Genomic DNA, 65,123 nt, shown 5'->3' on the forward strand with positions numbered 1-65,123 from the left:
TATTATAGTCAGTCTATAAATACTGTATATTGTGCGTTGTTAATGTACATGCTATTTCCTCGTTCATTTACTTTCAGACCATACTCCCACACTGTGATTCCTACTGCTGTCATGGTGCAAATGCTGGATCATAAATAAATTCTCAGACTGCATTTGACAGGTGGCATGTGTTCTAACCGACATGGCAGGAAGACACCATTTAAGATTCAACCCTTCACCAGACCCAAATGTGCATTTCCCCACCAGGCAGATGCCCGGTATGACAGATTACCAGTCCAGACCTGCGCACGACTGATAAGCTGATACGAGAAAACCACAGGAAGGGTGCGTTTAGTCACATACCAGTTTTTTCAGCATCTGAATTTATTTTGAGGTCAAAAAGTTCAAGAATATTTTAGGGAGGGCCAACACCAAAACAGCAAAGCAAACAAAACCAGCTGACATGTCAGCAAAAATAAAAGTGCCAGAGGCCTGTAGTATAAATCAGGATTTGGAGCTTCAATTCAATTTATTTAAGAAGCGTCAAATCCCAACAACAGTCGCCTCAAGGCGCTTTATATTGTAAGGTCTACCTTACAATAATACATAGAGAAAAACCCAACAATCAAATTACCCCCTATGAGATAGCACTATGGCGACAGTGGGAAGGAAAAACTCCCTTCTAACAGGAAGAAACCTCCAGCAGAACCAGGCTCAGGGAGGGGCGGCCATCTGCTGCGACCAGTTGGGGTGAGAGAAGGAAGACAGGAGCTTAAGGCAACATTAGATTTAAGCCTCGAAAAAAAATTATACTGCAGACCCGATTTTCCTATTAAACATTTTCCTTATCTGGCTTCAATTATCCAGATAACACTGGCAAACAGGTAAAGAAGTCACATAAAGATGGATGTCAGCTTGAAGATTCAACATTGAGTTTTCCAAAAGAAAGGTGCTGGCAGCATTCATTATGAACAGTCACAACCATGGTAAGGTCTACAGCATATTTGACAAAGAATATCCCACTAAATGAAGGTTAAACACAAAATATAGAGAACATACTACATGTTGCAGTCAAAGCAGCAGTGTGTGAGTAATTGTGTTGGGAAAAGTGCTACTTAGTGTGTAAGCTATAGTAAACTATTACCGCAAAAAGTGCTGTGAGTGCTTGAAGCCTTTTAACAAGATATCACCTCACCACATGGATCCTGGATTACTTTACCAAAGTATGTGAGGATCCAGAATTGTGTGTCTGATAGGGTCGTCTCAGGCAACCCACAGGGCTCAGTTCTGGCTCCATTTGCTTTCACCATATACACCACAGACTTCTCCTACAACTCTGCTTCCTGCACAAGCTCGCTGATGACTCAGCAGTTGTTGGTCTCATTGCTGATGGAGATGACAGGGAGTCCAGAGGACTGACCGAGGACTTTGTTAACTGGTGCCAGCAGAGTCGCCTCCAGATCTACACTGGAAAAATGAAGGAGCCTCTGGTTTATGTTTATAGGCACAAACACCTGTACCTCCTCTGCTTATACCAATAAACACCAGAGTTCATGGACTCTTATATACCTGGGTGTCCCTGCCGTGATAGGCGTTAGAACAGGATCCCCCAAGAATGAATAAGATCAGTGTTACGGTTTCAACGAAGTCTGACTGTATAGAACAAATAGCCTGCATTATCAAGCAGAGTATGATTAAAGAGAGAATCAGGTCAAGAACAGAGGGGACATTTATTTAGCAGAGACCCTCGAAGACCCTGTGGGCCCAGTTTGAACACCACATTTAAACAAAGAGATAGAAAGAAAAAAAAAAAAAAAAAAAAAAAAAAAAAAAATGGGGAGACCATCCCTCGCAATTGTGCTTTTTCCACACAACATGTCACAGTCAGGGCTGGACTGGGACAAAAAAAAAAAAAACCCATCGGCCCGGTGTTACGGGTTCGAAATTGAGGACGAGAGTAAAACAATGATGGTCCAGAAGAGGTCGGTCAAACAATTGATTTTAATGAATGCACGCAGCGTGGAGAGGTGCAAACTGCAAAACATCAGTTGTACATCTCTGCCCAAAATACACTCTAGATTGCTTTTATCCCATCAGGGTATTGTAACGCCCCCTCTTGCGTTTACAGTCACATAATTTGCATGTACAGAACATTCATGTATTTTAAGAGATAACTGCAGACACAGAAGTTCCCCATCCATCCAAATATGGTGAAGATCTCAGGCCTTTGAGGTCCCCATGGACTGGACATCCTTTCATCACCTGTAACTAAGCAAACTCAAATACCACAAGAAGCTGAATACATTCAGGCCTTTGCTCAGCTACTATTTTACTGTAACAACATACTCAGGCTATGAGTTATGATATATATATATTAACTCAATCATTTTAAAGTAGTTATAACTGCACCTGTAATAAACATGTTAATATTAGATTATGATAACCCCTATAATATAACTTATAACATAATGCCAGCAGTTTCAATAAACACTTTGATGAAATGATAATTAATGTAATGTTAAGGATGATGGTTATATACAGTTCAGCAGTAAACTAATTTCTTTAAATATTACAATTCCCTCTCTTGATGTCTCTCCAGAGACATCACCACACCATTTCCTTGGGTCACTCCTCGACCCACTCTGACCCTCTCTAGCCGTCCTCTGACTCAGCAAATCAGACAACCACCTCATGTCCTCTAGGTGGTCCAGTACTAAAACACCAGCTCCCACTTGAAAACACTTCATGCTTAAGTGGTCCCTGCTCCTTTTCTGGGTCCCTCTCTAGTGGAAATCTTCTCCTGTAAGGGATAAAAAACAAACAGCCTCTCTCTGCTACACCTTACTAACCTACTGTGTTCATCTAAGGTTCCTGTCATTATTCAAAGTTGGTTCACAACATCATGTTCTGGGCTCTATCCATTATATTAACTTTACCTAATCTCAATACTCTTTATGTGTGTGAGCAACGCTTTTAGTTCTATTTAAAAACACCCCGGGTAAAATATACACCATCCCTATGTCAGCCTAAATGTCCGCTAGAAAACACACTTCAAAATTTTCTATCATCATTTACGCCTCTTTTTGCTTCAAGCATATACATAACATGCAAAAGTTACTGTTCATACCAGTTAGACAAGTTTCTATTATCTACAACATTTTGTTTCACCCGACTCAGTAGTTGCTAAGCAGAAACAAAGCACCATGTGTTCCACCTTTACCCTACAAAATAAATCCATAACATGTTTGTGTCTGTAATCATGTTTTGCATTCATTCATTACAGTCCACACCATTCCTGCAAGTTAGGAGCTGTAAATTTAAAAGCTACATAAAGTCCAGACCTTCGGCCTGGCCTATATTTAAATCATGTGTGTTTGTAAGCGTGCATGCAATTAACCTGCTATGTTCTCATCTTCCCTCAACATGTATCACCTGGACACTCTCACCAGTGAAGCTTAAGACCCTTTTGGACGGAACATGAACTCTAAACAAGCACAGTTATGCATTGTGTCTTAACTCAACCTGCAAATAGAGACATCACTGTTATCACAAACATATTCAATACTATTAAAATTATACTGTACAACCTGTTATTAATGCAGTCATCATAAGGCACATTATATAGTAGCAATAAAAATCTCTAAATCCCCAATCCCAACAGATCCTGTTTTTAAATCTTCCCTGACTTTCCCTTCAAGTTCTGCTTTCTTAGTACAGTAATTAGGTCCTCCTAATCCCATTAAATCTGCCATATTGATTTCTTCATGAGTAAGTGTCAGATTTCGAGCATCTAAAACTTTACTCAGTCTCTGTTGTGCTAATGATGTCATAGTGAACGCCTGCAAGTTCACATAAGCCACCACACTATGTGTAGTCAGAACTTTTAGTGGGTGTTCTCTCCCTACATGTGCTGTTTCCTATATTATTTTGGCCACCCCTGCTGCATGCTGTGCACATTTAGGGTGCCTTGCTTCTGTTGGACTCAACCTTATGTTAACCTACATAAGTACCTGTCTTAAGAGCGACCTCTGCACAGCTCAGACGCCAGTTGCAAGAGCTCTCTAACATTAGAATCATCAGCTGTGACTTATATAGTGTTATTTCGGTACTTTATACTTCACACAGTTTTGAACGTTGTTTATATGGGGAGTTCCTCTTTTTGTGTCTATATTTATTAATATGCCTTGTGCACTAAAACTTCCTGTTTTTCAGTCTGGCTGAGCACTTGTTTGTGAGTAAAAGGTGGCCTTGCTCTACAAGCCAGCCTTCATTATTAAAGTACATAAAACAAGATCATAACCAGATTCATATTAAAAATATAGCTTTTGTTCCTAACACCAGTCCCCGTTTTTTTTTTTTTTTTTTTTTGTTTTCTTTTCTCCCCTGAGAAATGAACTAATTCCTAGTTTATGACATTTAAGTTTACTTCAATACATTCCCATTTAATTTTATTTATATAGCGCCAAATCACAACAAAAATTGCCTCAAGGTGCTTCATATATACAGAGAAAAACCCACCAATCTTGTGACCCCCTATTGAGCCAGCACTTTGGCAACAGTGTTAAGGAAAAACTCCCTTTTAACAGGAAGAAACCTCCAGCAGAACCATGCTCAGGTACGGGCAGCCATCTGCTGCGACCGCTCGGCGTCAGCTAACAGACACTTCTTTTAACAGAGAGACTTAATATTTAATAATCCACATTTCACTATTTTATTCTTTCGTTCATATTTGGATTCTGTATTATTCTTTATTTGTTATTATTTATATTCAGATTGTTTTTTGCTAGTCTTGGTTTGTTGTTGTCTGTTTGGGAGCTGACATAGTCTCTATGGATAAGCGTCTTTTGGTGGAGTAGCATCAGGAGAGAAGCTCCAGAGAGGCATCTTCCATGTTAAACACTAAAATATAACAAAAGAGATCTCCTCAACGTGTGGTATATTTTAATATTTCCTTATTATTTTGTCATAAAATAAATCAACCAAATAACTTAAGCTGTGTGACAGCACCTTGCGTTTACGCCGGGCTGTGAGCTGCCCTGAAGCTACACCCCCTTTTACCCCATTTAATTTCTCAATCTTACTTTAAAGTATTCCTGACCTTCTCCTTCTCTCATCTGATCATCTCAAGTACGTCCTGTACCAAATTTGCTTCCTCTTTTCAAGTCCCACATTTAATTACAAGCTAACACATTTGCCCTATATGGCTATTCCGACATGTTTCCTGTCAACTTAACAGAGTTATTCTCAAAACTCAGAGCTGAAGTTCCCCTTTCCTAAGTCTGTATGTTCTACAAGAGAGCAAGTCGGTAAACAAGTTTATCATCACAAAGGTTATTAGGTAAAGGTCACGTAGACATTTGCTCATTAACCCTAAAAGAGCACATTTCATGTAGCTAATCGCATATATTAAGACCCCCCTTTTTGTGACACATCTCATGTGTTACAAACTCAAAATCCTTCACTCAGGTTAGGGAATTAAAAGAAAAGGTTAATCATATCATATTAGGTATAGATGCTCCGGGCCTTCAAACCTGTGTTTAAGGAATGAAATCAAATTAATCATCATGTCAAAATCCCTTCTTGGCTCCATCCACAGCCTGCATCCTTGAAACGTCCTATAAACAAAAACCTGTGTGTTAACCAGAACATCACCTTTTATACTCACTTTCTCCACTTATGATCCAACCTGTGTTATAAAACAAAACTTAAAACATAACAATTATCAGTCATGTGTCCAACCTTAGTCCAGTCTTTTGTCAGTGTCCAGTCGGTCCAACCTATGGTCTGCCCGATCCGTCCATTCACCCACACATTCACTCACACGCATTAACATCGGGTATTGGTAGACTTCCGCACGAATAATCAGATTTTCCACTTTCAGCAAACTCAGTGTATTTATATAATCATTTATTTTCTTTTTACTCGTTTCTAGGAGAATAGTTCTTTATACTTTTGGACTGGATTGTCTCGCTGCAATCCTCTGAGACAGGGACCCACAATCTGACCCATTGTAATTCGGAAAAGGTCACCTTACTTTTTGTTTTCCTGAGACTATTGTCGACGCCGTTATTCATTGTTGTCTTTTGCAGGCCTGCTTAGAACAAAAATGAGAAAAAAGAGAGCTGAGTATTAGCTCATCAAAGTACAAAACAAAATCACCTGACAGGTTTTTCTTTATAAGTGCACTGTTACAAAACCCCTTAAACATGTCCATGTTTATTAAAACTCCCTCTTTAAAAAATAAAACAACAACCTCAAAAATCTTCAACAATCTTAAATTTCACCCATAGAACACACCCAAAACTTAAAAGCTTCACCGTTTTGTACACAATATCCCCCTTTAAGCACTTTACCAAACTCACATTCAACCTAACATATAAGCACGTTCTCACAATATGTCAACACTAATTTATAAACCTCTTGATCAAATTTTCACCTCTGAACTGTCTACTCCTCCTTGAAGGCCTCAATCACACACACACAGCAAGCTCCTCTGTCATCACTCACATTAGCTCTCCAACTAATTTTCATACTCAGTCACAAGATAAATACATGTTTAAACCTTATCACATTATTCAATTATTTTCATTTTCTTTCTATACTAATCACTTGTTTTTTTATCAATCAGTGCAACAGCGCTCCTAAGTCACCCTTCTTAAACTACTTTAATCACTTCTCTTTTGTTTTTGTTTTTTCCATAACTCACTCCCTTGTCATACAGCTTCGTTTGAGTTATTCCACAACTCTATTTTATCCAAGTGTGTTTTAAGTTTATTTTCTTCAACATTCACACTAGTTTAACACTCATGAAATTAGCAAGCTCATTTAATTACATATGTTTGTGTTCTTAGGCAGGTTTTAATCACTATCTATGCATTACTCTTCATGAGCTTATCTCTGTAGGGTTAGTGCATTTTCTGTTTGTATGTGTGATTTTTATAAATGTTTATTCGTGATCTTTGTGATCTCGTAAATGTTTCTTTTGCAGTGTTTCAGACTCCTTTTGACAGGGTGTGTTTTCTCTCTCTGGCTCATCACTGGTCATTGTTAGTGGCATTTCCCCTTCGCCTGTGCCCAGTGGCCTTACCTGTTAAATCCCGTCTCCTCCAGTGACTCCAAGGTCACTCCGGGACTTAGGTACAAGCAATCGTGACTGCGCCTTGCCTTAGGTCGTCCCAGGGTTTCGAGGTGGGATCTTACCCGTCATGGGCTGTCCAGCCTTCCATGCTCGCCTGATACAGGGGCCAACTGGGCAAGGGTGTTATCAGGTCTGGGGGACACACTGGTTCTGGAAATTAAAGGAGTGTAAACTGCTTTCTTTATTTCATGTGTGTATTAAACTTTCCAACAATAATTTCACATGTAACAGTTTGTGTACGTGCGTTTTCACTTCATTAATGTAATTGTTAGTTTATGTATTTATTTCTCTCGGTCTGTCTCTTTTCTAAAACCTGTAATTAATATAATTTTATTACTTTATTACTTTTCTTAAAACATGCATTCGCTTAATCTTCTTAGAATTTAAGGTCTGTCTATTTCTCTGGGTGCTCCCCTCACATCATCAATCACTCACACACCTTCTTCTCACACACACAGCAGCACAGTATTTCCTGTTTCTCTTTCCTGTTTCTACAAATTAATCAAACCCTTGTTTTTTCATATTTACAGTTTACAAACCCTCTTTAGTTTTACTAAGTCTTGGTCTAAAAACAATACACCCTTATTTCATGCACACCCTTTTAAATATTCCAAGTTTTTTGCATTTGTCAGTTTTTGTGACATCATTCACCCAATACTCTCATAATCGTCTCATACACACTGCCTTTTCTCTCAACCTCCCACTTTTCACTCATTCTACTATAAACCTCCCTAGTGTTATTATTACTTATTTACTATTTGGTACAAATCACACAGAGTCACTCAAATCAACTACTGACAGCATTCACACAGTTAAAATCACTCAAAATACGCTTTCCTAATGGTATTTTACAGGCATTGTTTTCAAACTCAGAAAGAGCAAATCAAATAATAACAATTTAAACCTCTAATCCTTCTCACAGCACACGCATAACTGGAAAAATAAAACACCACAGCCTTTATTTCTGAAGAGAGGTTACTACTGAAAGTAATATGTTAGTCTTAAGTATATACAATGCACTCCATATATATATATATATATATAACTCAAAACTCAGTCAATTACTATACATCCACTACAGCACTCAAAACTTTATTTATAACCCTCTAATAAACATAAATGGCGTCTTAAACACACGCATTCAACAATGTTTGCAGCAGTGCTTGTGAAACCAACTGTGGTTTAAGCAGTTCACAGCTTCTTAATTTGCATTTTATTGCTTTCTAGGACATTCTAGTCTCTAATTCCTCTGTTTTCATGTTACAGCGTCTGTCACCAGCTCACTAGCTGTATTCAGACCTCCCGTTTGACACACACAACCACACACTCCCCCTAAAAACCCACAAAAAACTATCCCTAAAAACACACACAAGAACCCTTAAAAAACTTCATTCATTTATTTATTATTATTTTAAACCCTTAAGATGTTGTGCTGTGTTTCCTCTGTGCCAGCTGCAACCTATATTAACATAAAGCCAAACTGTAAACAAATCTGTCAAATCTAACTATTTATATATTATCTGACTAACCGAAAAACCACTTACAATCTTCTAAAGTCCTCCTTAACCCAACAAACATCAAACGACTTACACCTATATGTATCACTCAAAGTCAACCACAGTACCTGATAAACACCAAATGTAACTGTGTATATTATCTCAAACTGAAACAAAACCCATCTAAAAATCCTAAAACATCTTAGTTTGATTAAATTATCGCAAATTCAATTTCAGTTCTCAGAACCCAAATAACGGTCCTAAGTATCAACAGTTTATGTATCCTATCTCAAAACCCCGCAAAAGTCATACAGTCATGGCAAGAAATAAAACTTTACTTACAATATTGTCATAAACAAAACCAGCGTCTTAAATACAGCCATCAGCAATGTCTAGCAGTCTCTATAAACTTCCTCATCCTCTATGCACCTCTCAGCTTCCTTATTTGCATTTTCACAGACACACTCTCAAAATAACCAGCCTGCTGCAGTACCCGTGGCAGACAGAGCCTATATACAAACATAGAAATTATAACAACCAATTATAACACCGAGACGTCTTATAAAATATACAAATATGTACAAGGCCTCAAAGCGAACAACCTACCGAATTTAGAAAAATTTAACTTTAACGGTCCAACCGATGAACTCCCTGAGTTTTTTGTAATCAATTAAAACCAGTCTCGGCCCCGGGCCGTGGTCAAATAACTAATAATCTAAGATAATTTAAAAGCGGCAACCAACTATACTTCCCCGAAGTTATAATTGTAACGTCACACGCCCGAAACCCGGTTTCTATCGACCAAAAAAGTGCAAAATACCGTCCCGGACGGCAAAGTGGTCCAACCACTAGTTATTCAGGAGTGCCCCAGGCTCCACAGTGACCAACTGACTATCCCTCAAAAGAGGACAAGATCTAAGCGTCCTTGACCTTGGCAAGCGTTACCTCTGAGCAATGCACTTCTTAGAACTCCCAGAGTTCCGTTCTACAGAAATTTAATTACTTTTGAAGACACCCTATGAAACCACCAAACCTACTATACTGATGTCCAAGCCCAGCTTTCTAATCAATTAAGACTGTATTACCATATACAGATTTCAAATGACCTATATCCTAAATTCAGTAGTCCAACTACTGTAACTTTTCCTGTTTCCGTTACTTTTACCTATTCCTATTTAGTAGTCCAACTACTTAAATCCTTGTAGCAGTCCAACTGCTTTTCCTTTAATCAGTACTGTCACTTAACCTTACATTATCATTACTTCAACTTCAATTCTCATGAGATTTTCACCAAAATCAAAACAGACCTTTACCAGTAATTTTCAGTGAGTAGACTTTCAATTTTGTAATCGTCAATCTGGCACAGTTTGGAAATAATTCAACAGGTAGTGCCTTACCTTTAGATAAGCCGGCTTATGTCAACTCACTTCGACCACTGACTCGCGTCTGCCTGTTTGAGCACCTTGGACCCTCTCAGTCTCAATCTCCAACTTTCTCCCTCTCTCAACCCTCGGCCAATGCACCAAATGTTACGGGTTCGAAATTGAGGACGAGAGTAAAACAATGATGGTCCAGAAGAGGTCGGTCAAACAATTGATTTTAATGAATGCACGCAGCGTGGAGAGGTGCAAACTGCAAAACATCAGTTGTACATCTCTGCCCAAAATACACTCTAGATTGCTTTTATCCCATCAGGGTATTGTAACGCCCCCTCTTGCGTTTACAGTCACATAATTTGCATGTACAGAACATTCATGTATTTTAAGAGATAACTGCAGACACAGAAGTTCCCCATCCATCCAAATATGGTGAAGATCTCAGGCCTTTGAGGTCCCCATGGACTGGACATCCTTTCATCACCTGTAACTAAGCAAACTCAAATACCACAAGAAGCTGAATACATTCAGGCCTTTGCTCAGCTACTATTTTACTGTAACAACATACTCAGGCTATGAGTTATGATATATATATATTAACTCAATCATTTTAAAGTAGTTATAACTGCACCTGTAATAAACATGTTAATATTAGATTATGATAACCCCTATAATATAACTTATAACATAATGCCAGCAGTTTCAATAAACACTTTGATGAAATGATAATTAATGTAATGTTAAGGATGATGGTTATATACAGTTCAGCAGTAAACTAATTTCTTTAAATATTACACCGGGCATTTTGACTAGAGACCAGCCCACCAGGTATTATAGGAAAAACCATAAAGCCTTTGAATGAAAACAAACGCTGTTGTCACAGTGATGTACACTGTCTTGTTGGTATATATGTATCAGTCTAATAAACTTAAACCTACACCATCCTCCCTATTCTGGTATTCTAAACAGTACCCGAAAGTAGACTGCTTGGTCGAGTTAACCTCCTGAACCATCTACAACACATGGTGAAAACCTGAAATTAAGACAGAAGACTAGAGGTGAGACATGATCATTACTGATTACTGATGACAGATTTAGATATATTTTCATAAACCATTCATTTGCCACATCAATAAACAGCATGGCAAAATATTTTTTCTAACATGGCAACCTTTAAAAGAGTGAAAGGAGATAGACAGGTGAGAAAGAATAAAACTTAATTGACTTTTTGATGGCATTTTACACACAGTACTGGTACAGTATCTAGAAAATGTGGGAAAATACTGGCATCATATACAGTACTTAGCTACTTCTGAAGAAATTATGATGGGACTCAGAAAAAAAAAATTACTATGTACAATAATGGATTTCTATACATTTTACATCAGATGAAAACGTTTGATGTAAGATTCAGATAATTATTTGTTAAAAGCAAGACATTTTAAATGAGAATAAGAAAGAAATGTATTTCTTTGTACCCCCCTTTCCCTGTTAATGCCCTACCTGGCTCCCTGGCAACACTTTGCTAGACCCGCCCCTGCACAGTTACCAGCTGTCAGCTACACAGAAAAGGATCCTGGTGTTATTTGTCTCTCAGAAACAGTTCATAACTTCCCTTCAACTCATTCATGTCACCGAAAAGGTAAAGCTGTTTCTCCATCACCTGTTCAGCTCTGATGATTCAGTAAGGACATCTCCAGGTTTCATCTTCATGTTTTCCTCTCACCAGATAACCAAACCAATATCATGACCAGCAGCTTTTACAGCTGTGGCTCCAGCAAACATCAGCTGATACTAGAAAGTAATATTAAATAAATTCTAACAACAGCTGATCAAGCTTAAATGTGCTGCTGTTGTTTAGCGCGACATCCGCTGGTTTCCTCTTTCTGGCGCAAAGTGAGCGATAAACAAACAAGAGAGAAAAGCCGATCATTGATCAGTTTCATGATTGAAGTAGAAACAGGAGAGGGAGAGAATGAGAGAAGAAGAGGCAGCTGTGCAGCAAAGACACAGAATAACTCCAGCTTTGTGTCTTTTTCATTGTAGCTGAAGTCCGGGACAAACTGTGTTCCTTTTCACCACAATACCGAACGCGCAATATTTTCTCTGAATACGAGACGATTCCGTTTTTTTACGGGACGGTTGGAAACTCTAATAACTAACCTTATAAATAAAGATAACAAGTTCAACATCAATAACATCATAGCACCCGCCCAACAGTATATAAACTCCGTCATGCTAGCTAGTACGCAGTAATTTACCGTCAGATTGTAACTGATGGTAAAAAGTCAGCACAACGAAAATAAACTACACCTAAACTTGGTTTATATCTGACCCAGATAGACTGCAGGTCATAAGTTCTTACCTGAAGTTCAGTTCACCGCCTCGGGTCTCTGCTCCTCCTACCTTTCCGTCATCCACCTGCCAGCGTGTTGCATCTGCTGGCCTCCACCACTTGCTAATGTTACTGAATCTGTGGAAGCTCCGCAATAGCCACCACCAAACAATTGAGTTATTTTTACACATCTCCCAGCATCTGGCCAATCCTCCACCTTACAGTGTTTATACCGTTACGGAAGAAAAAAGGGAAAAAAAAAAAAAAAAAAAAAAAAAAACAAAACCACCCCATCGGCCCATAAAAATGAAAAATCACCATTTGCCCGGTGGGCCGATGGCCAGTCCAGCTATGGTCACAGTCTGCCAAGGCAAACTGCGTGGAGTGTGAGTGGACCCAGGTGCAGATATTCTAAAACTCAAACTTAACCATTTATTAAAGCAGACAGAACAGTACAAAATAAAAGGGTGAAAACAATGCAAACTAAGCAATAACCTAAACTGGGTAAACTAGAAAGGAAACATGAACCATGAAAAACCCTGGCAAATAGAAAAAACAAACAAACTCTAAACATGGCAATGTGATGAGGATATATGAAAAACCTGAACGCAGAACACGGCATGGGAACAAGGCAGACGATCCGACAAGGAAAGACTGAAAGCACACAGACTAAATACACACAGGAGGACAATGAGGGAAGTGGGAACACATGGAGAAACAGCTGACACACATGACCATAACGACATCACAGAGGAAGAGTAAAACTAAACACATTGACCATAGAAACACAAGGCCTCTTCAAAATAAGACAGGAAACATAAGACGCAGACATGACAACCTGAACTTGACAATGTAAGACACAGACATGAAACACATGAAGGGCAAGGGAGACTTAACAGGGGTTGGAATTTACAAGGGGAATCTAATAACAAAGAACTATAACAACCTAAGCATGATAAAAAATGAACTTAGAAAACCTAAAGGGCTTAAACATAAACCATAAACATGAACATAAACTAAAACTCAAAACGCTGGGTCAAAGGACTCATGATAGTAACACAACAAGTTTACTTACAGAAGATAGACAGTTACAAGCTGCTCATCAGAATCAGAATCAAAAATACATGTTAACCATTTATTAAAAAGTATTTTAACCAGTCATTTCTTCAGCTGTCAGTAACAATAATTTGATTGAGTTTCATTCAGTTGTGTTTGCAGTAGCATCCCACATACAGTGCGACAAGGACCAGAGCTCCCAGTATCATCCCAGCTATTATATATGGGATGGAGTTGACTGTAGAACTGGGTTGAGGTGGGGTCGGGGGTTGGGTAAAGAAAGGAAAGGAGAATCATTTTTACCAAGCAAATTAAAAACACCAAAACACTCACAATGAACTTAATTTGTGAAGTAATATTGTGATTGATCTTCAGTGACTCGTTTTCTAGGAAATAACTGACAACACTCACCTTGTACATCAACGTTAAACTCCTTGGTGACAGTCCCTACTGTGTTGCTCACAGTGCAGATATACTGTCCTTCATCCTCAAAGCCGACAGATTTAATAGTGAGAACGCTGCCACTGTAGGAAGGACTATTTGTTGGGAGTGTCCAGGTGTATGAGGGGCTGGGGTTTCCCACAGAGGAGCAGTTCAGGTGTAGAGTGTCTCCTTCTGTAATTGTGATCACATCTGGATTTGGTGGCTCCTTTAGCTCAGGCTCATCTGTGTGATTATTGATAGAGGAAAAAAAATACTAAGCAAAATTTCAGCAAAATAGAAATAATTTATAAATTAAAACACATTTCTGGTGTAATATACAACAGAAAGTACTGTCGACAGTTCAGCCCACTGTACTTTAATTTCACTCTGTGCTGCTATACTCTGTTGTCAGTTTGTCCACTTCATGATGTTTAACTGCTCTGCTTACTTTACAGGTTAATGCTCGCCACACTAAACATCTGACATAAAGTTTAAATTACACGTAGCATGACAGTAAGAGGTCAGTCTGACAGTTCAGAGAAGTAAGAGAATAGTTCAACCTATATGACACTGAAAGGAGACAAATCGTGATCAATTCTTCTGGAGTGGCTTTAAATACACTTATTATTTTATTGCATATTTGTTACTCTGTATTGATTCCACATTTAAACAAATAGTCAAGCCGACCTTTTATCATTTGGGGTTTAAACACTATTACTATTATTATTTTTTAATGTCCACAAACAAAGTTTACTTCTATTCTGGCTTTCCACAAACTTCTGAGGGAAACATTTTACTGGTAAACAGCTAAATCCTCCACTATGTTCATCAGCTTGTGTCAGTCAGCAGTTTGTTGATGATGCTTTTTAGAGCCTGTTCATTAACAGTGATGAGCACTATGAGGAAGAATCAAAACAGTATTTCTTTACTGTTTCGATACTTCCTGAAAGTGCTCACAAGGACAGAAAACCAAACCAGTGACATGAAACATGCTCAAAATGTCAAACTCTGAGGAACAGAACAAAGAACGTCTTTATTTCTCTCAGACTCACAGTGAACTATAGCAGGGAGTTTTTCTGATGTCACCACTGGAGGGCCCTGTTTTCCAGCTGGTCCCAGCTCCAGCTTGGTTTCGCACCAGTACTGGGCTCCATCATCTTCTCTACTGGGAGTGATGTTCAGAGTGAAGGTTTCATTCACTGGTTTCTTCTGTTCACTGTTGGACTGTAGGTGACCCAGTGCTGTGTTTCCTCTGTAGAAGGTCACAGTGAGGCTTTGAACAGGAGCTACGTTCTGTACGCTACACTGCAGGGTGTACTGCTGATTCTCAAACATCATCCCAGTGTGGTTTACAAAGCTGATGGAGACACTTTCTGGAGGCTCTGAGAAGACAGGGAAAGAAAGAGTAACACAGGTAGATGTCAGTCAGTAACTGCTGAGAGCATGAATCCATCTAACTGTGTATTTACACAAAGAGATCAAATTCTGATTATAAATGATGCAAAATTCAGTAAAAGTCTGACGTTCTAAAGTAAGCATACTTACGATAGATGGTTATATCCAGAATGCTAGAACACTGATCACCAGCATCAGTGGTATAATAGCACAGGAGTGATGTGTCCCATTCAGTCAGTCTGTCGACCGTCCAGAACATCGTGGTTCCATTTTGTGTAACTTTTCCCTCAGCGTACTCCAAACCAAAAACATCTCCACTGCAGTCCTTCTGACATACAACACATGTAACATTGGCTGGGTCACCGTACTTCACTACCAGTGCAGATGGAGTGAACACAGGATACTCTGTGCAGCTAGGATCTGTAACAAACACATCAAATGTTGTTATTTGGTAGATCGCCATAAGCATTTTCATGCAGTGTATTTTAAAATCTTCAGAAAGTTGATGAACAAGAGGAGAAATTAATTGATCAGAATAGTGAAACTGGAAACTGAAAGTCCGGGAAGATTCAAGGTTCACTTTTTTTTTTTTAACAAAAAAAGCAAACCAAAAGAAAACTTTGAAAAGAAAAGTTGCCTAAAGAGGGAAATGAACGTAAGCAAAACAGCTCCTCAACATGAACCTGTCTGCAGACACCTTACTGTCTGATTTCTGGGCCATCAGCAAAACACCAAATGAAGAAACATCTTTAGGAAGAATTTTTTTCCATCGCTCCAGAAGAGGTCCAGCGATTTTGGAGATCCAATTCCAAGAAGCACTTAAGCTGTTCTACTGAAACTTTGTGGATTAATTTGATAAAATGAGATATCAGGAAATAATTAAATATCTAAGATGAATAATAAAAGCATCAAGTCCCAAAGTGTGGCATTACTAAAAAACAAACAAACAAACAATCTTCTAGTTGAGATAAAAAATGCATTGCAATTTTAATTTTGATTCATTAATTTATTTAATTAAATAAAGAAATAATATATTGGGTTAGAGTTTGTAGAAGTTTGTTCAAGCTGTATAAGCTGCACGAACCCCTCGACTAGCTTTTATAATCAGAGGTTGGTTATAAGGAGCAGCTGTAGCCTATTCAAAGGCTCCTGACATTTGGTTCTCATTCCCATCATGATGGATGGATAGACGGTAGCGACGATCACAGCCACACCACAGCGATGCTGATCGGATTCATTTTCCCCTGGCGATTGTTTTGCTGTTAAAGGATGGTAAGTTGGATCCCAAGATGAGGTCTGCGATTTGGGGCGTGTTAATTAGTTTGTTGAGCTGCTGTTTGCACTAAGGCAATATAGTGGCAGTGAATCGTTGAATCTTATAAGCCTTGTATGGTAATAAAGGGTCATCTTTTAATTGTTTTAGGTCCTGCCACTTAATTCGCTGTTTTCTTGTTGCAGCTCCATATTTTGTTTAATAAAATTATTTAAATTGATTTGCCTGACAATAACAAGTCTGTCTGTCTTGGCGTTCTGCTCTTACCACCAACACTTTATACATAGAGTAAATTAATCCTGAGCATAACTGAATTCAGATTATTGGTGCTGCCCTCCACAACAGATCCAGTTTCTCATGTTGCCTTCAAATAAATATTTAATCCTTCTGCATTAAATTACTTGTAAAAATGCCTCTGAGTTCATCAGGCTAACATTTAGCAGCTGTATGATATGAAAATAACGAAGAAGCATTTTATAGCTGGAAAACATTTCACTTACCAAAGCTGGACACTTGGTGGGTGCACAGAAAAGTAAGTGAGTAGGAAACCAGAAGAATAAAATGAAAAAACATTGTCCCAGCTAGATTTTTGGAAATCAAATATGTTGAAGAAAATGATCAAATATGAAGTCCAAAGGTGGCTGGAAAGGAAATGGGCTCTGAGTTTCCTGCTTTGCTTTTTTGTTGCAGAGAACAATGCTGGCAGTGAAGGCTGTTTTTTTCTTTTTCAGCACTGCACCCGCTCTTCTGGAGTGGCTTTAAATACACTTATTCTTTTATTCCATATTTGTTACTCTGTATTGATTCCACATTTAAACAAATAGTCAAGCCCAGCTTTTATCATTTGGGGTTTAAACACAATTACTATTATTATTTTTTAATGTCCACAAACAAAGTTTACTTCTATTCTGGCTTTCCACAAACTTCTGAGGGAAACATTTTACTGGTAAACAGCTAAATCCTCCACTATGTTCATCAGCTTGTGTCAGTCAGCAGTTTGTTGATGATGCTTTTTAGAGCCTGTTCATTAACAGTGATGAGCACTATGAGGAAGAATCAAAACACAATTTCTTTACTGTTTCGATTCTTCCTCAAAGCGCTCACAAGGACAGAAAACCAAACCAGTGACATGAAACATGCTCAAAATGTTAAACTCTGAGGAACAGAACAAAGAACGTCTTTATTTCTCTCAGACTCACAGTGAACTATAGCAGGGAGTTTTTCTGATGTCACCACTGGAGGGCGCTGTGGTCCAGCTGGTCCCAGCTCCAGCTTGGTTTGGCACCAGTACTGGGCTCCATCATCTTCTCTACTGGGAGTGATGTTCAGAGTGAAGGTTTCATTCACTGGTTTCTTCTCTTCACTGTTAGACTGTAGGTGACCCAGTGCTGTGTTTCCTCTGTAGAAGGTCACAGTGAGGTTTTGAACAGGAGCTACGTTCTGTACGCTACACTGCAGGGTGTACTGCTGATTCTCAAACATCATCCCAGTGTGGTTTACAAAGCTGATGGAGACACTTTCTGGAGGCTCTGAGAAGACAGGGAAAGAAAGAGTAACACAGATAGATGTTAGTCAGTAACTGCTGAGAGCATGAATCCATCTAACTGTGTATTTACACAAAGAGATCAAATTCTGATAATAAATGATGCAAAATTCAGTAAAAGTCTGATGTTCTAAAGTAAGCATACTTACGATAGATGGTTATATCCAGAATGTGAGTACACTGATCACCAGCATCAGTGTTATAGTAACACATGGCAAATGTGTCCCATTCAGTCAGTCTGTCAACCGTCCAGAACATCGTGGTTCCATTTTGTGTAACTTTTCCCACAGCGTGCTCCAAACCAAAAACATCTCCACCGCAGTCCTTCTGACATACAACACATGTAGCGTTGGCTGGGTCACCGTACTTCACTACCAGTGCAGATGGAGTGAACACAGGATACTCTGTGCAGCTAGGATCTGTAAAACACCCTGTAGTATACATGATATTTATTTTTCAGTGGGTAATATTTTACCACTTATTCCACTTCATTACATTTAACTGCTGCAGTTACCTTGCAGGGTAATGCTCTTTATACAAAACATAATGTGCAGTATACAGTATATTACAAGTAGTTATATTAAAAGATCAGTCTCACTGGTCAGAGATAAGGATAGAAATCGTATTCTCGTCATAACCCAATGGAGAATTTAAAAAATGATTTGAAAATCATTTGAAGCGCAGATACAAGTAACTTGTAAATGTAAGTTTGATGTTTTTTTCTCTCAGACTCACAGTGAACTATAGCAGGGAGTTTTTCTGATGTCACCACTGGAGGGCCCTGTTTTCCAGCTGGTCCCAGCTCCAGCTTGGTTTCGCACCAGTACTGGGCTCCATCATCTTCTCTACTGGGAGTGATGTTCAGAGTGAAGGATTCATTCACTGGTTTCTTATGTTCACTGTTAGACTGTAGGTGACCCAGTGCTGTGTTTCCTCTGTAGAAGGTCACAGTGAGGCTTTGAACAGGAGCTACGTTCTGTACGCTACACTGCAGGGTGTACTGCTGATTCTCAAACATCATCCCAGTGTGGTTTACAAAGCTGATGGAGACACTTTCTGGAGGCTCTGAGAAGACAGGGAAAGAAAGAGTAACACAGGTAGATGTCAGTCAGTAACTGCTGAGAGCATGAATCCATCTAACTGTGTATTTACACAAAGAGATCAAATTCTGATAATAAATGATGCAAAATTCAGTAAAAGTCTGATGTTCTAAAGTAAGCATACTTACGATAGATGGTTATATCCAGAATGCTAGAACACTGATCACCAGCATCAGTGGTATAATAGCACAGGAGTGATGTGTCCCATTCAGTCAGTCTGTCGACCGTCCAGAACATCGTGGTTCCGTTTTGTGTAACTTTTCCCTCAGCGTACTCCAAACCAAAAACATCTCCACTGCAGTCCTTCTGACATACAACACATGTAACATTGGCTGGGTCACCGTACTTCACTACCAGTGCAGATGGAGTGAACACAGGATAATCTGTGCAGCTAGGATCTGTAACAAACACATCAAATGTTGTTATTTGGTAGATCGCCATAAGCATTTTCATGCAGTGTATTTTAAAATCTTCAGAAAGTTGATAAACAAGAGGAGAAATTAATTGATCAGAATAGTGAAACTGGAAACTGAAAGTCCGGGAAGATTCAAGGTTCACTTTTTTTTTTTTTAACAAAAAAAGCAAACCAAAAGAAAACTTTGAAAAGAAAAGTTGCCTAAAGAGGGAAATGAACGTAAGCAAAACAGCTCCTCAACATGAACCTGTCTGCAGAAACCTTACTGTCTGATTTCTGGGCCATCAGCAAAACACCAAATGAAGAAACATCTTTAGGAAGAATTTTTTTCCATCGCTCCAGAAGAGGTCCAGCGATTTTGGAGATCCAATTCCAAGAAGCACTTAAGCTGTTCTACTGAAACTTTGTGGATTAATTTGATAAAATGAGATATCAGGAAATAATTAAATATCTAAGATGAATAATAAAAGCATCAAGTCCCAAAGTGTGGCATTACTAAAAAACAAACAAACAAACAAACAATCTTCTAGTTGAGATAAAAAATGCATTGCAATTTTAATTTTGATTCATTAATTTATTTAATTAAATAAAGAAATAATATATTGGGTTAGAGTTTGTAGAAGTTTGTTCAAGCTGTATAAGCTGCACGAACCCCTCGACTAGCTTTTATAATCAGAGGTTGGTTATAAGGAGCAGCTGTAGCCTATTCAAAGGCTCCTGACATTTGGTTCTCATTCCCATCATGATGGATGGATAGACGGTAGCGACGATCACAGCCACACCACAGCGATGCTGATCGGATTCATTTTCCCCTGGCGATTGTTTTGCTGTTAAAGGATGGTAAGTTGGATCCCAAGATGAGGTCTGCGATTTGGGGCGTGTTAATTAGTTTGTTGAGCTGCTGTTTGCACTAAGGCAATATAGTGGCAGTGAATCGTTGAATCTTATAAGCCTTGTATGGTAATAAAGGGTCATCTTTTAATTGTTTTAGGTCCTGCCACTTAATTCGCTGTTTTCTTGTTGCAGCTCCATATTTTGTTTAATAAAATTATTTAAATTGATTTGCCTGACAATAACAAGTCTGTCTGTCTTGGCGTTCTGCTCTTACCACCAACACTTTATACATAGAGTAAATTAATCCTGAGCATAACTGAATTCAGATTATTGGTGCTGCCCTCCACAACAGATCCAGTTTCTCATGTTGCCTTCAAATAAATATTTAATCCTTCTGCATTAAATTACTTGTAAAAATGCCTCTGAGTTCATCAGGCTAACATTTAGCAGCTGTATGATATGAAAATAACGAAGAAGCATTTTATAGCTGGAAAACATTTCACTTACCAAAGCTGGACACTTGGTGGGTGCACAGAAAAGTAAGTGAGTAGGAAACCAGCGTAATAATATGAAAAAACATTGTCCCAGCTAGATTTTTGGAAATCAAATATGTTGAAGAAAATGATCAAATATGAAGTCCAAAGGTGGCTGGAAAGGAAATGGGCTCTGAGTTTCCTGCTTTGCTTTTCTGTTGCAGAGAACAATGCTGGCAGTAAAGGCTGTTTTTTTCTTTTTCAGCACTGCACCCGCTCTTCTGGAGTGGCTTTAAATACACTTATTCTTTTATTCCATATTTGTTACTCTGTATTGATTCCACATTTAAACAAATAGTCAAGCCCAGCTTTTATCATTTGGGGTTTAAACACAATTACTATTATTATTTTTTAATGTCCACAAACAAAGTTTACTTCTATTCTGGCTTTCCACAAACTTCTGAGGGAAACATTTTACTGGTAAACAGCTAAATCCTCCACTATGTTCATCAGCTTGTGTCAGTCAGCAGTTTGTTGATGATGCTTTTTAGAGCCTGTTCATTAACAGTGATGAGCACTATGAGGAAGAATCAAAACACAATTTCTTTACTGTTTCGATTCTTCCTCAAAGCGCTCACAAGGACAGAAAACCAAACCAGTGACATGAAACATGCTCAAAATGTTAAACTCTGAGGAACAGAACAAAGAACGTCTTTATTTCTCTCAGACTCACAGTGAACTATAGCAGGGAGTTTTTCTGATGTCACCACTGGAGGGCGCTGTGGTCCAGCTGGTCCCAGCTCCAGCTTGGTTTCGCACCAGTACTGGGCTCCATCATCTTCTCTACTGGGAGTGATGTTCAGAGTGAAGGTTTCATTCACTGGTTTCTTCTCTTCACTGTTAGACTGTAGGTGACCCAGTGCTGTGTTTCCTCTGTAGAAGGTCACAGTGAGGTTTTGAACAGGAGCTACGTTCTGTACGCTACACTGCAGGGTGTACTGCTGATTCTCAAACATCATCCCAGTGTGGTTTACAAAGCTGATGGAGACACTTTCTGGAGGCTCTGAGAAGACAGGGAAAGAAAGAGTAACACAGATAGATGTTAGTCAGTAACTGCTGAGAGCATGAATCCATCTAACTGTGTATTTACACAAAGAGATCAAATTCTGATAATAAATGATGCAAAATTCAGTAAAAGTCTGATGTTCTAAAGTAAGCATACTTACGATAGATGGTTATATCCAGAATGTGAGTACACTGATCACCAGCATCAGTGTTATAGTAACACATGGCAAATGTGTCCCATTCAGTCAGTCTGTCAACCGTCCAGAACATCGTGGTTCCATTTTGTGTAACTTTTCCCACAGCGTGCTCCAAACCAAAAACATCTCCACCGCAGTCCTTCTGACATACAACACATGTAGCGTTGGCTGGGTCACCGTACTTCACTACCAGTGCAGATGGAGTGAACACAGGATACTCTGTGCAGCTAGGATCTGTAAAACACCCTGTAGTATACATGATATTTATTTTTCAGTGGGTAATATTTTACCACTTATTCCACTTCATTACATTTAACTGCTGCAGTTACCTTGCAGGGTAATGCTCTTTATACAAAACATAATGTGCAGTATACAGTATATTACAAGTAGTTATATTAAAAGATCAGTCTCACTGGTCAGAGATAAGGATAGAAATCGTATTCTCGTCATAACCCAATGGAGAATTTAAAAAATGATTTGAAAATCATTTGAAGCGCAGATACAAGTAACTTGTAAATGTAAGTTTGATGTTTTTTTCTCTCAGACTCACAGTGAACTATAGCAGGGAGTTTTTCTGATGTCACCACTGGAGGGCCCTGTTTTCCAGCTGGTCCCAGCTCCAGCTTGGTTTCGCACCAGTACTGGGCTCCATCATCTTCTCTACTGGGAGTGATGTTCAGAGTGAAGGATTCATTCACTGGTTTCTTCTCTTCACTGTTAGACTGTAGGTGACCCAGTGCTGTGTTTCCTCTGTAGAAGGTCACAGTGAGGCTTTGAACAGGAGCTACGTTCTGTACGCTACACTGCAGGGTGTACTGCTGATTCTCAAACATCATCCCAGTGTGGTTTACAAAGCTGATGGAGACACTTTCTGGAGGCTCTGAGAGGACAGGGAAAGAAAGAGTAACACAGGTAGATGTTAGTCAGTAACTGCTGAGAGCATGAATCCATCTAACTGTGTATTTACACAAAGAGATCAAATTCTGATTATAAATGATTCAAAATTCAGTAAAAGTCTGATGTTCTAAAGTAAGCATACTTACGATAGATGGTTATATCCAGAATGCTAGAACACTGATCACCAGCATCAGTGGTATAATAGCACAGGAGTGATGTGTCCCATTCAGTCAGTCTGTCGACCGTCCAGAACATCGTGGTTCCGTTTTGTGTAACTTTTCCCTCAGCGTGCTCCAAACCAAAAACATCTCCACTGCAGTCCTTCTGACATACAACACATGTAACATTGGCTGGGTCACCGTACTTCACTACCAGTGCAGATGGAGTGAACACAGGATAATCTGTGCAGCTAGGATCTGTAACAAACACATCAAATGTTGTTATTTGGTAGATCGCCATAAGCATTTTCATGCAGTGTATTTTAAAATCTTCAGAAAGTTGATAAACAAGAGGAGAAATTAATTGATCAGAATAGTGAAACTGGAAACTGAAAGTCCGGGAAGATTCAAGGTTCACTTTTTTTTTTTTTAACAAAAAAAGCAAACCAAAAGAAAACTTTGAAAAGAAAAGTTGCCTAAAGAGGGAAATGAACGTAAGCAAAACAGCTCCTCAACATGAACCTATCTGCAGAAACCTTACTGTCTGATTTCTGGGCCATCAGCAAAACACCAAATGAAGAAACATCTTTAGGAAGAATTTTTTTCCATCGCTCCAGAAGAGGTCCAGCGATTTTGGAGATCCAATTCCAAGAAGCACTTAAGCTGTTCTACTGAAACTTTGTGGATTAATTTGATAAAATGAGATATCAGGAAATAATTAAATATCTAAGATGAATAATAAAAGCATCAAGTCCCAAAGTGTGGCATTACTAAAAAACAAACAAACAAACAATCTTCTAGTTGAGATAAAAAATGCATTGCAATTTTAATTTTGATTCATTAATTTATTTAATTAAATAAAGAAATAATATATTGGGTTAGAGTTTGTAGAAGTTTGTTCAAGCTGTATAAGCTGCACGAACCCCTCGACTAGCTTTTATAATCAGAGGTTGGTTATAAGGAGCAGCTGTAGCCTATTCAAAGGCTCCTGACATTTGGTTCTCATTCCCATCATGATGGATGGATAGACGGTAGCGACGATCACAGCCACACCACAGCGATGCTGATCGGATTCATTTTCCCCTGGCGATTGTTTTGCTGTTAAAGGATGGTAAGTTGGATCCCAAGATGAGGTCTGCGATTTGGGGCGTGTTAATTAGTTTGTTGAGCTGCTGTTTGCACTAAGGCAATATAGTGGCAGTGAATCGTTGAATCTTATAAGCCTTGTATGGTAATAAAGGGTCATCTTTTAATTGTTTTAGGTCCTGCCACTTAATTCGCTGTTTTCTTGTTGCAGCTCCATATTTTGTTTAATAAAATTATTTAAATTGATTTGCCTGACAATAACAAGTCTGTCTGTCTTGGCGTTCTGCTCTTACCACCAACACTTTATACATAGAGTAAATTAATCCTGAGCATAACTGAATTCAGATTATTGGTGCTGCCCTCCACAACAGATCCAGTTTCTCATGTTGCCTTCAAATAAATATTTAATCCTTCTGCATTAAATTACTTGTAAAAATGCCTCTGAGTTCATCAGGCTAACATTTAGCAGCTGTATGATATGAAAATAACGAAGAAGCATTTTATAGCTGGAAAACATTTCACTTACCAAAGCTGGACACTTGGTGGGTGCACAGAAAAGTAAGTGAGTAGGAAACCAGAAGAATAAAATGAAAAAACATTGTCCCAGCTAGATTTTTGGAAATCAAATATGTTGAAGAAAATGATCAAATATGAAGTCCAAAGGTGGCTGGAAAGGAAATGGGCTCTGAGTTTCCTGCTTTGCTTTTCTGTTGCAGAGAACAATGCTGGCAGTAAAGGCTGTTTTTTTCTTTTTCAGCACTGCACCCGCTCTTCTGGAGTGGCTTTAAATACACTTATTCTTTTATTCCATATTTGTTACTCTGTATTGATTCCACATTTAAACAAATAGTCAAGCCCAGCTTTTATCATTTGGGGTTTAAACACAATTACTATTATTATTTTTTAATGTCCACAAACAAAGTTTACTTCTATTCTGGCTTTCCACAAACTTCTGAGGGAAACATTTTACTGGTAAACAGCTAAATCCTCCACTATGTTCATCAGCTTGTGTCAGTCAGCAGTTTGTTGATGATGCTTTTTAGAGCCTGTTCATTAACAGTGATGAGCACTATGAGGAAGAATCAAAACACAATTTCTTTACTGTTTCGATTCTTCCTCAAAGCGCTCACAAGGACAGAAAACCAAACCAGTGACATGAAACATGCTCAAAATGTTAAACTCTGAGGAACAGAACAAAGAACGTCTTTATTTCTCTCAGACTCACAGTGAACTATAGCAGGGAGTTTTTCTGATGTCACCACTGGAGGGCGCTGTGGTCCAGCTGGTCCCAGCTCCAGCTTGGTTTCGCACCAGTACTGGGCTCCATCATCTTCTCTACTGGGAGTGATGTTCAGAGTGAAGGTTTCATTCACTGGTTTCTTCTCTTCACTGTTAGACTGTAGGTGACCCAGTGCTGTGTTTCCTCTGTAGAAGGTCACAGTGAGGTTTTGAACAGGAGCTACGTTCTGTACGCTACACTGCAGGGTGTACTGCTGATTCTCAAACATCATCCCAGTGTGGTTTACAAAGCTGATGGAGACACTTTCTGGAGGCTCTGAGAAGACAGGGAAAGAAAGAGTAACACAGATAGATGTTAGTCAGTAACTGCTGAGAGCATGAATCCATCTAACTGTGTATTTACACAAAGAGATCAAATTCTGATAATAAATGATGCAAAATTCAGTAAAAGTCTGATGTTCTAAAGTAAGCATACTTACGATAGATGGTTATATCCAGAATGTGAGTACACTGATCACCAGCATCAGTGTTATAGTAACACATGGCAAATGTGTCCCATTCAGTCAGTCTGTCAACCGTCCAGAACATCGTGGTTCCATTTTGTGTAACTTTTCCCACAGCGTGCTCCAAACCAAAAACATCTCCACCGCAGTCCTTCTGACATACAACACATGTAGCGTTGGCTGGGTCACCGTACTTCACTACCAGTGCAGATGGAGTGAACACAGGATACTCTGTGCAGCTAGGATCTGTAAAACACCCTGTAGTATACATGATATTTATTTTTCAGTGGGTAATATTTTACCACTTATTCCACTTCATTACATTTAACTGCTGCAGTTACCTTGCAGGGTAATGCTCTTTATACAAAACATAATGTGCAGTATACAGTATATTACAAGTAGTTATATTAAAAGATCAGTCTCACTGGTCAGAGATAAGGATAGAAATCGTATTCTCGTCATAACCCAATGGAGAATTTAAAAAATGATTTGAAAATCATTTGAAGCGCAGATACAAGTAACTTGTAAATGTAAGTTTGATGTTTTTTTCTCTCAGACTCACAGTGAACTATAGCAGGGAGTTTTTCTGATGTCACCACTGGAGGGCCCTGTTTTCCAGCTGGTCCCAGCTCCAGCTTGGTTTCGCACCAGTACTGGGCTCCATCATCTTCTCTACTGGGAGTGATGTTCAGAGTGAAGGATTCATTCACTGGTTTCTTCTCTTCACTGTTAGACTGTAGGTGACCCAGTGCTGTGTTTCCTCTGTAGAAGGTCACAGTGAGGCTTTGAACAGGAGCTACGTTCTGTACGCTACACTGCAGGGTGTACTGCTGATTCTCAAACATCATCCCAGTGTGGTTTACAAAGCTGATGGAGACACTTTCTGGAGGCTCTGAGAAGACAGGGAAAGAAAGAGTAACACAGGTAGATGTCAGTCAGTAACTGCTGAGAGCATGAATCCATCTAACTGTGTATTTACACAAAGAGATCAAATTCTGATTATAAATGATTCAAAATTCAGTAAAAGTCTGATGTTCTAAAGTAAGCATACTTACGATAGATGGTTATATCCAGAATGCTAGAACACTGATCACCAGCATCAGTGGTATAATAGCACAGGAGTGATGTGTCCCATTCAGTCAGTCTGTCGACCGTCCAGAACATCGTGGTTCCGTTTTGTGTAACTTTTCCCTCAGCGTGCTCCAAACCAAAAACATCTCCACTGCAGTCCTTCTGACATACAACACATGTAACATTGGCTGGGTCACCGTACTTCACTACCAGTGCAGATGGAGTGAACACAGGATAATCTGTGCAGCTAGGATCTGTAACAAACACATCAAATGTTGTTATTTGGTAGATCGCCATAAGCATTTTCATGCAGTGTATTTTAAAATCTTCAGAAAGTTGATAAACAAGAGGAGAAATTAATTGATCAGAATAGTGAAACTGGAAACTGAAAGTCCGGGAAGATTCAAGGTTCACTTTTTTTTTTTTTAACAAAAAAAGCAAACCAAAAGAAAACTTTGAAAAGAAAAGTTGCCTAAAGAGGGAAATGAACGTAAGCAAAACATCTCCTCAACATGAACCTGTCTGCAGAAACCTTACTGTCTGATTTCTGGGCCATCAGCAAAACACCAAATGAAGAAACATCTTTAGGAAGAATTTTTTTCCATCGCTCCAGAAGAGGTCCAGCGATTTTGGAGATCCAATTCCAAGAAGCACTTAAGCTGTTCTACTGAAACTTTGTGGATTAATTTGATAAAATGAGATATCAGGAAATAATTAAATATCTAAGATGAATAATAAAAGCATCAGGTCCCAAAGTGTGGCATTACTAAAAAACAAACAAACAAACAATCTTCTAGTTGAGATAAAAAATGCATTGCAATTTTAATTTTGATTCATTAATTTATTTAATTAAATAAAGAAATAATATATTGGGTTAGAGTTTGTAGAAGTTTGTTCAAGCTGTATAAGCTGCACGAACCCCTCGACTAGCTTTTATAATCAGAGGTTGGTTATAAGGAGCAGCTGTAGCCTATTCAAAGGCTCCTGACATTTGGTTCTCATTCCCATCATGATGGATGGATAGACGGTAGCGACGATCACAGCCACACCACAGCGATGCTGATCGGATTCATTTTCCCCTGGCGATTGTTTTGCTGTTAAAGGATGGTAAGTTGGATCCCAAGATGAGGTCTGCGATTTGGGGCGTGTTAATTAGTTTGTTGAGCTGCTGTTTGCACTAAGGCAATATAGTGGCAGTGAATCGTTGAATCTTATAAGCCTTGTATGGTAATAAAGGGTCATCTTTTAATTGTTTTAGGTCCTGCCACTTAATTCGCTGTTTTCTTGTTGCAGCTCCATATTTTGTTTAATAAAATTATTTAAATTGATTTGCCTGACAATAACAAGTCTGTCTGTCTTGGCGTTCTGCTCTTACCACCAACACTTTATACATAGAGTAAATTAATCCTGAGCATAACTGAATTCAGATTATTGGTGCTGCCCTCCACAACAGATCCAGTTTCTCATGTTGCCTTCAAATAAATATTTAATCCTTCTGCATTAAATTACTTGTAAAAATGCCTCTGAGTTCATCAGGCTAACATTTAGCAGCTGTATGATATGAAAATAACGAAGAAGCATTTTATAGCTGGAAAACATTTCACTTACCAAAGCTGGACACTTGGTGGGTGCACAGAAAAGTAAGTGAGTAGGAAACCAGAAGAATAAAATGAAAAAACATTGTCCCAGCTAGATTTTTGGAAATCAAATATGTTGAAGAAAATGATCAAATATGAAGTCCAAAGGTGGCTGGAAAGGAAATGGGCTCTGAGTTTCCTGCTTTGCTTTTCTGTTGCAGAGAACAATGCTGGCAGTGAAGGCTGTTTTTTTTCCAGCACTGCATCCACTCGTTTTGTTATAACAGCTATGCCTTCAGTGAAAGTGAGTGTCCTAAAATCACCAAACAGGAAGCCCGGCCGAGAGGAGAAGGTCAGGTCTGCTTCCTGGGGAGGTTCCCATGTATCCCTCTGCACAATATTTCGTCAACTGACCTTACATAATGTGAGTAAGTATGGAGCGTTACACCTTTTTAACAGGGCACTAGGGAAAAAGTAAGAACAAGAGTTTTGTAAGTCAGCCCTTGACTGGTTATAGTCTGTTCAGATGCTGAAACTACTAGGATAGAAAGACCCTCACATAATAATAATAATAATAATAATAATAACATATTTTATTCATAAAGCGCCTTTCAAGACACCCAATGACACTTTACAATAGGATAAAACACATAATGGAAAAATGACAAAATGAAGAACAATAAAACAAAAACACAAGATAAATTTAACAAACAGTGGGTTCACAGTGAATATGCAGATTTGCAGACGTATCACTTATATCTCGTCTTTTAAGCTTCATTAAAATCCATTTTTTTCCCTCTGACATACAAAGCAATTATGAAAGTAATCTGACTGTTAAAAAAGTAAATCTTAAAATTAGACATACACAGCATGCGCTCTGCTGGATGTGTAGAGACAGAGCCGTATGTTCTGGAAACTCTGACTAGAGAGTCAGTTTGGGAAATGAATCCCTAACCACTTCGACCTGGGTCTGCTGACACCAAAGATCAGAAAATGAAGATTTCTGGTCATTTCCAAGGTTCACCTGAATTGCTCAGACTGAGCAGCCTTCACTGGCACGAGAAGCTATAGGTCCTGTTATCTTGGACACCATAAACACCACCTCTCTCTCTGTCCAGTATTCACATTTAAAACCAGCAGAGCTTTTCACACAGCATGCAACTGAAGCAAATGTTTTTGGAAAAAGTAATTTACATATTGTATTATATAGCATTTAGTGCTGGATCATGTTTTGTCTGTTTTATTGAATAAATCTGTTGCCTGTGTACTGTATTTTGTTTTTCTCACATTATAAAAGAACTAATCAGGTAGAGAAACAAGATGCACATGGTCACAATTTAATTAAAAACTTTGTTTTGTACTTTACACAGTTGAAAAGGTAAAATATAGTAACAAAAAGGAAAGAATTTGATGTTGGTGTATGACCTGATGTCTCAACTGTATATTTTCACAGCAGGACTAAGAAAAAAAAGTACACTTGTGTTTTGAGCCCTGAACTTACTTTTTGAATAAATTCTTCTTCTTTCAACACCTCCCTTTAGTAATCAAATGCCTACATCATCATGATCTTATTGCAATAATGAAAGGCGGTGGGCTGGGGTGTTTATCTGAGTATCTCCTCGGCTTGCTCCCTGTACGTTGGGGTTTTGAGTGGGTCTGTTTCCTGCGCCTTGGGAAACAGATGTTGTGGTTCTATTGGCTTCATCAGGTGACGGCCTCCAGCTCACACTGGAGTGGTTTGCAGCTGAGTGCAAAGCACTGGGAATGAGAATCGGCACCTCCAAATCTGAGGCCATGGTCTGCAACTGGAAAAGGGTGGAGTGCCCACTCCAGGTCAGGGACGAGTTCCTGCCCCAAGTGGAGAAGTGTTTTTGTATATCATGGTCGTGTTCACGAGTGTAGGGAGCGGGAGATCGACAAATGGATTGGTGCAGTGATGCGGACTCTGCACCAGATCATATCACTATATTGGTCGAGCTACATCCCTACCCTCACCTATGGTCACGGGCTGTGGGTTGTGATCAAAAGAACGAGATTGTGGATACAAGTGGTGGAAATGAGCTTCCTCCCAAGGGTGGCAATCTTTCAATCTTTCAAGTACAATAGAATAGCCCATTATTGTTATTGTACATGTACAACTGAGTCTGGTTACCACTCTTGAGAGGCAGATAATATACCATAGCTGGTCCATTTATACTGTAGCTCACAGGGTTGATGACACTCAGGTGAGCTGGCCTGGTAGTGGAAAGGCTTTGAGCTCTAGTCAAATAGGTGGAAAACATCAGCTGAACCCTTGCTGGCTCAGTGAGGGTTGACAAAAGGCTCTATATAAAATTAGTCACAACACTTAGTAAAAAGTTAAGTCTTTGAAATGTAATAACAATGTGCAAATGTTGTTCACAGTTATTTGGGTGAATATTGGTTAACACTGCCTGTTTTATCTTTTAATTGCCTAACTGTGGCCTCTACTCTCACCAACACTTTGAAAAAATATCAAATTAATATTGAACAGAACTGAGTTCATCTTAGTGATGCGATCTAGTTTGTCATGTTAAATTAATTGCCCAACTCTGCTTTAGATGGTCTCTAGAAACCTTGTTGCATGGATTTAAAGGACTGTGCACTTTTGCTGGTTTGTTTAAAATGATGAAACTACCAGTGGATATTGGTTATCGTCCATTATAACCAAAGGTTGACATTGTTTAAACACAATGCCCACCACGTGCAAACACCAGAATCTGAAATGAAATAACTAAACTAGAAATTTGAAATTTGTACTTAAGCTAAACAAAATAAACCAAAGCATCAGCAAGACATTTATTGAGGCAAACATACAGAGATACGCAGTTTGATGATTAAATGCCAATGACCCATCAAATCACAACAGGATCGCAGCAGTGGTAGGATTTAGGATGGGACTCCCCCAGAGATGAAGATGGAGGCTTGGATGGAGCTCTGAGGGAAAGCGGTGAGACAAAGGTTACACAAAGGAGAGTCTGACCGGCAGGATGACAGAAGAGCAACGAGATTTAAAGTATATTGAATGGGAGCTGATTAGCTCACACAAGGTGGGCAAGAAAATGACTGGAATATATTAATGAAGTCAGCAATGAAACAAAGGCTTGAGAGCTATCAGTCCATAATGAGAGATAAGAAGAGAGCCTATAATAAGGCTCAGAGGTAATTGGAGGCCAGGAGAGGCTATTATACAAAGTTTAGAGAACAAAGTTTTTGTAAAGACGAACAGAAATGTGGATATAAATGGAAAAGAGTTTGTTACCACCACCAGCTCTATGTCATGGCTTATCAGGACTTTTTTGAGGTAAAAAGATGACATCAGAGTCAAAACTGATGTACGCCAAATAGCTTGATGATGACCAGCAGCTCAGTTATTAAAGATTGGATGAGGAAATCTGGTTGCAGAAATAGCAGCACCTATTCCAAAAGTGTGACCTGAGGGGCTGATACCCCACCTGAGAAGCAGTTTTTAAAAAATACTAAGAATTTAAACATTGAGTGACTGACAAGAGTTGAAAAGAAAGGAAAAGATGTAAGGAAGAAGGAAGCAGCTGTTGATTGAACTCTGATGAAGTTACAGAGCAAAGTGGAGTCCCCACTAAAAAGACGAGTCATACCGTGGCAGGGACAAACACCTCTAAGAAAAATAAGTCATATGACATTAGCTGCAGCTCAACGTTAAAGACACAGACTGACATAATATATTAACAGAATATGGGGAGGAGAAGTTACTGAGAAGGATACAGATTGAAACTGATTGCAAAAAGGCTTGAGGAAGACTTGAAGATGTCAGGCGAGACAAGACAAAGCCTCAAATAAAAGCCTGAGGGCCATCAGAGGCAAGGAGAGTTAAACCAGAGGTGGTGATAATCCTCACAAGGCCATCAGAAGGACAGAGACTGGAAACTGATGGAGGTCAAATAACAAAATGAAAATGACTTTGAGGTTTACAAAAACGTTTGACAGCTGTTGAATGCCAGGAGAGAAACATTTTGGACTTTTAACTGTTTCTTAAGTGTTACAGCATGACCTTCTCTTATGGCTGTTCATGCTTTAGCAAAGTGATTAAGTGAAAGATAAACAACTAAATGACAGAAAAGTTCTCTTTATTTACTATCTACTATAAAAAATTACAATGGGTCCACAGTAAGAAAAAGTATCTGATGACCCATCATAGAGGAAGGAGATCCTAGCAGTGACAGGAGTTAGAACAGGATCCCCAAAAAGTGATGTAGAATTAAAGAAATTAGTTTACTGCTGAACTGTATATAACCAGCATCCTTATCATTACATTAATTATCATTTCATCAAAGCATTTATTGAAGCTGTCGGCATTATGTTATAAGTTATATTATAGGGGTTATCATAATCAAATATTAACATGTTTATTACAGGTGCAGTTATAACTACTTTAAAATGATTGAGTTAATATATATATATCATAACTCAGAGCCTGAGTATATTGTTACAGTAAAATAGTAGCTGAGTAAAGGCCTGAATGTATTCAGCTTCTTGTGGTATTTGAGTTTGCTTAGTTACAGGTGACGAAAGGATGTCCAGTCCATGGGGACCTCAAAGGCCTGAGATCTTTACCATATTTGGATGGATGGGGAACTTCTGTGTCTGCAGTTATCTCTTAAAATACATGGATGTTCTCTACATGCAAATTATGTGCTTGTAAACGCATGAGGGGGCGTTACAATACCCTGATGTTATAAAAGCAATCTAGAGTGTATTTTGGGTAGAGATGTACAACTGATGTTTTGCAGTTTACACCTCTCCACGCTGCGTGCATTCATTAAAATCAATTGTTTGACCGACCTCTTCTGGACCATCATTGTTTTACTCTCGTCCTCAATTTCGAACCCGTAACATTTGGTGCATTGGCCGAGGGTTGAGAGAGGGAGAAAGTTGGAGATTGAGACCGAGAGGGTCCAAGGTGCTCAAACAGGCAGACACGAGTCAGTGGTCGAAGTGAGTTGACATAAGCCGGCTTATTTAAAGGTAAGGCACTACCTGTTGAATTATTTCCAAACAGTGCTGAATTGGTTCTGACAAAATTGAAAGTCTACTCACTGAAAATTACTGGTAAAGGTCTGTTTTGATTTTGGTGAAAATCTCATGAGAATTGAAGTTGAAGTAATGATAATGTAAGGTTAAGTGACAGTACTGATTAAAGGAAAAGCAGTTGGACTGCTACGAGGATTTAAATGCAGTTGGACTGCTAAGGAAAGACAATTTAAAGTAGTTGGACTACTGAATTTAGGATTATAGGTAATTTGGAAACTGTGTATGGTAATACAGTCATAATTGAATATAAAGCTGGGCTTGGACATCAATAAAGTCGGTTTGGTGGTTTCATAGGATGTCTTTAAAAACATAATTAAATTTATGTAGAACGGAACTGTTGGATGTTCTAAGAAGTGCATTGTTCGGAGGTGACGCTCCCAATTTCCTGGGGACGCTCAGGATTTTCCTTTGGAAGGGATAGTCCGATTGGCAATCGTGGACAACTGAGGACGGTCCAAAATAGCTACTGATTGGATCAGTTGACCGTTTGGAACGGTGTTTGCACTTTTTTGGGTAGCAAAGGTTGGACCTTGGGCGTTGGACGCTTTTAAATTGACTTAGGAACTTTAGCAATTAGACCAGATACAGGTTGGACCTGATACTGGGTTATTGACAATAAAAAACTTGGAGTTTGTCCCTTGGAGGGTTAATTTAAATTTGTCGAAATTGTGTAGGTTTTAAAATGTCAGGCCTAATACTGCAGTTGTAATTATAAAGACGTATGGGTAAAATTGTGTGTCAGAGGAGTCTGTGAGTAAGGCTGGTACTATTTTTAGACTGTGTGTGTGTGTGGAAATGCAAATAAGGAAGCTGAGAGGTGCATAGAGTATGAGGAAGTTTATAGAGACTGCTAGACATTGCTGATGGCTGTATTTAAGACGCTGGTTTTGTTTATGACAATATTGTAAGTAAAGTTTTATTTCTTGCCATGACTGTATGACTTTTGCGGGGTTTTGAGATAGGATACATAAACTGTTGATACTTAGGACCGTTATTTGGGTTCTGAGAACTGAAATTGAATTTGAGATAATTTAATTAATACATATGTCTGTAAGTGATGTCTCTTTTGGTGTCAAACTAAGATGTTTTAGGATTTTTAGATGGGTTTTGTTTCAGTTTGAGATAATATATACAGTTACATTTGGTGTTTATCAGGTACTGTGGTTGACTTTGAGTGATACATATAGGTGTAAGTCGTTTGATGTTTGTTGGGTTAAGGAGGACTTTAGAAGATTGTAAGTGGTTTTTCGGTTAGTCCGATAATATATAAATAGTTAGATTTGACAGACTTGTTTACAGTTTGGCTTTATGTTAATATAGGTTGCAGCGGGCACAGAGGAAACACAGCACAACATCTTAAGGGTTTAAAATAATAATAAATAAATGAATGAAGTTTTTTAAGGGTTCTTGTGTGTGTTTTTAGGGATAGTTTTTTGTGGGTTTTTAGGGGGAGTGTGTGGTTGTGTGTGTCAAACGGGAGGTCTGAATACAGCTAGTGAGCTGGTGACAGACGCTGTAACATGAAAACAGAGGAATTAGAGACTAGAATGTCCTAGAAAGCAATAAAATGCAAATTAAGAAGCTGTGAACTGCTTAAACCACAGTTGGTTTCACAAGCACTGCTGCAAACATTGTTGAATGAGTGTGTTTAAGACGCCATTTATGTTTATTAGAGGGTTATAAATAAAGTTTTGAGTGCTGTAGTGGATGTATAGTAATTGACTGAGTTTTGAGTTATATATATATATATATGGAGTGCATTGTATATACTTAAGACTAATATATTACTTTCAGTAGTAACCTCTCTTCAGAAATAAAGGCTGTGGTGTTTTATTTTTCCAGTTATGCGTGTGCTGTGAGAAGGATTAGAGGTTTCAATTGTTCTTATTTCATTTGCTCTTTCTGAGTTTGAAAAGCATGCCTGTAAAATACCCTTAGGAAAGCGTATTTTGAGTGATTTTAACTGTGTGAATGCTGTCAGTATTTGATTTGAGTGACTCTGTGTGATTTGTACCAAATAGTAAATAAGTAATAATAACACTAGGGAGGTTTATAGTAGAATGAGTGAAAAGTGGGAGGTTGAGAGAAAAGGCAGTGTGTGTGAGACGATTATGAGAGTATTGGGTGAATGATGTCACAAAAACTGACAAATGCAAAAAAACTTGGAATATTTAAAAGGGTGCATGAAATAAGGGTGTATTGTTTTTAGACCAAGACTTAGTAAAACTAAAGAGGGTTTGTAGACTGTAAATATGAAAAAACAAGGGTTTGATTAATTTGTAGAAACAGGAAAGAGAAACAGGAAATACTGTGCTGCTGTGTGTGTGAGAGGAAGGTGTGTGTGTGACTGATGATGTCAGGGGATCACCCAGAGAAATAGGCAGACGAGTTAAATTCTAAGAAGATGAAGCGAATGCATGTTTTAAGAAAAGTAATAAAGTAATAAAATTATATTAATTACAGGTTTTAGAAAAGAGACAGACCGAGAGAAATAAATACATGGACTAACAAGTACATTAATGAAGTGAAAACGCACGTACACAAACTGTTACATGTGAAATTATTGTTGGAAAGTTTAATACACACATGAAATAAAGAAAGCAGTTTACACTCCTTTAATTTCCAGAACCAGTGTGTCCCCCAGACCTGATAACACCCTTGCCCAGTTGGCCCCCGTATCAGGCGAGCATGGAAGGCTGGACAGCCCATGACGGGTAAGATCCCACCTCGAAACCCTGGGACAACCTAAGGCAAGGCGCAGTCACGATTGCTTGAACCTAAGTCCCGGAGTGACTTTGGAGTCACTGGAGGAGACGGGACTTCAACGGGTAAAGCCGCTGGGTACAGGCGAAGGGGAAATGCCACTAACAATGACCAGTGATGAGCCAGAGAGAGAAAACACACCCTGTCAAAAGGAGTCTGAAACACTGCAAAAGAAACATTTATAAGATCACAAAGATCACAAAGAAACATTTATAAAAATCACACATACAAACAGAAAATGCACTAACCTTACAGAGATAAGCTCATGAAGATTACTGCATAGATAGTGATTAAAACCTGGCTAAGAACATAAACATATGTAATTAAATGAGCTTGCTAATTTCATGAGTGTTAAAATAGTGTGAATGTTGAAGAAAATACATTTAAAACACACTTGGATAAAATAGAGTTGTGGAATAACTCAAACGAAGCTGTATGACAAGGGAGTGAGTTATGGAAAAAACAAAACAAAACAAAAAAAAAAACAAAAACAAAAGAGAAGTGATTAGAGTAGTTTAAAAAGGGTGACTTAGGAGCGCTGTTGCACTGATTGATAAAAGCAAGTGATTAGTATAGAAAGAAAATGAAAATAATTGAATAATGTGATAAGGTTTAAACATGTATTTATCTTGTGACGGAGTATGAAAATTAGTTGGAGAGCTAATGTGAGTGATGACAGAGGAGCTTGCTGTGTGTGTGTGTGATTGAGGCCTTCAAGGAGAAGTAGACGGTTCAGAGGTGCAAATTTGATTAAGAGGTTTATAAATTAGTGTTGACACATGGTTATAACGTGTTTATATCTTAGGCTGAATGTGAGTTTGGTAAAGTGCTTAAAGGGGGATATTGTGTACGAAACGGTGTAGCTTTTTACGTTTTGGGTGTGTTCTATGGCTGAAATTTAAGATTGTTGAAGATTTTTGAGGTTGTTGTTTTTATTTTAATAGAGGGAGTTTTAATAAACATGGACATGTTTAAGGGGTTTTGTAACAGTGCACTTATAAAGAAAAAACCTGTCAGGTGTTTTTGTTTTGTACTTTGATGAGCTAATACTCAGCTCTCTTTTTTCCTCATTTTTGTTCTAAGCAGGCCTGCAAAAGACAACAATGAATAACGGCGCCGACAATAGTCTCAGGAAAACAAAAAGTAAGGTGACCTTTTCCGAATTACAATGGGTCAGATTGTGGGTCCCTGTCTAAGAGGATTGCAGCGAGCCAATCCAGTCCAAAAGTATAAAGAACTATTTTCTTAAGAAACGAGTAAAAAGAAAATAAATGATTATATAAATAAACTGAGTTTGCTGAAGGTGGTAAATCTGATTATTTGTGCGGAAGTCAACCAACACCCGATGTTAATGCGTGTGAGTGAATGTGTGGGAATGGACGGACCAGGCAGACCATAGGTTGGACCGACTGGACACTGACAAAAGACTGGACTAAGGTTGGACACATGACTGATAATTGTTATGTTTTAAGTTTTGTTTTATAACACAGGTTGGATCATAAGTGGAGAAAGTGAGTATAAAAGGTGATGTTCTGGTTAACACACAGGCTTTTGTTTATAGGACGTTTCAAGGATGCAGGCTGTGGATGGAGCCAAGAAGGGATTTTGACATGATGATTAATTTGATTTCATTCTTTAAACACAGGTTTGAAGGCCCGGAGCAACTATACCTAATATGATATGATTAACTTTTCTTTTAATTCCCTAACCTGAGTGAAGGATTTTGAGTTTGTAACACATGAGATGTGTCACAAAAAGGGGGGTCTTAATATATGCGATTAGCTACATGAAATGTGCTCTTTTAGGGTTACTAAGCAAATGTCTACGTGATCTTTACCTAACAACCTTTGTGATGATAAACTTGTTTACCGACTTGCTCTCTTGTAGAACATACAGACTTAGGAAAGGGGAACCTCAGCTCTGAGTTCTGAGAATAACTTTGGTATCTTGGTAAGTTGACAGGAAACACGTCGAGACAGCAATATAGGGCAAAGGTGTTAGAGCTTGTAATTAAATGTGGGCTTGAAAAGAGGAAGCAAATTTGGTAAAGGACGTGCTTGAGATGATCAGACGAGAGAAGGAGAAGGTCAGGAATAGTTTAAACTAAGATTGAGAAATAAATGGGGTAAAAGGGGGTGTAGCTTCAGGGCAGCTCGCAGCCCGGCGTAAACGCAAGGTGCTGTCACACAGCTTAAGTTATTTGGTTGATTTATTTTATGACAAAATAATAAGGAAACATTGAAAACATACAACCCGTTGAGGAGACAGATAGGGTTGGCCAATCGAAAGGTTTAGTTTGTTTAGCATGATATCTTTTGTTATATTTTAGAGTTTAACATGGAAGATGCCTCTCTGGAGCTTTTCTCCTGATGCTACCCCAATAAAAGACGCTTATCCATAGAGACTATGTCAGCTCCCAAACAGACAACAACAAACCAAGACTAGCAAAAAACAATCTGAATATAAATAATAACAAATAAAGAATAATACAGAATCCAAATATGAACGAAAGAATAAAATAGTGAAATGTGGATTATTAAATATTAAGTCTCTCTGTTAAAAGAAGTGTCTGTTAGCTGACGCCGAGCGGTCGCAGCAGATGGCTGCCCGTACCTGAGCATGGTTCTGCTGGAGGTTTCTTCCTGTTAAAAGGGAGTTTTTCCTTCACACTGTTGCCAAAGTGCTGGCTCAATAGGGGGTCACAAGATTGGTGGGTTTTTCTCTGTATATATGAAGCCCCTTGAGGCAATTTTTGTTGTGATTTGGCGCTATATAAATAAAATTAAATGGGAATGTATTGAAGTAAACTTAAATGTCATAAACTAGGAATTAGTTCATTTCTCAGGGGAGAAATGAAAAAAAAACGGGGACTGGTGTTAGGAATAAAAGTTATATTTTTAATATGAATCTGCTCATTATCTTGTTTTATGTACTTTAATAATGAAGGCTGGCTGGTAGAGCAAGGCCACCTTTTACTCACAAACAAGTGCTCAGCCAGACTGAAAAACAGGAAGTTTTAGTGCACAAGGCATATTAATAAATATAGACACAAAAAGAGGAACTCCCCATATAAACAACATTCAAAATGTGTGAAGTATAAAGTACCGAAATAACACTATATAAGTCACAGCTGATGATTCTAATGTTAGAGAGCTCTTGCAACTGGCGTCTGAGCTGTGCAGAGGTCGCTCTTAAGACAGGTACTTATGTAGGTTAACATAAGGTTGAGTCCAACAGAAGCAAGGCACCCCAAATGTGCACAGCATGCAGCAGGGGTGGCCAAAATAATATAGGGAACAGCACATGTAGGGAGAGAACACTCACTAAAAGTTCTGACTACACATAGTGTGGTGGCTTATGTGAATTTGCAGGTTTTAACTATGACATCATTAGCACAACAGAGACTGAGTAAAGTTTTAGATGCTCGAAATCTGACACTTACACATGAAGGAATCAATATGGCAGATGTAATGGGATTAGGAGGACCTAATTATTGTACTAAGAAAGCAGAACTTGAAGGGAAAGTCAGGGAAGATTTAAAAACAGGACCTGTTGGGATTGGGGATTTAGAGATTTTTATTGCTATTATATAATGTGCCTTATGATGACTGCATTAATAACAGGTTGTACAGTATAATTTTAATAGTATTGAATATGTTTGTGATAACAGTGATGTCTCTATTTACAGGTTGAGTTTATTTCAGACACAATGCATAACTGTGCTTGTTTAGAGTTGATGTTCCGTCCAAAAGGGTTTAAGCTTCACTGGTGAGAGTGTCCAGGTGATACATGTTGAGGGAAGATGAGAACATAGCAGGTTAATTGCATGCACGCTTACAAACACACATGATTTAAATATAGGCCAGGCCGAAGGCCTGGACTTTATGTAGCTTTTAAATTTACAGCTCCTAACTTGCAGGAATGGCGTGGAGTGTAATGAATGAATGCAAAACATGCTTACAGACACAAACATGAAATGGATTTATTTTACAGGGTAAAGGTGGACCACATGTTGCTTTGTTTCTGCTTAGCAACTGCTGAGGTAAAAGGTGTTAAAGATAAATATGCAATAAGTGAACAGGAAATGTGTGAGGGTGAGCCGGGTGAAACAAAATGTTGTAGATAATGGAAACTTGTCTAACTGGCATTAACAGTAACTTTTGCATGTTATGTATATGCTTGAGGCCAAAAGAGGCGTAAATCCTGATAGAAAACTTTGAAGTGTGCTTTTTAGCGGAGATTTAGGCTGACAGGGGGATGGTGTGTATTTTACTCTGTGTTTAATAAAGCTAAAAGCGTTGCTCACACACATAAAGAGTATTGAGATTAAGTAAAGTTAATATAATGGATAGAGCCCAGAACATGATATTGTCAACCAACTTTGAATAATTCAAGGAACATTAGATGAACACAGTAGGTTAGTGAGGTGTAGCAGAGAAAGGCTGTTTGTTTTCTATCCCTTACAGGAGAAGATTTCCACTAGAGAGGGACCCAGAAAAGGAGCAGAGACCACTTAAGTATGAAGTGTTTTCAAGTGGGAGCTGGTGTTTTATTACTGGACCACCTAGAGGACATGAGGTGGTTTTCTGATTTGCTGAGTCAGAGGACGGCTAGAGAGGGTCAGAGCGAAGGCAGTGGACCTGGGAATGGTGGTTGCGGGGCCCATGAGGCCATTAATGGATGTAGAGGTGACAGAGTGGGTCGAGGAGTGACACAAGGAACTGGTGTGGTGATGTCTCTGGAGAGACATCAAGAGAGGGAATTGTAGAATTAAAGAAATTAGTTTACTGCTGAACTGTATATAACCAGCATCCTTATCATTACATTAATTATCATTTCATCAAAGTGTTTATTGAAGCTGTCGGCATTATGTTATAAGTTATATTATAGGGGTTATCATAATCAAATATTAACATGTTTATTACAGGTGCAGTTATAACTACTTTAAAATGATTGAGTTAATATATATATATCATAACTCAGAGCCTGAGTATATTGTTACAGTAAAATAGTAGCTGAGTAAAGGCCTGAATGTATTCAGCTTCTTGTGGTATTTGAGTTTGCTTAGTTACAGGTGACGAAAGGATGTCCAGTCCATGGGGACCTCAAAGGCCTGAGATCTTTACCATATTTGGATGGATGGGGAACTTCTGTGTCTGCAGTTATCTCTTAAAATACATGGATGTTCTCTACATGCAAATTATGTGCTTGTAAACGCATGAGGGGGCGTTACAATACCCTGATGTTATAAAAGCAATCTAGAGTGTATTTTGGGTAGAGATGTACAACTGATGTTTTGCAGTTTACACCTCTCCACGCTGCGTGCATTCATTAAAATCAATTGTTTGACCGACCTCTTCTGGACCATCATTGTTTTACTCTCGTCCTCAATTTCGAACCCGTAACAGTGAATAAGATCAATCTTACCGTTTCAATGAAGTCTGACTGTATAGAATATAAAACACATGAATTATTAACAGCAATATGTTACGGCACTAGCAGAGCCTCCTCCTGAAGTTGCCCGTGTGGGCCTGTCTTACCAGCTCTCCTGCCTTCTTCTTCTTTGTGTTTAACGGCGGTTGGCAACCAACGTAAAGGAGCATTACCGCCTCCTACTGTTCCGGAGTATGGGTCAGACAGTGAGCTTACAATCTGTATCCAAATCAAACAGACAAAAAAAAAAAAAAAAAAAACCCTTGCACTCTTTCATAAACACCTATAGCCTTCAAAAACCCCACCAATTCCCTCACCTGTGCCCTACTACCCTCCAACACACTCTTCAGATTAAATTCCCCGATTCCCCACTCCTTCAATCTATTCTGCAGAACTTTCCTCTCCACATCATAACCCTTGCACCGCAGTATTACATGCTCTACCGTCTCCTCCTCCTCCTGGCACACTCCACAAAGCCCCGTCCCATGTTCTCCTATCATCTGTAGTGTTTTATTTAATGCACAATGTCCCAGTCTAAGCCTGGTAATGACCATCTCTTCTCTCCTATTACCCCTATACAACCTACACCCTGCCACCTCCTTCTTAAAATGATGCAAGTGCCTGCCCTTACTCCCTGAATCCCACCGCTTCTGCCACTCCTGAACAACCTGCCTCCAAACAATACCTTTTGCGTCAGATCCGCTCTCCTGCCTTAGGTGCCACCTTTTTCTTTTGTACAGCTGACTCACATCAGCAATTAAAGGTATTTAAGCCCAGAGAAAGGTGAGCTCTGGTGCCTGAGTGCCATGTGAGTGGTTGCAGTTAGTGAGTTGCGTGTTTGGAGCTAGTGAATTGCGTTCGGTGACTAAACTCTTTTTTTTTTTTTTTTTTGACTTTTCAGTTTGTTTACCAACGCTTGAGTTTTGTTTGTTTCCTTACATGGTGATGGCGGCTTGTCTGTCTCTTTTAGTTGAGCTATTAATAGTAACCTTAATAAAACTCTTTAATTTAACTCTTTTGCCTCCTTGTCTCCTTTTTCCAACCCGGACACTTTTTGTGTCTTTTTTGACCCTTTCAGAGCAACGTAACACAATATTTCTAGAGACACAAAATATAGGCATAACACCAACTGAACTGAATGACGGTGAGATGAGGGAACTGAAGCAAGTGTCCAGAAGCAAAATAGAACGGAGCAAAACAGAACAGAGGACAAGGCCAAGAATGATCTGCTGTTTATCGACATTACATTTGCAGATGAGATGAAGTGGAAACACCTTGCAAAGCACCAACGTTACTTATTTAAGAGCTTTTGAAATTTGACAGTGGAACAGCACAAACAAAGCAAACTTTGTGAGCTATAATGACTAAAAGTCTCTTTTATGTAAATCGACTGATTCTTATATAGCGCTTTTCTACTCTCCTGGAGTACTCAAAGCGCTCTATACAACATGCCTAATTCACCCAATCGTACAAGTACTTCTAAACTCAAGTGCAACTAATAAGCATTCACACACATTCAAACTCTGATGAACGCGTCGGAGGGCAATTTGGGGTTACTATCTTGCCCAAGGATATTTGGCATGCAGACTGGAGGAGCCAGGAATCGAACCACCAACCTTCCAATCAGTAGCGGATCTGCTCTACCACCTGAGCCACAGCCACCCCCTAAGTGGCTAGTTGTCAGATCGACAGTAGTGATGGTAAATTCGATTCTTTTTACTGAATCGAGTTTTAATGAGTCACTCACCAAAGTGAATCGGGTTTCTTGAGTCATTTGAGTCACTGAGTCAGTTGACCAGAGAGTGCAAAAATGTATATTTTCACTCAAACTTAATTTGTTTCTCTTTGTAACAGGGCGGCCCTTAGCGGCTGGAAACACAATGAGATGGACCAAGGCAAGTGTAGTGGAACAAAAGTATTTATTTACTACACAGCTCTCCTTACAACAATTAAATCATCGAGCTTCTTCACAGCACAAAATCCTCCTCTAATGACAACTGGCAGCCTTAAATATGTTCAGCTGTCACAGACTAACCCATTCTTCCACTCTCAGGTAAATTCTTAAATCCCAACCTTCCACCACAGTATACAATATATCAACTAGAATAAATAAATACATAAATACATTTAACATTTTCATATTAATAAATAGTTCCCACTTTAATTTTACACCAAACCCAATATTATACAAACCCAAAAATTTAAAATAGTTTAGGACAGCCAAACTACGGACCAGTTGCTAGGTTCGGCAGGGCTACAATAGAAAGCGAGGCGAAAACGGAATGAAATGGCTGGAGACAGGAATTTGAGCAGCAACGGTTATTATTTTGCACAAAAATGAAATAAACAAGACACAAATTCCATATTGACAGTAGTAATGGTAATAATAACAATAACAATAATAAGAATAAGCCGGCAAACAAAAATAACCCCAAAAATAGTCCCTATGAGCTCAATCTTCAATTGTCTTTTTGTCTTTGGTCATTCATCGTGTCAAAAATTCTTAGTCTAGTTCTTTTTCTCTTTCATTTGTGGTTTGTGTGTTACCACTTCGAAGTCTCCGTCGAGGAAGAAGAGTAAGTTCCTCTGCAAAGTTCAGTCCGGGCTCAGGCTCGCCATCTCCATCCGGAGAGAATCCATCATAATCCAGAATCTTAGTTCCTTCCACACGAACAAGGGAAAAAAACCTAGCCTGCACAACAATATTAACATTATTGCACACAGCTAGCTCCGTTTCTTCTCTTGTATCACAGCTATAGCTTTAGTTCTTTATCTCTTTTCACATTTCTTTCACATTACCACAGTAATACATTACATGCATGCTTTGAATATATCTCTCGTTGTACATGAAATTATTTTAACCACATGTAAAACAACAAATGAATTTCTCGTTCTCTTTTTAACCATGAAATTGTGATCAATAGGTATAAACAACAAGATAACAGTTTTTTTCAATCATCCTTCAAGTATGCTAAACAAATTCTACCACAAACAGCATTTCCATCGTTTTTAAACAGCAAATTACCACTCGCGAATCGGTATGAACAGAAGAAACAACTTTTAGCAACAGACTAACACATTTTTATTCTTTCAAACACATGGGCTCGACTCACCAAAATGTTAGAAAATTCCGCACGAGCTATCCGTAGCCTGTCTCATCTACTTCCACGTGCGAAAAGACCTAGCTCATGTGAAATGATGGTCTGGTGTTTTGGAAGACGGGCTAAAACCACCTTCAACCAATGAAAAAGGCATTTACCCCTTGTGATCCGGCAACAGAAAAAATAAAGGTTGCTGGAGGATCACACTTCCTTTTTTCAAAATAAATGTTGCTTTTCAAAATAAAAGAATGAAAATACATTTATACAAATAAAAAGAACCCAAGAAAGAATAACAACAAAAGCTGTTTTCTCTACTGGGTTACACTCTCCCCAGCTAAATGTCATGCACGTCTCGTTGCATGTGTAGCTAGTGCTGTCCCTCTCTACTGTTTAGGGACTCAGAAAAGGCTATGCTCAACCCCTGGAAAAGTGATTTCACAACAGTCACTAGGGGGTTTCCTAAATCAGGATAATCAAGTCTTTTAGGTGGATGTCTGATTCTTGTTGACTGTCTTACTGGTTGAGTTGTAATGGGATCACCACTGTCCATCTCATCAGGTGAGTTAACAGGCTGGTTTCCTGGTTCTTTAACCAAATCCTCAGGCGATTCAACCAATACAGTTTCGGTTCCATTGTTCACAGGATTGTCAATTCCAATCTCGTCTCCATCTGGTAAGTTTTCAACAAGCACATGATCGGTAAGTTCGTCTTTGCTTGCATTTTTATCCATATTCGGCTCCTTGTTGCTAGCAGTTTCAGAAAGGTCACAATCAGGTAAGTTTGTAATGTCTGGTTCATGAAAAAAATGGTTTTGGATATTCATGTACAGTAGTAAATCTGGTTATTTCTTCACATGGGGAATCATCAACCCATTGAATGAAAAGTTCATTGTCAAGTTCCATTGATTCTTCATCCTCATTGCTTTCTGTGACAACAGTTTGACGCGTTTTAGGACGGTGAACCTGCTGTGGCTCAGATGTGTCTGCGGTGGCAACCGGGAGGAAACTGCAGGGAAGCAACAGGTCTCTGTGTAAAGTTCGGGAGGGACCTTGCTTTGACTCGGGTTTAACAGTATAAACGGGTAGGTCGCCTGCACGTTTGACTACCACATGGATGTCTGCCTCCCATTTATCAGCAAGTTTGTGCTTGCCACGCAGCCGCACATTTCTAACTAAAACCCGGTCCCCAGGTTCAAGTTCAGAAACCGTTATTTTGCGATCAAATCTGGCCTTATTCTTGTCTGCCACTTTTTGTGCGGTTTGAGAAGCTAACCTATAGCTTTCCTCTAGCCGTTTCTTGAGACTTTCAACATATTGCGAATGTGTCACTTTTTGATCTTTGCTGAGAGGAAGTCCATACGCAAGATCAACAGCTAATCTGGGTTTTCTGCCAAACATCAACTCGTAGGGTGTAAACCCTGTTGCATCACTACGGGTGCAATTGTACGCATGTACTAATGGCATAACATAGTCTTTCCAGTGAGACTTTTGTTTGGATTCCAGTGTTCCTAACATACTAAGTAGTGTTCTATTAAATCGTTCAGTAGGGTTACCACGTGGGTGGTACGGGGTAGTTCTTATTTTCTTTATCCCAGAGATCTCACACAGATCTTTTATTAGTTTTGCCTCGAAATCAGGACCCTGATCGCTGTGCAGGCGCTCAGGTATGCCGTAGTGGACAATGAACTGGTCCCACAGGCACCTGGCGACCGTTCGTGACTTTTGATTAGAGGTGGGCAACGCGAGGGCAAATTTAGTGAAATGATCGGTTATCACAAGGATATCCCGTGTGTTGCTACTGTCTGGTTCTAGACTGAGAAAATCCATACAGACGAGTTCTAAAGGTCTGGTTGTTGTTATGTTGACCAGTCTAGCTGCTTTTTCAGGAGGACTCTTTCTCCGTATACAACGATCACATGTTTTCACTTTTTGCTCAACCTCTGTCGACATGCGTGGCCAATAGAATCGGGTTCTGACCAGATCAAGGGTTCTGTCGATACCTAAGTGGCCCATGTCATCATGCAAACTTTGGAGCACTGAAGCTCTGAGCTCCTCAGGAAGAACAAGCTGGTGGGTCACCTGGTCTCCATCTTGTCTTTTTCTGTATAACACCTCATTGTGCATTTCCAATCGACTGAGTTCCCTAAGCAAAAGAGGGAGATCTGGGAGTTCTTTTCTAACAGTCGGTGGAGGTGTCTGGCCATGTTCGATTTGTTTGATAACTTGGCTGATTGTCAAGTCTGCTCTCTGCTTATCCTTAATTTCTGATTGGGACAAGGCAGGAATGGTTGGTAAGCCATGATGTTCTTCTGAAACATAGATGTCTGGGATCGCGTCAGCTGAGAGGGTAAGTGACTCTACAAGTGTAACACCACTATCCTGACAATCATTACTGACTTTTACAAGGTGATTTCGACAGATTGCTTGGACAACATCACTATCTACAAGCTTTATGGTGTCAGTGGTGTCAGTGTCAGCTAGGTGACGCTCTACAAATCGGCTTACATGCTCCTGCTCTTTCCTGGACTGGACATCATTTAAGAGTTCTCCATGAGGACGTCTAGACAACCCATCTGCGTCTAGGTTGTGCTTGCCCGCTCTATACTGTATTTTAAAGTTATAGTTAGACAAAGCGGCAAGCCACCTATAGCCAGTGGCATCTAACTTAGCAGAGGTCAATATGTATGTGAGTGGGTTACTATCTGTAACTACAGTGAACTGACCACCATACAAATAATCGTGAAACTTTTCAGTCACTGCCCATTTGAGTGCTAAAAACTCCAACTTGTGGGCTGGATATCGTGCTTCACTTCTTGATAACCCACGACTGGCAAAAGCTATGGCTCTGAGCTGACCCTCCTGCTCCTGGTAGAGTGCTGCACCTAAGCCAGTAGTGCTGGCATCAGTATGGAGTACATAAGGCAGCTTCGAGTCTGCAAAGCCCAAGACGGGGGCTGACGTTAGCTTTTCAATGATGGAGTCAAAAGCTTTTTGACACTCTGCGGTCCATCGGTCCTCAAATGGCAGTTTGGGATCAAAGTAGGTCTGGTTGGGTTCTTTGGACTTTGATTTTTTATGGAGTGGTGGGTAACCATGAGTGAGGTCATTAAGTGGGCGTACTATGGACGAGTACCCTTTTACAAAACGTCTGTAGTAACCTGAGAACCCTAGAAAAGATCTCAGTTCTTTGAGATTCTTGGGCCGTGGCCAGGTCTTTAGGGCCTGAATCTTTTCGGGATCCGTCTCAACTCCGCTTTCAGAGATTACATGCCCAAGATACCGAACTGTGGTTTGGAAAAATTTACATTTTTCCGGCGATAACTTTAGGCCATACTCTTTAAGGCGATGGAGTACCCGCATAAGTCGGCGTTCGTGTTCTTCCAAACTATCTGAGAAGATGATGAGATCATCTAAAAAGACGAGCACTTCATGTAAGTTCATATCGCCAACACAGCGCTCCATCAGCCGCTGGAAGGTGCTTGGGGCGTTGGTTATGCCCTGCGGCATGCGGTTAAACTCCCAGAACCCAAGCGGTGTCACAAACGCGGTCTTTTCTTTGTCTGCTTCCTCAACCTCTATCTGGTAATACCCAGACTTAAGATCGAGGACCGTGAACCACTTGGATCCTGAAAGGGCAGAAAATGTCTCCTCCAGATTTGGAAGAGCGTAAGAGTCTTTTATTGTTTGCAAGTTCAGCTTGCGAAAGTCTATACATAAACGCACATCATTGTTCCGCTTTCTCACCACAACAATGGGAGACGAGAAGGGTGACTGGGACTCTCTTATCACACCTGCAGCAAGCAGCTCCTGCAGATGTTTCCGGACAGCCTCAAGATCTTGAGGGTGTATAGGGCGTGCACGGTGCTTGAAGGTAGTCGGATCATTAAGCTTGATGGAATGTTTCACCTTGCTCGTACACCCAAAGTCAAGATCATGAAAAGCGAATACTTCCGGAATGTCATTGAGTTGCTTGGTTATCCTCTCTTTCCATTCATGTGGAATCGGTGAGTCACCAAAGTTGAAATTCAGCGGTGCCTTGTTTGTGGCTGATTCATTAACACTGGTGACATTATGCTGGGACAGGATACAATGGAAAGCTCCCAGCTCTGCAATGACACAAGTAGACGGGATAGTAACATCTTGTTCTGTTTCATTTGTAATCATAACAGGCACTTTGTGTGGAGCTCGGGAAGGAAGTGTTATCAAGCAAGTTTTAACACAAAGGCCACCAGGCAAGGAAGACTGAGAGGGGTGTTCAACTATGGCACATGTGTCTGCTGCAGTACAGTGAACGTTAGCAGATCCCTCTAAAACTATTGTTTGGCCTGCTGGAACTACAGCTGTAGCCTTGCCCGACAGGGTAACTAACCCAATGTTCCCATCTTTGTTCTGTGTATGTCTTAGTTCTAGAGTTTTCAACAGGGCTCTAAACCCGCAAGGACTAGGTAAGTAGTCAGAAGTCTTAAGGTCCAAAAATTTTTCATAAAGGACATCAAGCGTGTTTGTTCCCACTAACACTGGGGTCTGACTGTTTGGATGAGTGTCTGGAACAACAAGAGCTAAGGTTGGTATGTCAATCTCTGCATCTAAGAAGTCTTTTGGAAAAGTAATGCATGTCTCTATATAACCCAAATAGGGGACGGGCTGACCTGCAGCACCCTCCACTTCTAAAAGATCATAGAGTGGGTTAAGGTTTTGATCTGGAAAGTTCTGTTTGTAGAACGACTCAGTGACTGTGGTCACTTGTGACCCTGAGTCCAGGAGACAATTCACATTAATGCCAGAAATGCTAACTACTGCTGTGCATTTAGAGCCAACCAACCCTTTTGGCAGACTATATTTCTGTGGCTTAGTGACAGATTGCTTGCAGTTAGCACGCTGCATGTACTTAGTGAGACATGATCGCCTGGCTGCAGTCTCCATTTGCCCCGCAATAGAGACTGTTTTCAGTTTAACTGTTCCTTAGCGGCTGGGGGGTTCTCAACCTCCCATTTCCTCTGTTTCTCTTTAAACAGTTTGTGCTTTTCAGCAACTAGGGCTGGGTTTGGTTCATTTTCGCAGTTTGGCTTAATGTGGCCATCTTCTCCACATTGGAAACAGTACCAAGGTTTGGGTGGGGTACTTTGAGTTTTAACTGTTCGTTCTGTGGGCTCCTTGCTCACTTTGTCTGGCTTTCGGTTCTCTTTAGACTTTGTATGGGGGGCACATCTGGAATTCTGCGTTTTTGGTTTCGCAGTCAGCCGCACCAGTTGGGCTTGGAGTTCTGCAACTTGCTTTGAGAGTTCTTTAATTGAGCTTAAGGTGGTTGTGTTTTCATTTTTGTCTAAGTAGCCTTTGACAGTTTGGAGGTGGTATGTCGCTTTTTGTTTTGTGATGTTCAAATGTTGCTTCATTCGCATGTTTTTGGTAGCATTTTGGTCTTCTTCTGTGCGTAATAAGAGAAGCAACTCAGGAAAAGATGGGGGGTTTGTCCGTTTTTGTTTTAATTGAAGTGCGTTTAAAAGGGAATCGTCCCAGCAACCTCGACAGAACTGCGTGACAAGGAGTCTGTCAACATCATTGCTTAAAGCACCACCACGTTTTACAGTGTGAGTCAAAGCTACCTGAAGGCGTTGTAAGTATGCCGACGGTTTCTCACCTGGATTTTGGAAGGTGTCAAGAAATTTGGCGTAAAGCTCTCCACCATCTTGAACTGTCCCATAGGCAGAATCCAACATCTGAAGGTAGTCTGCAGGTGAGCTGTCTGGTTTCAAGTGCTTAACTACGTCAGCTGCCGGGGGTAAGACAGACTCAAGAATCTTTCGCGATTGTTGCAGTTGCGACATGGAAGTGTCACTCATGATTAGTTCAGCACTGGAACGCCAAGTATCATAATCTGGCTCATAGGTTGGCCGGGGGTCCTTGCCAGAAAAAGCTCTGAGTTTTTGAGAAAAATGTTGCACTGAATGATCATCCCTTCTCACAATGTGCTCAACTACTACACGCTGCACCTCAGGAGGGTTTAAATCAGGTGCAGGTATGGTGGGTGCACTATGAGCTGGGTTTCTTGCAGTGTGGTTTGACTGGTTCGATTGTTGTGCACCATCAACACTGGGTTCAACAGCTGAAGGCTGAAACTCAACCAAGGGAGATTCAGGTAAGTCAATTTGCTCTGATTGATCACGTTCAGGCTCTTTGATTGATTCAGCAATCTGTGACATCATGTCCTTCAGAACATCTGCAAACCCTCGGCCGCTCATTTTGGCTAGGTTTTTTAACTCAGTGAGATATGATTTGGTTGTATCATTCCCCACACATCGCGTGTATATGCTTGCAAGAGACTGTATTTTATAGTTAACCCCACTATCGGATATGTGGTTGTAAGGTAACGGCTCAAGAGCATCAACAGCAGTACCTGAATTGTACTCAACGACAACACTCGGGAAAAACTCAGATTTACTATCATCTACCTTTAAAACTCTTGAGATTGACCCATACTGTTTTAGGAATTCAGTCACCTCATCAATTTGCTCATCTCCAGCTATTTCGCTCACTATCACCGAATTTGGGACTTTAACAGATTCACGCTCAACAAGACGTTCCATTTTGGGTGGGTTATATACTTGTAATCACATGAGAAAAAGGCTCCTGGCTGGCTCGCCAAGACTTACTGTAACCACTGACTCATTTAAAATAGTTTAGGACAGCCAAACTATGGACCAGTTGCTAGGTTCGGCAGGGCTACAATAGAAAGCGAGGCGAAAACGGAATGAAATGGCTGGAGACAGGAATTTGAGCAGCAACGGTTATTATTTTGCACAAAAATGAAATAAACAAGACACAAATTCCATATTGACAGTAGTAATGGTAATAATAACAATAACAATAATAAGAATAAGCCGGCAAACAAAAATAACCCCAAAAATAGTCCCTATGAGCTCAATGTTCAATTGTCTTTTTGTCTTTGGTCATTCGTCGTGTCAAAAATTCTTAGTCTAGTTCTTTTTCTCTTTCATTTGTGGTTTGTGTGTTACCACTTCGAAGTCTCCGTCGAGGAAGAAGAGTAAGTTCCTCTGCAAAGTTCAGTCCGGGCTCAGGCTCGCCATCTCCATCCGGAGAGAATCCATCATAATCCAGAATCTTAGTTCCTTCCACACGAACAAGGGAAAAAAACCTAGCCTGCACAACAATATTAACATTATTGCACACAGCTAGCTCCGTTTCTTCTCTTGTATCACAGCTATAGCTTTAGTTCTTTATCTCTTTTCACATTTCTTTCACATTACCACAGTAATACATTACATGCATGCTTTGAATATATCTCTCGTTGTACATGAAATTATTTTAACCACATGTAAAACAACAAATGAATTTCTCGTTCTCTTTTTAACCATGAAATTGTGATCAACAGGTATAAACAACAAGATAACAGTTTTTTTCAATCATCCTTCAAGTATGCTAAACAAATTCTACCACAAACAGCATTTCCATCGTTTTTAAACAGCAAATTACCACTCGCGAATCGGTATGAACAGAAGAAACAACTTTTAGCAACAGACTAACACATTTTTATTCTTTCAAACACATGGGCTCGACTCACCAAAATGTTAGAAAATTCCGCACGAGCTATCCGTAGCCTGTCTCATCTACTTCCACGTGCGAAAAGACCTAGCTCATGTGAAATGATGGTCTGGTGTTTTGGAAGACGGGCTAAAACCACCTTCAACCAATGAAAAAGGCATTTACCCCTTGTGATCCGGCAACAGAAAAAATAAAGGTTGCTGGAGGATCACACTTCCTTTTTTCAAAATAAATGTTGCTTTTCAAAATAAAAGAATGAAAATACATTTATACAAATAAAAAGAACCCAAGAAAGAATAACAACAAAAGCTGTTTTCTCTACTGGGTTACACTACCAACTGATTTTAAAATTCCCAATAAATAGTCAATAAATATTTAAACTTCTTGTGTGCAAATCCATGCTTAAAGTGCAATGCTAAATAAAGTGCTTGATAAGGTGCTTTTAATAAAGTGAAAGGTGTGCTCTAAAGTGCTATACGGATAATATAATACAAATAAATGTAGTAAGGGAGTCCTCTTCTTTACACTCTTTTAATGTAAATCCTACTGATAAGATGAATGATTGTAAAAGAAAACAACTATTTTCTTTAGAGCAAAAAGAGCAAAAAAATTCTAAAGGGAACATTTATTTATTTTAATTTTATTGGTATTTTCCTTAAATGTGTCAAATATATATTTTCTCATCTAAATGTCCACTGAGCTGTGAGCCTGGGGGCGGTAAAGTGCCTTAACATTGGTTGCCAACCAAGAAGAAGAAGCTGTGAGCCAGGAGGGAGGGGGTGAGTGAGTGAGTCAGTGATTCGTTCAACTCGTTTGAGCTGTGAGCCAGGAGGAAGGGGGTTAGTGGCTGTGTCCCAATTCAGGGTATGCACGCTTGAAGTACGCATTTCAAGTGCGAATACGTCACCGCCACGCGACGACGGCTGTCCCAATTCAAAGTGTACTTAAAATGCATACTCCAAATGCGCCGTCGATTTCCCCAAATATCAAGCGTGGTCCGGTGCACGCTTCGTGGTCCCATATATCCCACAATTCATAGCGCAGCGGTGGGTGTGGATAATTTTGCCGCAAAATACGGCAGAAGCAGAGCGGCCGAAGAGTGAACTGGCAAGAGTAAGTACTGAATATGATGTCACTTACTTATGTGCGAATGTTTAATAATGAAGAACATTAAAACATTACTGTTGGCCACATGTCGGCAAAGTTATGTGACAGTAGTGATGTTTGTACTTTCAGCGTAAACTTGGTTTTAAAGCCTTTACTTCTATATATATATATATGGTCGACCGTAATCTTACAGAGAATGTGATGATTTTATGGATAATTAAAGGCAGTCATATATCCACAAACACAACAAGCTGAAAGTCAGTGATGCTGCTCGGTTTGCAGTCCTGAATATCACGGCACAAGCAGGATTCACTGCACTGTTAATGTTAGCTATGTTATATTGCTGCCTCTGTTCGGTGGTGTCGAGCCAAACGGACTTTAACGTGTGTTTGAACGAGCTGACGGTTCACTCGTTATGCTGAAAGAAAGATGCTTTAACACAAACACTAAATCCTCCTTCTCTTGTGCTGTTTTGTAGCAGTGTATACACCTGAGACTGTCACCTGTCTGTCTGTCCTGCACTCTCTCTCTGTTTCTTTCTCTCTGATTGTGTAATAAAAGTATGAACATGTATTTATAAGTTACACTTGTGTTTGAATCCTGCAGCTTATCACACATTTGATTTCCTTGTGTGACAACTGCAAGTGTCCAGAGTGAGGACAGACTGAGGGACCCACTGCTGCACATCATCTGTGAGGCTTTGCACCCCTGATGATCCACCAGGACAAACTCAGCAGTGTGTGAGGAAGAGGAGGAGGAAGAGCCAGCAGCAGCTGACAGATGGAGAGAATAGACAGACTGTTCCCTGTTTGTGAAGGACTGCTAGAAAAGTTTAAAATAACTAATTGTCTGTCCTGAATCAGTCTTATTAGGTAATGTTCAAATAATTTGATCATTCCAGTGTTTTCAGTGTGGGAGAAAGTACTCAGGGCCTTCAAGTTACACACTATGAAAGGCAGCAACAAGTTTAATATTCAGAAACCTAAAGTATGTATCAGCAGCAGAATGGAGCTAAAAATAAATGTTTGTTTCAGTTCTATGAAGCTTTGAGTATTTTGGATTAGTAGTACTGCTGTGTTTGTTGCATCATATTGCTGTAATTGTTTATATGCTTTATATATTCTGAGGTAAGTTGATCTATAGTGTTACATCATATTCTATAAGGATGTTATGTGTTTGTATACTTTCTGCCCAGTTTGACCCATTTAGCAGAAGTCAGCTTGTTTAAGGCTCTGATATCTATTCTATATGACTTAAAGCAGTTATGACATGGTCTGATTTTCTCACCCAATAAAGGAATATTTAATATATCAGTCTACTCTTCATTGTATCAGAAACAATTTTCACAGCTCGTACATTTTCCTTTTTACACATATATGTAAGCATTGAGCCAAATGTAATAATGCCAACATATTAGACGAACAATATTTGTCTCTTATGTATAATACATCTATATATACACTGTCAAAGATACTTGTCTTTGAGTGAAGATTTAAGGTGATCGAAAATATAAATAACTGCAACTTTAATCTTTGACCCAGAGTTCAAGCTCACTGCTGTAATATATCCTGTAATGTGTGTGTGTATATATATATATATACCATAATAATCTGACAATACATATAATATTGGCCATATTATATTTACATTACCACAGTGAGATGATTTTAGTCTCATGAACAACATTAGCTGATTGTTATTTACTAACTAGTATTGAAATGACTGTTCAGTACAGAAATGAAGCCAAAATATCATGTTTTACAGTCCTGTGGTCTCAGCCTCAGATACTCAACTAATCAAAGTGATGTCATGACAAAAATGAAGGACCAACAGAACATTTTTTCTCCTTCATTTCTGTCACATACTGTATCATGGTTGCTAGGCAACCTGAACAGCACAACGAAGGCTAGACCGTTCCATTTCACAAGCCTCTCACTTCCGCACTTCCCGTACTTATAGTACGCACCGTCCGTAGTACGCGTAGTGCGCGTACTTCAAGCGTGCATACCCTGAATTGGGACACAGCCAACGAGTCCTGAGTGATTCGCTTATGCTATGATTCAGCACAGCAAGGCAGGGGCTGAGTACCTCAAGTGTGCTGTTAGCATGCTAGCTGAGCGATGCTACTGTGAACCGAGGAGCTATTGTCTTGATGTGAGCTTCTACTCAGGGTTTTTTCTTCCAGTTCAGAGCAGGGATGTTTTTGTTAATAAACTGGCTGTTGTTTTTTCCCCCACAATTTTAATTATAAGCTAGATATATTTCTACTAATGGAATTAGTTTGCTAACAGCAACAGATGAGTCAGTGAGTCAGTTGCGCTTGTGAATCATGATTCACGAGACAGTAAAGTGATTCTCGAGTATTGAACGATTTGTTCACGAATCGAACATCACTAATCAACAGTGTTCAATAAAGCAAGATAAAGACCGTGCTTTATGTCCTGATTTAATTCAGAGTGCTCTGCCTAATTTAGTAATAAGGTGGGCACACAACAATGGCGACGAGAAAGACACGGACCTGGATTTGTTTTTTTGAGAAGTAGACCCAGCGGCGACACGGTGTTAGCGAAAACTTGTGGGCTAACATGGAAAAGTCGGGTATTCAACCGTTCGCCTGCTACACTGATCCAGCTACGCTCGGACCGAGATGGACGCGGTGGTTAACATCCTTCGAGTTGTTTGCTGATGGGAAAGGTCTTATTTTGACGGATAATGCTACAGACGCGATCAGACAGCGGAGACGCGCTCTTCTACTGCACTTGGCCGGACAGGACGCGCAGGACGTCTTCTCCACTCTACCACAGACGGGAGAGGCAAAGGATTACACCGCTGCGGTGACTGCGCTCAACACTTATTTTGTTCCTCAAGTGAATGCAGCATATGCACGCCAAACTTTCCACAAATTGTCCCAAACACCAGGTGAGACTGTGCAACAATTTTGTACACATTTGAGGCGAGCTGCAAAAGACTGACTTTCAAGCTGACAATGATAACCAGATACGAGACGCTATCCTGAGTAAATGCACTTCTGAATATGTACGGAGAAAGCTGCTTGAGGAGGGTCCAGGCTTAACCCTAACTCGCACGTTGGAGGTGGCTTCACACTGTGAACGCGTGGAGGAGCAGATGGCGGCGAGGAGCGTCACCGGGGAAAAGAAAGGAGTGGACACGGTCAGCTGGATTTTTACAGCAAAGAAAGAAGAACAACAGACCAAAATGAAAGAGGATAATAAAACAGACAGACAGTGTTACAGGTGTGGTTATACTGACCACATGGGCAAAGATCCCAGATGCCCAGCACGAGGACAAACATGTCACAAGTGTAATGGTAAGGACCACTTTTCAAAAATGTCGTACAAAAAGACAAAAGAAAAAATGTGAATGCTGTTGAACAAGATGATTATGCATTTACTGTAAATGATGATAATGTACCTGAGAAACTTACCTTTTCTGTTCGGGGAATAGAGTTGAAAATGTTAGTTGACTCTGGAGCTACAAGTAATGTGATGGGAGAAAACATATGGGAAAAGCTAAAAGCTGAAAAGGTAAAATGTCACTCATATGTACCCAAAGAGCAGAGGAATTTATATGCATATTCCTCAGCACAGGCACTCACAGTTAAAGGTGCATTGAGATGTGAAATCAAGATTGGTGACAGGACTGAAGAGGCTGAATTTATTGTGATTAGAGGTAATGGTGAACCACTCCTGGGGAAAAAGACTGCTATAAAGTTAGGAGTGTTAAAAATAGGTGAAAATGTGGCGGCTGTCACAGATTTAAAGCACACTCTTAAAGAAAAGTATCCAAAAGTGTTCAAAGGAGTAGGAAAGCTAAACACCAAACAGATCAGCCTGTACACTGATCCAAATGTGAAACCAGTAGCACAGCCACTGAGGCGCATACCTTATCATTTGAGGGATGCAGTGGAGAAAAAGATCAATGAACTAATCGACATGGACATTATAGAACGTGTAGAAGGACCTACACCTTGGGTAAATCCTGTAGTGGTACTCCCAAAGAAATGTGACAAAGATATCAGAAAGTGCTTAGACATGAGAAAGGCAAATGAGGCAATAATCAGGGAAAGATACCCCATACCCACTGTGGATGAAATCTTACAAGGACTAAACGGCTCTGCAATCTTCACCAAACTCGATCTCAAGTGGGGATACCATCAGCTAGAGCTTACCCCGGAGTCAAGAGAGATAACTACATTTGCAGTGCATAACGGAGTATACCGATACAAAAGGCTAATATTTGGGGTCTCATCAGCTAGTGAGCAATATCAGCATGAGATCGCCAATGCACTAGCTGGCATTGAAGGAGTTGAGAACATTTCAGATGATGTAATCATACATGCGCCAGACCAGGAAACCCATGATAAGCGCCTGCATGCTGTGATGAAGAGACTCTCTGACTGTGGCCTGACGCTAAACTCAGAGAAGTGTCAGTTCAACATGAACAGACTTGTGTTCATGGGAATACTGCTGACGCAGAAAGGCATCGGCCCAACTGAAGAAAGAGTGAGAGCTGTGGTGGAAGCCCGAGAACCGAAGAATGCTACTGAGGTGAGAAGCTTTCTTGGACTGGTAGGCTTCAATAGCAGGTTCATACCACAGTTTGCTACACTCTCTGAACCACTTAGACGTTTAACTCGAAAAGAGACTATGTTTACATTCGGGCCAGAACAAAAGCAAGCATTTGAAAGACTAAAGACTGAGTCAGCCAGAGCAGGTACCCTAGCCTATTTTGACAAAGAAGCCCCAACCACAGTCATAGCAGATGCAAGCCCTGTAGGCTTGGGCGCAGTGCTAATACAAATACAGAACGGAGAAGAGGTACCAGTGTGCTACGTAAGTCGGAGTTTAACAGACTGTGAGCGAAGATATTCTCAAACAGAAAGAGAAGCCCTAGCACTGGTATGGGCATGTGAGAGACTATATCCATATGTGTATGGCAGGAAGTTTGACCTCATCACAGACCACAAGCCATTAGAGGTCATATACAGCCAGAGATCTAAACCTTGTGCACGCATAGAAAGATGGGTTCTCAGACTGCAACCATATGACTTTAAAGTAGTGCACATTGCGGGAAAACAAAACATTGCGTATTCACTGTCAAGACTGCTGTCTGACACCATGTCAAAAGAGATACATAAGCATGAATCTGAAGAATATGTGAGATTTGTTGCAGTTAATGCTACTCCAAAAGCACTCACAACAAGAGAGGTTGAAGAAGCCTCTGCTACAGACTCAGAATTAACAGAAGTGCGAAGAGCTATTGAAAACGGACACTTTGAAAAATGCAAAACATATGCACCCATTGCAAATGAACTGTGTGTCATTGGCTACATAGTTTTGCGGGGAACTCGCATTGTATTGCCAGAAAACCTCAGAGCTCAAGCACTGTCACTAGCTCATGAAGGCCATTTAGGAATTGTTGGAACCAAACAGCATCTCAGAACAAAAGCTTGGTGGCCAGGGATGGACAAAGCTGCAGAAAAATTTTGTAAAGCTTGTCACGGATGTCAAATAGTAGCCAGACCAGATCCACCTGAACCACTGAGAAACACACTTTTACCGGATGGACCATGGCGAGACGTGGCGGTAGACTTACTGGGACCGCTACCTTCGAACCACTCAATACTCGTACTGATAGATTACTACAGTACATACACTATAAGTATGATGTAATGTCATCTACAACTGCTGAAAAAGTCATTGACTCTATTGACTGTATATTTAGCAGACATGGGCTACCAGTTACCATCAAATCTGATAATGGCCCACAGTTCAAATCTGAGCTGTTCAGAGAATATTGTGAAACTAATGGAATCAAACATATAAGAACTACACCAAAATGGGCTCAAGCAAATGGAGAAGTGGAACGTCAAAATGCATCATTGATGAAAAGAATCAGGATCGCACAAGCCGAAGAACTTGACTGGAAGTGAGAGCTAAGAAAATATGTAACAGTGTATCGCAGCATTGAACATCCAACCACGGGCAAAAGTCCAGCAGAACTCCTGTTCAACCGCAAAATGAGAGGAAAGTTACCGAACATCAGTGAGGCAAAAACAACGGAGTTGGATGTGCGTGACAGAGACGCTGAACAGAAAGGAAAATCAAAGATTTCTGCTGATGAACGAAGGGGAGCTGAGTATTCGAAAGTTGACACGGGAGACACAGTGCTGGTTCGACAAGACAAAGTGGACAAGTTTACAACACCATTCAACGCAACACCACACAAAGTTGTAAGCAGAACTGGAAACCAAGTCATTATTGAATCACCAACAGGAGCTCGCTATCACCGGAATACAACACATGTGAAGAAATACGAGACAAATGAGACCAGAGAAGGACACTACGAACAAAACACAATACCTGAAAGGGAGGAAGGTGAAACACCCACAAAGACTGACACCTTCACTCCAACACCACAAGAGGGCTCCCAGGGGCCAGAGAGATCAAGTAGACCACAGAGGGCTAAAAAGATACCTGAGAGGTTTTGTGATTTTGTGGTGAAATGAACAATAATATGTTAAGGTGAAGAGGTAACTGGCAAGTTTCAAGTTGCAAGTTCATATGTGTATGTCGACATGTATATATTGAAAAGAAAAAAGGGTACGTGTGGTGAGACAGTTAGAAAATATAATTGTTAGAAAGTAAGACAAGAAAGAATGTTCAATGTTGAGAAAAAAAAAGACAAAGTTATTAAGATTAAAGTTTGAATCTAAGGAAAAGGGGGATGTCATGTACTGATATATGGCTATGTCTTAATGTGATGACTTTTGAACCGGATGCTGTTGTCCGAAGGAGGCCCCGTTAAGTGGCTAGTTGTCAGATCGACAGTGTTCAATAAAGCAAGATAAAGACCGTGCTTTATGTCCTGATTTAATTCAGAGTGCTCTGCCTAATTTAGTAATAAGGTGTCACGGTTGGCCGGGGCAAGCCGTGTGGGAATTATTTTGGACCAGGAAGCGGCAGCTCAGGTGCAGGTGAGTATTTATTAACAAGGAAATACAAACAACAAAGGCACTGGGAACATGAAACTGAAATCTAAACTGGGTAAAACTAACAAAACAAACCAGAAACGAAGATGCAGGGAGGTCCGGGGAAATACACATGGAGAGACGCAGGGAGACCGAGGGGAAACAACACAGACGAACCAGCAATGACTAAGACAGAAGACACGACTTAAAAACACTCAGAGAACACAGGGAGATTACACACAGGTGGGGGACACAGCTGGGAGTGATTAACGTGACGAGACTAGGGAGGCAAACTGAAAACATTCACATAAGACGCAGACCTTCACAATAAAACAGGAAACACATACACGCAATGACACAACACACAAGCTTCACACAGACTGGGGAGCACATAGGAACATGAAAACAAAACCCAGAATAATAATAATAATAATAATAATAATAATAATAATAATAATAACTACTAAAACATAAACACGGAGTCACAGACTCCGGATCATGACATAAGGTGGGCACACAACAGTAACAATTTTTTTTTGGAATACGCTTTATTGACAAAGCACAAAATACAGATATACAAAAACAAAATAACAAACACAATGTCAGGGGGTTCGTATAAAAAAAAAATAGACACAGTCTATTAAAGAATCACATGATATTGAACAGGGAACATAAGTTTATGGTTTTGACAGCTTTTAGGTTTTGAGAATGTTGTATGGTTTTAACATATTGTTTGGTTTCATTTAAAAAGCACTGAAAGGATGGTTTTGCGTTAGAAAATTTCGACTTATGTATATGAAATTTAGCCAATAATATCAATAAATTAATCAAATAAAATTTGTTTGCCCTGTGCATGGGGTACTTAAAGAAACCAAACAATATTTTCTCGAAACAAAGAGAGAACTCAGAAAAGATCAAGGAAACAACAAAAACACAAAATTCTTGCCAGAAAAGATTCGTGTATAAGCATGACCAAAATAAATGAGAAATATCTTCCGTCACACAATTACAAAATGTACAGTTAACATCAATGTCCTTTTTATAACATACAAGAAAAGATCTGGTTGGGTAAAAACGATGAATAACTTTAAAAGATATTTCCTTTACTTTGTTATTTAATAGAAATTTTGACGGTAAGGTCCAAATCTTCTCACATTCCAGGTCCTGGTATAGGTGATTCCAGTAGGCGACAGCAGTTGGGACACAAGTTCTGTCTTTTTGAAACAGAGTTCGTATTTCACGGTTGTTTTTCCTCTTTACAGAAGGGAAACACACCTGACCGACATAAGTAACAGCAGGATCCAGTGGTAAAGGGGTCAAATCATTAACAACAGGATTTCTAAACAACATTAAGACCCCAGCAAGGATAGCATCAAACACTATGGCATATTCCTTTGGTGGAACAGGAAGACCATGGCCGTTTATCAATGCCCAAGTACGCGAGTACGTACTCGCGTTCTCGGCGGGTACGTACCCGCCGAGAACACACGGGAGTACGTACCCGCCGAGAACACGAGCACGGACTCGTGGGCCGTTTCTCAATTCTCAAGTACGCGAGCACGGACTCGTGATTTGTACAGTCGGAACACCAGCGTACGTGATGATGTCACAGGTCCGGAGTTTTTACTGCCGTCCCCTCTTAATTTAACTGTAAGTAACATGTTATGAAGCTTAACTTTAATCACAGCCAAACCAGTTTACTCAGGAACAAATAAAACACTGAAATAAACCAAACATTAACATTTAGAAGTGATCTAAGTGACTTATATATCATTGTTAACCTCAGTAGTGAAACCTCTATTAATAAAAATAGTGTACATGTACATACGTGTACATACCTTAATAAAAACAAGCAGGTGAGATGTTAGAACGCTTTTATTTCTATTCTAGTGGCCACTCAATACTATAGACAGCTGCTGGGGTTTCTTTAACCTGAGTAGTGAGAAGTCCGCGAGCGGTTTGGGGGGGGGGGGGGTTGGAAACGATGTGCCGGGAGTCTGCTGTTGAGTTTTGGACGAAATGCATTCTGGGATATTTAGCTGTCCCAAGTCTACACCGATGCATGCTCGATAAAACGGGCGGATCGAGAACACATCCGGGACTTTTTCGCGTTCTCGGCGTGATGCGTACTTCGAATTGGAACAGTACTTGGTCTCCGACTGATGACGTATCACGAGTACACGAGAACGCAAGTACGCACAAGTACGCATATTGATAAACGCCCCATATGTATTCAAAAATTCTGAGTCTGACCCGTAACTATCGTAAAACGCTTCGACCGGAAGTAGACACCTTTCGCGCATGCGGGGTACCGATCGGGTTTCCGGTACAGATCGGGTAGTGACAGGCTTCATTTTTGCTATCCAGCCAGTCACTACATGGTAAAATTTAAAAGATAACATAAATACTAATTGTACTTTCTGTGGGGATCATCCAGAACCTGTGACACATCTTTTTTGGTACCGTTCTTTTACACAGAGATTCTGGAAGGAATTTAGCAGTTTTGTTATTGTCCATATTTTAAGGGAGTTTTGTTTACGATGGGAAAATGTTTTATTCTGTTTCTTTAAGTTCCCCAAGAAGAATGATAAATGTTTTTTATAATAAATTTGTTAATACTTTTAGCTAAATTTTTTATCCATAAATGTAAGTTTACTAACAAAACACCATATTTCTGTCATTTTTTTAAGGATGTGGAAATGTACATACAATCAATATCAGACTCCACCAACAAAAAGGCTCTTAAAACAATATATATATGTGAATTTTTGCGTGTATTCTTATAATTGTTACTTTTTTCTTTTTACCCCTGGTTTTGTGTGTTCATGTTCTGTTGTTCTGTATACTTCATCTGTTTGTATGTTGTATACTCATTGTTTGTTAAATAAAGCTAAAAAAAAAAAAAAAGCCTTCATTGTTGCACAATGGTAGGAGGCGGTGTCGCGTTGTCCATCTTTTCTATAGTCATTGGTCACAACAGCAAGAGCACCTTCTTCTCCACAACAGTGAGGACTGCGGGTGTGCGCGCTGTTGTGGAATCTTAAGGAAACCACATGAAGCACACTTCCGAAACAGAGTGTGCGGTGAGCGGAGAACTGAGAGGAGGCACGGCCAGTGTTAGCGAAACAATGAATAATTGACAGCACGCTTATCCAATAACAAGCGCGGACGTGAAAAATGAAAGAAGAACAAAAACAACCTGCTCCACTCTCTCACATTAATTCACTCGTGCACTTTGAATGTGTCTAATGAAGAATGTTTGCTGTAACATCTCCGTGGCTCTGCGGGACTTTACTGTCTGTCTCCCTCATGAGGTTTATCTGTGCAGGTGAGTTTTATTTTAAAATCCTATCGATTTATTTCTTACCCGCTGTTAGACGTTCGAGCTGCTTTAGTTTCAGCTGCTCATAGAGGACACAGTTTCCCAGTCACCAAACCTCTTCTGTCATGTGAGAAAGTGGATGTTAGTTTTAAGATTTTGTGCTACTTTGTGTTGGTCTGTCACATAAAATCTCAGTAAAAACATTTGAGTTTGTGGTTGTGAGGTGACAAAATGTGTAAAAGTTCAAGGGGTATGAAAACTTTTTCAAGGCACAGTATATGCAGGTATGTGCATGTTTGTTTCATATGCCTGACATGACAGCTCATCATCACCTTGAGAGCGTTTTAGTAAGTTTGGGCACACAGATAAAGGCTAATAACACATGAAATTTCAAATGTGTCATATTTTATTAGGTACTAATGAGCAGTTGCAATGCTCTCCATTTGTCCCATGTGAGTTGACCTTTTTTTTGCATGTTATTCTGTTTCTATTTAGTTGCTATGATTTGACATTTGTTGAGTAACATTGCTGCACTCACTATCCCGGGTTTGTTTGTGTAAGCGTTCTGTTGCCAGCAAAACAAACATTCTGCAAATACTCAGATACACGTTTCTTTATATTTTATTATGTTACAGATTAAGTCATTTGTTCATACTTACTTTGTTCTTTCTTTCCAGTCTTCACGTGGGTCAGGTGTGGGGAAACGCCTGCCTAGCATTTTCTCATTTTAAGTCCTGATGATGTCACACATGACATCAGCAGGTCGAACCAAGCGGAGGGGTTTCTTTTTCCATAGAAATGCTTCCTTTTGTTTGTTTCAAGCTCTGAAGGGCTTTGTTGAATCTTTTTTTTTTTTTCGTAAATAGAACCGTTTAGTTGCGTAAATGACCCAATTACAATATGAGGAGGTTTTGTGTCTTTTTAATCATCTGTCTAGATTTTTAGATCCCTCAGTTCAAGTGAGTGGTAGATGTGGAAGTGGAAGATCATATAAATGCCAGAGGTATGGGCACATCGCAGTGGTGTGCAAGGGGAAGCAGAGGTGCCCAAAGTGTGGGGGTGAACACAGGTATGATGAATGTGACAGTGTACAGGATAAATGTTGTAACTGTGATGGGCAACACAGGGTG

The 65,123-nt window shown here is 39.6% G+C and overlaps 1 protein-coding gene and 2 long non-coding RNA genes across 3 annotated transcripts; 1 reads left to right on the forward strand and 2 right to left on the reverse strand.

Annotated features, from left to right (window-relative positions):
• Positions 1-1,959: 1,959 nt before the first annotated feature.
• LOC134628989 (uncharacterized) lies at positions 1,960-9,617 on the reverse strand. The gene is made up of 2 exons (XR_010094038.1): positions 8,956-9,617; positions 1,960-7,267 (listed from the first exon to the last, which is right to left on the reverse strand). It is a non-coding gene; the product is annotated as an uncharacterized LOC134628989 (long non-coding RNA).
• A 3,125-nt stretch (positions 9,618-12,742) lies between these two features.
• Positions 12,743-28,770, reverse strand: LOC134628990 (hemicentin-1-like). The gene is made up of 17 exons (XM_063475862.1): positions 28,661-28,770; positions 27,037-27,306; positions 26,544-26,873; positions 25,958-26,239; positions 25,465-25,794; positions 23,142-23,411; positions 22,649-22,978; positions 22,063-22,344; positions 21,570-21,899; positions 19,243-19,512; positions 18,750-19,079; positions 18,164-18,445; positions 17,671-18,000; positions 15,349-15,618; positions 14,856-15,185; positions 13,792-14,046; positions 12,743-13,626 (listed from the first exon to the last, which is right to left on the reverse strand). The coding sequence occupies exons 1-17, from the start codon at positions 28,731-28,733 to the stop codon at positions 13,598-13,600; spliced, it is 4,593 nt and encodes a 1,530-aa protein (XP_063331932.1). The 5' UTR covers positions 28,734-28,770; the 3' UTR covers positions 12,743-13,597.
• A 5,650-nt stretch (positions 28,771-34,420) lies between these two features.
• On the forward strand, positions 34,421-42,925 carry LOC134628991 (uncharacterized). Its single transcript, XR_010094039.1, has 2 exons — positions 34,421-34,621; positions 36,344-42,925. It is a non-coding gene; the product is annotated as an uncharacterized LOC134628991 (long non-coding RNA).
• The last annotated feature ends 22,198 nt before the right edge of the window (positions 42,926-65,123 follow it).

Source organism: Pelmatolapia mariae, linkage group LG6, assembly GCF_036321145.2.
Source record: "Pelmatolapia mariae isolate MD_Pm_ZW linkage group LG6, Pm_UMD_F_2, whole genome shotgun sequence".
NCBI classification, from domain to species: domain Eukaryota; kingdom Metazoa; phylum Chordata; class Actinopteri; order Cichliformes; family Cichlidae; genus Pelmatolapia; species Pelmatolapia mariae.

What these genes read in the sequence shown, in the direction of transcription:
- LOC134628990 (XM_063475862.1), bottom strand. Translation starts at nt 28,733, where the DNA reads ATGTTTTTTCATTTTATTCTTCTGGTTTCCTACTCACTTACTTTTCTG. An exon ending in ACTCCCTGCTATAGTTCACT is followed by an intron (nt 18,446 to 18,749) that starts GTGAGTCTGAGA and finishes TGTATACTACAG; the next exon opens with GGTGTTTTACAGATCCTAGC. An exon ending in TCTGGATATAACCATCTATC is followed by an intron (nt 18,001 to 18,163) that starts GTAAGTATGCTT and finishes CTGTCTTCTCAG; the next exon opens with AGCCTCCAGAAAGTGTCTCC.